Here is a 64,171-nt window from a genome sequence, read left to right on the forward strand (position 1 = left end):
AATATGAAAACTGCAGAAAGAGTAAGTCTATCATCTTCAAAATTGAGCAAATGCCTCAAAGCTGCTGCTTTGGGTTTCCAGGCCAGACATGTCACAGCAAAGGAAAACACAAATCATTTTCAGTTTCAGACTTTTCTGGAATGGTGGAGAGGAGGAAGAGAGACTACCAAAGGTCATCCACATATGACCATAGAATTATGATAGAATATTTGATTTACAAGCAGTATTTACTTGCCTCAAAAGCAGGCCAAAATTTCTCAAATCAGAGCAACTCTTCTTCCTATTTTTAAGACAATGCAGTTTATTGTATCAAATTTGGAATAATTTCAATACTAGCTCTGGTCTAAAGTCTAAAGATGAAGGTATCAAATCTGTACTATGACTAGAACAGAACTACAAAAGAGAATCTCTGTTAAGAAGATATATCTGATATAAACTTAGGTAGTTAAGAATTCAGGTTCCTGTGATGCATATCTGGGCTTATTTCACACGCAATTTAAGAAGAAAGACCAGATCACATTCTGAAAGTCCTTGACAATCTGGGGGAGGATTTCTTGTTGAAATGAATGACTTTCTTTTTTCAAAATCTCAATATTCCTGAATCAAAATGTGAAGAGAGTAATAATTTAGCTCACCTGACTGGATTAATGGGCATCTACTGAGCTAATTCTCTCTGAAAAATGTTTTTAATAATTAAAAAATGAGACACACACTGACACTTCTTATTAAATAAGGTAAGTTATTCAAGTAAGTCATTCAATCATCATGATGGCTGACTGAGTAATGCTCATGAAGCAAACTATTCAGCCAATACTGGTAACAGTCACCACGTAATTTATATAAAAGTCTATTTGCTTGGTATTCAACCCATTTTTACTGATGCCTCCTGATTCATAGGATTAATTTGCAAAACACAGATTATCCATGGGTGTTCACTATAGGCTGGAAGTGCTACTGAAGTACATGGTAAATAATTGCCAAAGCAATCTGTGTTGTGGAAAGTGGATTGGGAGCAAAGAATTTCAAGGAATATTGTATTCCAGTTAGCTTCTAACAGTGTTAACTCAGAAAAATCAAAATAAAATTTGCAAGACTTCCTAAAAAGTTAAACCACAGGAAATTACAGGCACTGCATCAAATAATTCCTGGCCATTAACTTATACTGCAATGTTTTGTTATACAAACAAAGAAAAATTACAATTACAATCAGTGCATACAGAATGAAATTAAAGCAAATCTTTATGAACTGTGTAAGGAAAGAGCAAAGGCAAGAAATCTCATGGATCAAGACAATGATGGTTTAATAAGTGAAGGAAAGAAGGGGAAAAACCCCAAGCAAAAAAAACCACCTCCCACAAGCAGACAAATTCCAATCCAGGCTTTGACCAATTTTTAATGAAGAAGATGGATAGGAATATTTTTCTTAGCTTGAAGAACATTTCCAGATATAATTAAAACTTAATTGATGTCTGCGCTTCAAATATTGTGTGTTTCACAACATTGCTTAGACATTATACAATCAAAATCCTCCAGGACTGACAACGGTCTGAATATCCTTTTACAGCAATAGTTCCCACAGTATTGTCCCCTTTTGTCATTATCAGTCTCAATAAGCAAAGTAACCTTTCCCCATGCCTGTGAATCAAAAATGTTGAGTACTGATTCTGCACTCTGCTTCTAATCGTGAAACTCAAGCCAACACCATCTAATTTAATGGGAAACTATTTCAGTTATTCTAGTAAGTTAGTTACATTTTTCCTTGCTCATTCTTTTCAAGAGATACAATTTAAAATAACATTAAACTATGGTAATTAAGAAATCCACCAGGAATAAGGCAGTTTCAGCAAGCTGCTGAATATGTAACAGCACTGTTTGCTGTTAAGATATGCAAGTTTGCATAGATAAGTTTAGAGAAGCCACACCTGGGTACTGTGGCTGGCACACTGCATCATTTATTTGCAGAACAGCATGACAAATGGTTTTGATATGCTATCTTCCATAGGCTAAGTTAGTGATTATTCAGTAATAAAGGTGCACAAGCCTGACTTCTGGAGGGCTTGATAATGTTACCTGCAATCTGCTTCACTCTGACACCTATTTTATCATTTAAGACTTATTGTGTATGCCTTCTGCTTTAGAATATCTCAGAAGTCTCACACATGAATTACAAAGCAATTGCTCTGGTCTCCAGCTGAATTCAGCACAGTGAAAGGAAATTAACAGGAATATGCCCCTTGCCAAGGATTCCCAGCATCCTGGCTGCTCCACCGCGTGCCTGCCCATGATTCCTGCCCCAGCTGCACCTTGACCTCAGCTCGGTTTTCTGTTCAGCCTGACTGGCACATCCCAGCTCTGGGATGTCCCTTCTGTCCTCACAGCGCTTTACAGCTTATCTAAAAAGCGTGCTCTCTTCACTAATTTAGCATTAGGGATATTTTTTTATTTTAATTTTTTTTCAGCCAGAACTGCACTGTTTATGAAGGCCATTCTAAATTTAGAATTTTGATTATGGAAAAATACCTCTTCAAAAATGCTGTTCAGGCACCGTTTCACTGTTTCTTACCTGTACCTCAATTAAGTTGTGATGTCCTCATTCAAAGCTACAAGCTTTTTCAAAGAAACAAGCATGATTATTTTCCTTACTGTCTTTTTGTAATAGTTCATTCTTTGATCTACATAAAACTTTAAAGTAATTGTCTATGTCACTTCTGCAAAATTAAGATTCCTAGCAGCTATTTAAATAATTATCTAACTTCAACTGTTTTGATACGTAGTTGACTGAGAAGTTTTAATGATGGATAAAGAACTTTAACCGCTTCAGCAAAGTAATTAAGGTTTTCTGTCATTAATAAAATCTACTGTAAGTATTCATGAATATTAAGTCTCAAAGAATCCATACCATATCCCACAAAGTACCTGATTTGTGTGCAGAAATATAACATAGTCAACATGATTTCAATTATATATATATATATATATATATATATATATATTCATTTAACAAAATGCAGATGCTAAGTTCTGGTAGAGACAGACTGTTACATATATGTTAATACTAATTAGATTTACAGCACTGGGTTCTCAGCAGGGTAATAAAACAAAAAAAATTCACATACAATATTTGTGTTTAATGTTTAAAACAAATGAGAAAAAGATGACCATAGGATCTTTCTCCATAATCCTAACCTCCCATTTTCCTTTACAACACAATTTTTATGATGAAAATAAACCAAAGAATTTACACTGCTATCTCTGCTACTTTACAGCTTAATTGTCACTGTTCATTGAAATACACAAAAATTACAAATCTGCTACTCACTGTTCAAAGAATTTAATAACAAAAATATGTTAGTGTTAGGACTATAACTTTACCCTTGGAAGTGCAAAAGACATTTTAAATCAAGAGCACTGTAATCCTTTATTACAGCAGAAGCAGCAGAAGAGAGGCACTGCAAAAGAAAAGAAGCTTCTTCAACATTTCTAAAAATAGCCCAAAGCCTCAGCCAATATATTGGCTAGAGATGATACATGCAAGAAAGATTCTTCAGTGTTAGGTCAAACACTAATTGCATTTCACCACCTCCATTGTTATTCCCCAAATAAGAATGATTTAATACTGCTTTTATTTAATATATCTAACTAAGTCTGTCTCCCTCAGGTCACTAATGAAAATGATTTCAACAAACACAAAAGGCAGAAATGAGTATCAGGTATTCTCAACATGTCATCAAACCTTATTTTGGGTCAGTGCAGAGAGAGCAGCAGCTGAATCACACACAGCCACAGATGCTCTGCCTTCCATCAGAACTGCAGGAATTAAAGCTTGTGTGGAGCAGGAAGGGGGAAGGCTGGAGTACAAAAAAGGGCTTCCAAAAAGAGCAAAGAGAACACAAGCCTCATCAAAACATTACTGAAACCACTTAATTCTGCAATTTGAGTAAGAATGTTAGAAATATCTCTAACTGACTGTGATGGATTTATATTGTGCTTATGAGCATCAATATCCTTGACGCATTTTTTCAGGTCCAGGAATTGATATAACAAGATGTGATCTGATTTATATATATGTAATATATATGAATGACTGACTTACTGCAGCCACACACAGTACCAAAGGTGGAGATGTAAAGAGCTGTCTGCCTAGATCATAACCAGAGAGACTGAGGTGTGAGTGCATGCAGCTTAAAAATCCAATTAGACACAGGCCAGTGATACTGATAAATTCCTAAAAGGAAATTCTGGATTACTTCCTGAGTTTTTAAAAAGCTAATAACCTTTGATCATTGTGTTTGTGCCATTTCAGACAGATTTATGGTTGAATCTCCATGTTAGTGATGAAAGCTAAGCCAAGGACAAGCATAGCTAGTGCATTTGTATGTGCCATGCCTCAAAACAGGAGTTCAGTTCCAAAACTTCATTGGAAGTTTCTGAGCTCTATAGCTGCAGCACTGTGTAAACACAAAATATCACAAAATATATTCAGTAAGCTTATTTTTCAAATGGAAGAGTGATAAGCATCACTGCAGTTTATGTAAAGAGATTATATTAATCAAACATCTAATACAGTAAAAGAAAACAAGTAGGAGGGATTGAAGGATTTTTTCCCAGGATCTGAATTTTTTATTCACTGTTATAGAAGTTGTCACTGATAGAGATAAAACACTGTAGTGATTTGCCATGCATCTTTTTATCAATGTCATTTTGACCATCTTATTTCTTAAATCAATATTGCCATTTCAATTCTAATATAGTAGCCTGAAAACACTACCAGCATACAGTGAATAGACTGAAAGTACAAACCACGATTCATGCAGAATGTGGGGTGTTTGTCCCTGCTGTTTGTTTTCAACAGATTCCTTCCAAAAAATAACTTGAAAATTGGTTTCTGAGAGCATTTTTACTGCTGAAGGAACACGTCTTCAAATGTTTCCTGACCTTCACACTTACACAGGCTACTTGGTTGCAAATAATATTTGTGTTTGTTTTGCATCTTGCTTCAAAAGAGCTATTCCTGGCTTTGTGCTCTGAAATTCTCTCTTCCACACTTTGGCACCTGCCTTCTTGGAGCCTTTGATCATATAAAATGTATAATACAATTGAAATCAATAACCTAGGCTTCACATCTTCAATTACTTTTATATTCTCCACCAGTTCTTGACAGGATTATTTTGATTCACTGTGAAAGTCATGTTGCCTACGGAGTTGGGGCAAATGTATCAAGATTAACTATCTGCCTCTGGTGCTGATGGCAAAAGGATAATGTAGAAATTATAATACAGTGTAAAATACAGTGTAAAAATACAGGATGTTTTTCCAGCTTGTCATCAATCAATTCTCCAAATTTAGTTTTGTCCATTGTGAGGAGCAGCAAAAACATGCACTGGGTGTGCTCCAGTGCTGCTCTCTGGTGCAGGATTTCCCTTCCTGCTGGCACTGCTGAAGGTGTGGATTGCCTTACCTCGATGACCAGCGTGGCTGTGTGCCTCCTGCCATACATCCTTGGCTTGTATCCCACTGTTATATGGGTTCCCACGGTGCCTGCTGGGAGGAGCTCTCCAGCTTGCGGCATCACGAGGAAATCGGGATCGCTGCCCGCCAGGAAGTGCGCGGTGAACGGCTCTGGGTACCTGCAGAAAAGCACAGGAGCCTCTTGTGCCTTTTACAGCATCTGAACAGAATTCAGCTCTCATCTGATGCCCAGGCCACCACATGTGGCATGACTCGGGAAACATGGCAGGGAAGGAATATGGAATATTAACAGCATTCTTACAGAACAATTATTCTGTAGTAATTCTTTATTTATACACAGGGACCTGCATATTGGTATTCTATTTCAAACACATTTACATGCTATTATAAATATTATAATAACCATGGAATAATGATAGCATTTATCACTAGAAAAAAAAAATCATTTGACTTGTAGAGATATCATAATAGTGATAGAAGTAAATTCCATATCAGAATGAAAATCCATTCTTCCTATTAAAAGTACTCCCTTTTCCAATCTCTAATCAAATAAAACTGACAAGCTACACATTTTATTAAGGTTTATGACTAGAACTGAATTTGCATTCTAGCAGAGTGTTACCAGACTAGGACAGAGTTCTGAAAGCCTTGAAATGAAAATATGAAAAATAATATTTTTTATCACTGTTTTCACATTTTTCATATCCCATAAACTGAACACTTTAAGATTTTGCAGTAACATAATTAAGTTCAGCTATTGAAAATACTGTGTATCTCTTATCTCAGTTTCTGCCACAGGTACTGCAGATCTTGTCTAATGCTTTGGTTCACAGCAGTGCTGTTGGACCCAAAGAAAATCTCAAGTCCTGGTAAAGACAGTGGCTGAGCACTATAAAACAATCTTAGGCCAGTCCCAAACTAAAGCTTCTCCATCACAGTTCTTCAGGGATTCCTTGCCATAAACATTCTCAGCATGAAAAGAATGTACATTTTTGTATTTTCTGGTGAGGCATTCTCCTTTTAGTCTTTATTTGTGTTGCTGAGGACAATTCTATCACTCTCTGGACAGAAGGAGAACAGGAAATTGAAAGTAGAAATACTATGGGATGGTCAAAAATTAATCCACAACACCTTGACACCGTACAGCAGGGCAAGTCTCGTACATGCTTAGAGGGAACACATTTTCTCTTGATAAAACCTGAAGAATGAAAAGCTAACAGCATCACAAAGAAAAGCTGTTCAAATCTGTTTATTCATGGACTGTCACACCAGAAATAACACTTTTCAAAGAAAATACCCACAAAGAAATTTAATATTTTATGGCAAGTCATATCTCTGCGGAAATGTTCCACATTTCCTGGGCAAGCGCTATCCTGTGGGTGGCACGCTGGGCCAATGTCATTTTGTATAAAAATAGCCTTCTTTTGCAAAATGTTCTCAAGAAAGGTTGAACTATATTCAAAATGCTCTCGTGAAAAAAGGTCACGCCACCAGTTTACAGAAACAAACAGTGAGAGTGCAGAAAACAGAAACCAAAAAGCTACACTTGCCTACAAAAAAAATTAACTGATATTTAGCAGTGCAGGTAGAATTGGGTGCATCAGCAGATTGAGCCCAGCTTTTCCTTTAGGTAACAGCAAGGTGGGCAAAAGTACTGAATGTCTGAAACTACATTTCCAGTCTCCCAGTCTTGACATCAAGCTTATGCTAAAAACCTCTTTTTGTGGTGCCTAAAGCAGAGTTTATAGCCCTGGGCCATCAGCACTAATCCTGCTGGGCCTGAGCTCCCATCCATGTGCCAGATAAACCTTGAATTTTCACATCTTTGTTTCCCACAAGGAGTGCTCAGCTGTGAATGCCTAGAGCACACCTACTACACACAGCAGACATGGGATCAAAAAGAAGTGACGGGTCTAGACTGAGCAGCAGAGTAAAGCACTCATCAAAAAATGACTGAGATAAATATTCAAACCCTTATTCTGAAAACAGCTGGACACAGATCTTCATTTCCAGAATCACTGCTCTGTTGAGTAGATTGAGAAACATTTTAGGGTAGCCCTTTCTGTATTTCCCATGCTTGGTCTGTTTTCCAGTGAATAGTTCGAGATGACAACTGCTTGGTCTCTGTAAAACACCCAGGAACATGACTTGGAGTGCAGATGTGATGATGAAATGCCAGGGGAGATGAGGCAGGGGACAGGCTGCTTACACAGCAGACACAGGAAAATACAAATTTCATTCCTGCAGAAATTGCCTCTTAGCAGGGAGTTATGCAACAGTAGCTTGTTTTGGAGTTTTTCAGAGACATCAAAACAGTCAGAAAACACAGAGAAGAAAAAGCTGCAGATTTTGTCCAGACAAGGGAACAAGACAGTTTAAAGTGAAATACGTCAAAAAACTCATCTATATTACTCACAAGATATTTACCAAGTCAGAGAAAAATAATGTTATTACATCACCCTTGTCAGATTTTAATTTTCATAAAGAAAAATGGAAAGAAAAAAATAATAGAAAAGCTTTAAATAAAACCTACATGCTTCTTGACAGCATTATCACAAGGTACTAGAGACAGTTATAACTTTATTCATGTTGAGTAAAGAACATAAATGCATACAATCTTGCATGAACACATCTAATCACAGCTAAAACCTCCCTCTTCCAAAAGCCTGTCAGTTTTAACAAAAGAGTCAGGATGTCTATTGGATGCAAAATGTTTCTCAGAGTAGAAAACATGTCCAAGTAAGGAAAACAGAAATCCTGACAAATTAGATGTATAGACATAATATGATAGGCCAGCAGGGATTCTGATGAAGATGGTACAAAAAAAAGCAATTAAAAAATTAAACATAATCAGAAGCAGAAACCTTTCCGTAATAAATCTTGCATTGTTTTAAAAATAAAGCTAAAGATGGCCCCTGAGACAAAACAAGCAGTGTTTTCACTGCTGTTCACATTAGGGAGATGAACTGGCATGCTGGGTACCTCACAAGCATAAAGTGAATTGCTTTCTCATCTTTTATAATAAAGAGAAATACGGAGATGAAATTCCCAGAACAGCACCTGAATTTCAGACATTATCACTTTCTATGTCTGTATATTTAGTGTATAATTAAAAATTAATAATTATGAGGTTTTTTTAAATGATTAAAATTTAATTCCTCCTTTTTGATTACTCCTTCAGGTGAAACAGCTCTGCAGTCAATGTTTGGCTTGTCATTTCTCAGCCAGGAAGGTCGGTTGTGAGGCAGTCTGCACTTTTTCAAGAAGGGTGGCAGATATTAACAAACTTTATAAAGCTTAATTATGTGTAGATGTGTAGAGTTTTGAAAACACATATGAACAAAGCACAAATGAATTAGAAAATGTAAGGGCAAGGGCCTTGCAAAGCAAAGAAAGTAAATGTGTTTTCTCATCTGTCTTTCCTTAACTCCTCTCCTAATTTGATACTGCCATCAGACAACATGAACTCTGTCCTTACTCAAATAATGAACAAGAGTAAACACTAATCTGAATTTAAATAATAATTGGACAATCAAAGCATGGCAACCTGGAAAAGAGGAAACAGAGCTGGTCTTTAGTGGACATTTTTATAATTACTTCTTGAATCTTGTCCTTAAATAGAAGTCTATGCTTATCAGTGTTCTCATGCTACGCAATTTTCAAATTATTAACTAAAAAATAATAGCAGGTTACATCTTCAACTAAAGAACTTAAAATTTATATTCCTGTAGAGATCACAGTCCAAATCTTAACCAAATACTCATCAAAACTGAAAATATTTATTATATTTTATTAAATTAAGGCTCAAAATAGGTTTAATGTTTCTCTTCCCAAAACTACTGAAGCAGTAGATAATTCCTGGAGAAATGAATTCCTTCACAAAACTCAGAATTTTGAAAACCCATGAATAAAAATACCAGCACATAGTCCTTTTGATCAAATGCTTGGGTATTTTTTGCTAATAAAAGAGTAACAAAATGTCTTAATCTGTAAAGTACATAACTGCTTCAAGAAAAAAGGGATATGAAAATGTTTACAATTTAAGGTCACGTGGTTCAAGCAATGGTTAATTATAACTATTTGTGTTTCTTGTAATTTTTAGTTAAAATTACATCTGCTAGATGACACAAGAAATTCTAGTTACTGCACAGTCAAGTCCTTAAAACTGTATGCATTTTTCAAATTCTACAGAATTAATAGTGATACTTGGTATGATTTAGATAATTTCTTATCAACATAAAAAATTACTATGGAAAAATAGATTAGTGATTAAAATAATCATTATTATTTTTAAAAGTTGGTTATGTTTCATACCCAAACTCTGGTTTAATTGACCACTCTAAATCCTGAACTCTGGACATCAGAAAAGTTTTAGAACACAGGCTATCACTTCATGTGTCTTTGGGAAAGCTGCTTTAGAATTAAAAAACTTTCAAAAAACATGAGCAAACACTGCATGACAAATGCCTGTCAGGGAATGCTTTACCAACCCTACGATGACTTTTTGTTGTGCTCTTGTTGTAAAACCAAAGCAGGAGTTAGAGGTTTTATCTTCACAAGATGATTTCTGTCTCATCCCTGCTCTACCCAGGGGTGCTGTATTTGCAGACTGACTGATGACTGGATACAGGTCCTGGCTAAACGTGTGACATGCCAAGTATTGTATTGTTAGGAAGGATGATCATGACGTTTTGAAAGGTCTGCTGAATGTTTACATTATCAATATTTTCCATTAGTCTCCATTCAGGCTCCAAAAAATGGAGCCCAGTCAACATTTGTGTTTTGCAGCTGCCACTGTGTGGGAAGTGCTAAGATGAAGTATTTTAATTACATCTTTAGATTAGTGGTAGAATTTTGCAGAACTGCTAACAGAGATTGGCAGAGGAATCCAGGTCTGTAATATACACAGCAATGTGTGAAAGAGTCAAGGAGAGGATGCATGAACTGAGGATTTACCAAATGCATTTTCTTGTACATAATCCTGGATCGTGGCAGTTCTAATGAAATACAGCAGTAATTAGAGTAAAATAAAAATGGCTCATCAAACTGGAACTGTAAACTTTTGTTTTGTTTTCCCTTCAAATTAAGGGAGGGTACAGAAACAAAATGTGTTGCCCATTAATTCCTAAGAATTAAAATTAATTTTGTGTGACCAAGGAATGTTTTTAATTGAATATTTACTCTATGCACTAGGAAATGTGCATAGAAGAAATAAGGAAAATTTCCAATGAAAAGTAGGTTAAGAAAACGAAATCTGCACATGCAGTCATTTTAAAGCCCAATTTCATCTTTATTCTCATCTCCCCAGCCCACCAGTTTGGGGATTTTTTCCTCTTTATTCTAGCTCTGTTCCCATAATCAGCTGGAGCCTTGGATTTTGCAGATGTCCCTCTGTGGAGATCATATCAGCATGAGGCTGCTTGCTTTTGTGACAACAGGTGCTACTTTTTTCACAGGGACACCTTGAGTTTATCCAAGAAGTTTCCTTAATGTAACAAATATCCTACTTGTAAAAAACACAGAATTGGAGTGACAGGGGAGGATGGAAAGATGGAAAAAGTTCTTCTGTATATGGGAAGCCATGGACGGTTGTAAGAATCTCTAAAAGGTACATGGAAAGACAAATAAATTGGTGAAAGGAATCTCTGTGTATGAGGAAGAAGCAGAAAGAACAAACAGGAGAGAACTCACTAAACCTTCAAATGTATTTTAGTTTATAAAATATTTCCAAGTGAATATAGTGCTCACAAATCTCTATCTATCTATTATCTATCTATCTATCTATCTATCTATCTATCTATCTATCTATCTATCTATCTATCTATCTATCTATTATCTATCTATCTATCATCTACCCACCTACCTACCTACCTACCTACCCTACACATCTTATGTTGGCTAATGAAGTATTTGCCCTGGAAAACAAAATGTAGCATTCTGCTGTAGCTGGGCATCGGTATTTTAATGTGAAGAAATAAATCCAACCATCAAAGTAACTCTGTACAGGAAGACAGAGCAGTTAATAAGCTCCAAAACCCACTTCTGTATTAATACAAATGTCCTGATCCCAAACTGAATTGATTAAAAATACATTAAGTTATCTTCAGTATGCCAAATATAGAAATGGCTGGTTTTCTTAAGCAAAGTATCACTTTGAGAGTTTTTATGTTTCAATTACAGATTTCAACATAAAATAATAGACCAATAATTTAAGATAGATATCAAATAAATTTCTGTAAGTTTTATTTCCAAGGATAATATCATATCCTTTTCTGTTAACACTGCTGTCATTCTGTTAAACATTGGCATTCAATAATGCATTTGGTATTAAAACAAGCACTAATATTATCTCAAACATTAGAGGTCTGTACTAAAACAAATTACTCCAGTGGAAATTCTGCCAATGATTTCAGCTGGTGTTGAATTAAACCTACACTTATAATAAAACCCAAAAAAGGTCATCCATGAATGTTGAGAAGTGGTGGATTTTTTCTTATTTAGGAAGTGAAATCTGCTGATTTGACTCTAATCAAGTTTAATACCAATGCAAGAAACCCTTCAACTACATGTCCCTTTGGAATGTTTAAGGCTGAAAGTAAAATATCAATCTATCTCAACTGACATAGGTGCATACAGTTTTAAAAACCACATTTTTCTTCACACAATAAAACTGTTTATCTGCATTCACAATATCTTTCATTATTTTCTGGAGCAGATAATGGGCTATTTCTAATTGTGTGAAATTTAAATGTATTGAAAGGATGCATTATATATTTTCATGAACTTCTGGAGCTTTCATTATTGCAGATCATTGTGAAGAGTGCAATAATGACCTTCCACTTGTAACTGATCATCCTTCCTGAAGAAACTACACCAAAATCACTAATTCATTCTGAAATATGCTGTACACACAGGATCTGGGGGGAGGGAATGGAGGAATGTGGAATTTAAGGAAGGCGACATTTGAGTTTCATTAGCTGTAAAGTAAAGGAAAGCTAAACCCATTGATCTCATAGGTTTATTGTGGAGCACTGAAGATCCTCATTTAATGTGGTATTTATATATATATATTTAATATACATACAAGAATCCTAAATTGTTCTTAATAAGATCCTGAGCTTTTTTTAGGGCCTGTGGTTCTCAAATACTATTTGCTGCATCACTATGCACCGTGCTAGCTCAAAAAGATGCAGAGGTGTTCTCAGTGATGCTGTGCAACCTCTCTCTCCTGGCAGTGTCAGGAGAAAAAGGCACATCTGCAGAGACCTCCCCCCAGCAGGTTACTCAGAAATACACTTCTTTCCCCCACAGTAACTCCAAAGGCAGCAGTGCCATGCACTGTCCAGCATAAGAAAAGAAGATATCGAGTATCTATATATGCAAGGAGAAAAAACCCATCTTTCTTAAAGTAGCAGAACTGATTCCCTACAGATTGTGCTGCTAATTGATTACTAAGAAAATTCCAAAGGGCAGATAATTTTTTTTCAGGGAAGATCTATAGGATGACACTTTGTATCCTATTCAAAATTTTTAAAGCATGTTTTAATATTTCATTGTCTTATTTTTAATTTAAATAATTTGAGTTGTTCAAGCATTAAATTACCCTGTAATATGTGTTTTTCTTATGTAATTGCTTTTAATCTGCAGGTACATTATACTGTGTGTTGCTTGGCTGAGAATTCTATTTCTATACAAAACCTCTACCACCAAAATCTCCCAAGCCAATCCCAGGTAAAATAAAGTAATATATAACTTCTGGGGCAGTTCACATAATCACAGAATGGGTCAGGTTGGAAGGGACCACAGTGGGCCACCAGATCCATCTTCTCTGCTCAAGTGGGATCACCCCAGAGCACACATGGCACAGGATTGTGTCCAGACAGTTCTTGGATTATTTCCAGCAAGAGAGACTCCACAGCCTCTCTGGGCAATCTGTTCCAGTGTTTTGTCATTAAACAGGAAAGAAATTCTTCCTCATGTTCAGGTGGATCCTTTGTACAGCCATCTGCCCATTCCTCTTGTCCCATGGCCCCGCGGAGCAGAGGCTGCTCCATCCCCTGTCCCCTCCCTGCAGACACTGACACACAGCCATGAGGGCCCCTCTCAGCCCTCTCTTCTCGAGGCTGAACAGGCCCAGCTCCCTCAGCCTTTCCTCACTGAGATGCTCCAGTGCCTCCATCTTCTGTCAGCCTCTGCTGGATCTGCTCCAGGAGCTCCGTGTCTCTCCTGTCCTGAGGAGCCCAGAGCTGGACACAGCACTCCAGGAGATCCTCACAGGGCTCAGCAGAGGGGCAGGATCACATCCCTGACCTGCTGGCAGTGCTCTTCCCAATGCACCTGTCCTAGGGGGACTTTATAATACTGGTATCCCCAATTGCCTGGTTTATGTTATATATTAAGTTCTACACCTTTAAGACCCTAAACTAAGACAGACTTCTAATGAGTGGAGTTCCTGGTACTGTTTATAACACAAAGCTTTTTTGGTACATGCAAACATCACACTTTGAATTTGAAATGTATGGGGGGACATTTGCTATATAAGATAAAGTAGGGCAAAAGAGAATCTATCTTCCATCACAGCTCTTCCTTTATATAACTGTAATGACTCAGGTTTTATAACACCTTTCTGGAGAACATCAGGTATCTTCACTACTATCAAACACCTACCAGGAGATTACAGTATTGCCAGAGAAATTGCTTCACTTTTTTTTCCTGAAACAGCCATTCTATTGAAGCTGTTAACTTGAACACTGTGATAGAAGCCTTTGTCAGAGTCCTCAATAATTAACATTACTGACAGATATCTAAAACCTGGAACAACTGTCCGTCTTAGAGACACAGCTTTTGGAAATAAGCTTAAAAAAATCAGTTATAACCAAATATACTTCCTGATGAAGATGAAACCAAAGGATGTATCCACAATGAAAGTGTCAATATGCATAACTGGCACACTTTCTAGATACATAGAAAAAATAGTTAATTTAAAAGAAAAGAAACTTTAAAACTTCCATAAACTACATGGATTATAAACATTATGATTAATTCAGATTCCCTGTTTAATATTTTAAAATTTATCTGTCATTATCACACAATTTATTCCTTGACTTCCTGCTGTATATAAACGACATTTAAGTTTGCTATAACATTGTGAAACTCTGGGAAGATAACTGAAATATGTAAAAATCATATATTAACAGAGGTTTCTACAGGACTTCAAAAGAAGAAGAGTAACAAAATACTGAAGAATTATACCATTTTATCAAGTGGAAGTAGAGATGAATTCATAGCACACTTACATAATACAACAGGAGTACTTTAAAAAGAACAGCATGTTTAAATTTTTTTAAAGCACAGTGTGAGGGAATGTTTTTAACTTGGTGTAAGCATAAAGTACCTTGAAAAAAATATATTAGTAAAAGCACTAGCTTTTAAAGCTTTACTAGTGAGCCTTTAATATCACAAAACATCTTCCTTGACATTGTATTACACATTTTAACATACTCCCAAGGCTTTTTAGGGCAAAAAAAGCATAACATAAACATCTGGATCTACTCCACAGATTTTCTCTTAAGCCAAAGCCTAAATGTAGAATGCTTCTGTTTTCTACAACAAAGATTCAAAATCACATTTGTTAGGAAAACAATGCAGCTCTTGAAAATAATGATTAAATAGCTGCATCTCAGTGATGTGTCTGTCACCCAAATTTATTTTAATCAATGTGTTTGAGTAGGAGTTGTACCCACAGAAAACTGCATCATTTCTTGAGCGTGTTTTTACCTTGTCTGGCTTGTGAGCTTAAAGCCAACTATGGATTCCTTATTCAGGCCAACTGCTTCGATGTTGATCACATCATCCACTTCTGGCTCCGTGGCAATGAACACCAATGGAAACTTCCAAAGGCCTCCTGCAGTACACTGAATTACCACAGTTGCCTCATTCCTTAAAATTTCAGATAAAATACAGTCAATACATAGAAAAACCTTATAAAACATGAACTGATTAATCTCCAAAAAAATCTTTGGGTGTGTAGAAGTAGACTACAGTAAAATGAAAATAGAAATTACTTTAAACTGGAATACATCCATAATTTTGCGTATATATCAGGTAAACTTGACTGGAATGTAGGTAAAATAGCACTAGATATTTACAGCAAATTACAAGAGAGAATATAATATGAAAGTAACATTCCTTGCACAGCCATGAGATTTTTTTCTTCTGCTTGCTCTCTTTTGAATTAAAAAAACCCCAAACAACTAAATTTATTTTACTCATTGTTCTGTGTTTACTGTGACGTTAGAGGAGAATTTTGTCCAGAACCTATTAGCAGTTCATATTAGGATCAAATAGATTTGACAAAGGTTCATCTACTCAGGAAAAATGCCAAACTGTGATGGCTTTGGACTGTCTAAGAGAGTTGGTGCTGTAGATTCTGAAGATAACAAAACTAATTAATTGCAGTCATTGAGTCCTCTGCACAAAGCCTAAGTCTCAAGTACACAAATATAAAAAATCCAAACCAAATTTAAAAAAAAATAAAATAAAAACAAGAGAGTAGAAATGAAAAGGCTTTCTAGATTCACCTCTCTCTGACACAATGGCACTGAACCGGGTGGGTGGATCATTCTTCCTAAAGGTTTTCCCTTTGTTTATTTCATTAACCTTCTGGACTGCTGAAAATAAAAGAGCAACCTCCTGCCTCCTAAAGGTAACTTTTTTCCTGCAATCCATGATACTCAGCAGTGATTGATCCCTAACACTCCTGGGAATGTCACGACTCTGGATTTACTTCAGGCCTGCAGGTCACTAAAGCTTCTTTTCAGTCTCCTACTGACCCACATTTCACTGCACCCAAAGGAACAGGCAACTTCCCTCTCTCAAAAAGGATCTCCCTTCAACAGTTTCCTTTTAAAGATGAGAGATATTCTTATGTAAATCAAAGCATATACATCATTTGTCACATGACAATTATAAAAAAGGAGAATAATTTCCTGTGGATCATTGTTACTGGGGCAGCAGAAACTAATTTCAAATTCAACTATCCCACCCAGTCAAAGAATATGCACACATGCTTGTCAAGGAAAAGTTTTCCAAGACTGATAGACTATCTTGTTTTTATGTTTTTTATGAATTATGAGAACAAATAATTTTAATTCAAAGTCTTTCAATACTCCAATATTTACAAGTAAAATGATACATGCACAGGCTATGGAAGTAACTCAACAGAACTATCTCACAGGCACTAAAAAAACACTGTCAGTTTTAACACCAAAGATATAATACTGAGAAGCAGCGAGGGAGAAAATCTAAACCTAAATAAACCTAATATCTAAAATAGATCTCAGAGGTGAAAACAAAATGAGGAAAAGAATGCAGGGAAATAATTATATAGGTAAGAGTGACCTGACAGGATTTCATTACATATTCTTTTGGTAGTAAGGAACAGGATCTTACCTCATTGGTTTGTTAGGTACAAACACTACATTAAAGATCAGTGTTACAATTCTGGATTCCGTATCCCATTCTTTTTCAACCAGCTGCATACCAACCAAAGATTCAAGCTGAGATCTAATTTCATCTGATTGATATTGCAATTCATACAGAAACTCCAGTGTTGCAGAGGAACCTAAATGATACAGGAGAAAAATGTCAGCCTGTGTGTGCATAATTTCACACAGTTGGTTGGCTCAGTGTTACAATTCTTCCATTTGTTACTAAAAATGACAAATAAGTAAAACTAGCAATTATCTAAAACTTAAGTGATTTCCTTCTGATTGCATAAAGAAATCTTCCCATTTCATATGGCAGGCTATATAGTTTCCAGCAAAGTAGAAGCTGGAAAACTTACTTGGGATATGTGAATGGTAATAGCAATATTTCTCTGGCTGGTGAGATATTTCTAGTTCATCAGCCAAATGAAAATTTCATAATACTCTTTTAGAGTAATGCCATTGGGACAATTGAAAAAAAGAATCATTAAGGACATCAATGCCATTGATGGCTGCAAGCCTGAGAAACAGAATACAGAGAAATAGCGAGGATGTCACCAGCAGCCTCTTCTCTTATTCCCTGAAGCAGCTATGAAAAGGCCAAGTAGTAATGACATAAAAATAAACAGCTGAGCTTCTTGAATCAAATGTCTCCTCCAGCTGTAATAAAGGAAACTGAGATTTTCAATATACAATAGTAATTTGTGCACAGAAGGGAACATTTCTATGAGGAAAAGAATCTCAAGCTGCTAATCCATTTAAAAGTTTTACACATTTTATGGATGAGAAGTGTTTGAACACAACCACTAACTCCTACAGATTTCATTTTACTATGACCACCTATCTCAGGGTACATTTTGAATTTGCACTGCTGAGTACAAATGTACAGAATGTACAGATATGTGTGCATCCCTGTACAGATATCCTGGCTGCATAGTGCCAGGCAGCTGCAGAGTTAATTCCCAAGGCCTTCTGACTCAGAATTCTAAAATACAGACAACAGATTTGTTTATATAAAAAGTTTAAAAGACAATGTTGGAGAAAAGCTTACTTTGGTGCTGCCAATCTGTAAAACCACCCAAATTTAAGTGAGTATGGAGATGGCTTCCCACACTTCCAGTCCTTTGTCCTTCTCTGAAATGCACAATTTCCTCTTCCCATTTCAGCAGCTAACAGGAGGCGTGAACTTTTGTTGCTTCATTTTTATAACACAAAGATTAACTCTAAGAAATGTAGCAGCTTATACTGAATCATTTGTAACTCTTTAAAGCAGACAGTTCACAGACCTCTATACAATTACATACCTTGTGTATTACATATACATCACACAGATGTAAACAAAGTATTATGGCCAGCATATGGGATTATCAATCATGGTAGATTAGATACACACTCTACCAAAACACAGGATTTCCATGTATTGATCCATATATGCAGGGACTTCATTACAATAAATGTAATTTGTACCAAAATGAAATTCAGCATGAACATTTTCTCCTGCAGTCTATAAAATTTAGGGCCATCCTACATTGTTTCATGCTTGCTGTTTTTCCATTTATGTTTATGCCATGCATTCACATTCCAACACAGCCCAAGGCTTTTAGGAGTCACCCTTGACAAATGCTAGAACATGAAGACTCAGATGCTGGCAATCAATGGAAGAGAAAGGATGACACAATCTGGATCATTTCACAGTGAAAAAAAATTGCAGCTGTTGAGCAGATGCTTCTTTCAGCAGTTATATCACACAATGCTACTCAGGAAAAGCTTATTTTTATAGCTCAGGTGCTAGGAAGACAACACTGGGAAATGCATGCTGCTTTTTAATATCCAAAGACATTTGGGTTTGGTTTGACATATATATATATAAATAAAACCTTTTACTCAGAAGCAATTAAATATATTTTTTCCATCCCAGGCTGTTTTGCAACCTGTTCTATGCTTATATTAAGTAATTAGTTAAAATATTTTATATTTCTAACACTTAAGGAAAAAATGATGCCGTTATGAATGCCAATATTTGGAACCTTGTTATACTGGTCCCTTCAGCTCATTTTGATCTAGACTGCTGATCTAGTTTAGCACTGCTAAAAAATGTAAAACACAGTTATTTTTTTCATCACAGCTGCCCTGAAGACTCCTATATCATCATGCTGTGGGAATTCTCTGTGAAATGTTAATATTTGATTCTAGCAATCCTGTAATACATGTGCTGCCTAAACAAACTGGCAAAACCTAGAAGAAAAAAAAAATAAATTATGAAACAGCTAGGAAATTGTCCAATTTGTCAAATTTCAGAGTTCTCTTGACTCTTAGAATTCCTAGTTTCAATTAAAATGGCAGAAGATGCAAGACATGGAGACAGCACTAGCACTTTCCTTAAAGCAAAGTCAAATACATAACATACATTACACACTCAAATAGGCCTTGACGCTTTAGGCCCAGCTCTTTGTATTCTTTCATTCAGTTTTCTCTTCATTTCAATTCAGTTTTCTTTTTAAAAATCACCATTTTTAATGCAGGTAAAATTCTTATTTTATCTAATGCAAGATGTAAAATACACCAGCAAATATAAAAGTATACCCCAATTAATCCACTCATGTTCTGTAAATAGAGAGCAGCAGGGAGAGCTTTTGCCACATCTTTAATAACACAGAGATATTTATCAATCCAAACACTGGGAAGATATAAGCATGCTATTTATATACAGCTAGTTAAATCTAGGGAACAGAAATTCTGATTATAAGAAATATTATTTCTTCCTATTTTCTGAATAATGTCTTGCCTTATTTAGGAGAGAAAATATATTATGAGGTAATTATTCCAAGACAATTTTTTTTTTAGTCATTAAACATTTCTTCTTTTGAAAAGCATTTAATCTCAGTCTTCAAGCATTTTAATTTGTGTTAATAAAGAATTCTAAAAAGGTAGTATTCATTTAAGCAACACTTGTATATGCAGGGCTACTGAATCACCTATGTTTAAAAACCAACCAGGCTTTTCAGCTATACAGTACTATAACTTGGCTGTCATTCATTAGCAAGTGCTAGTAAAGATGCTGCTTCAAAAGCTCTGGAATAAAAGTTCTGGGTTTTGTTTAGATAGCCTCTAAGAAGAGGAAAGGATATAGACCACTTTTTTTAAGAAAAAAAAATAATTTATGATTCATAAGACTTACAGCATGAAAACTACAAGGATTTTACACTCTGGGCATACAAATTGGGGAAATGTGAATTTTTGTGACTGCTAGATCTACTGTAAAACTAATTAATAGATGCATGCATGCATCTAAAATTAATGCATCTAAAATTTAAAGAACTATTCCAACAGGTTCACAAACAAAAGGAATCTTAGAAATTTAAATAACATCTAAGTGGAAAAGAACCTGTATTCAAGGTTCAAAAGAATTAATCACAAAGACATTTGTGGATGGGTCTATTGCCTACAGAAGGCAGTGAAAGGCCCACTGGATATTTCTGACCTCAGAGTTTCACAGTGTCAGGAGAGAAGCATCTGTACCTCTCTCCTGTTTCTGAAAAGCGAGTGCTTGACTTGACTGGGACCAGCTCATTATACACTGCATTTCCTGATGATAAAATCCCGTGGCACTGGCTGGGGAGGCTGCAGCCCCTGTGGATACCCAGGGGAGATGTGGCTGGCTGAGCTCTCCACAAACAGCCCTTAACCTGTGCCACACCTGGTGACACAAACATGGCAAAGGGGAGCATCTCCCTAAGGAACCTGCTTTACTGTCACACTGTCTCTCATTTCCAGTGAGACAGATGGAAATTAAAACTGTGATGGAAACATGCTCAGACTGCAAACGTGCTTGTCCTCATTGCAGAGGCTTTTCCTTGGATGGATGCAGTAAAACAGAGATGCAAGTGAATTCACTTAACTGCTCTTATTTGCAGTTATTTCATAAAGGAGGGAAGCACAATCACCAAATACAAACATGTAATTAAAGCCCAAGCATTCATAAATTTGCAGTTTCATGCTTTGCATAAACCAGATTAATTATCTTGATGCTGAATGTAACACACTGCACTCACACTGATTTATTTTTTCTGGTTCTGATAATTTTCCAAGTCTAGGTGTCCACTGTGGCCCTGACCACACAAAGATTTCTTTCCCCCTTGGTCTAATAGTCGCCAAACTGTTAACACAGAAACTACAAAACCAGATGTTAACTACTCATTTCTACCAGGTATCTGGCATCTAATCTTCACCTTCCTAATCTTTTGAAATATCTTCCTTCATAGCCCCTGTCAGGCCTCATCTGACACTTGTCCTTTTCCTGCTTCTCCATTGTCTTCCAGGAGTTTTCACATGGACACTGCTGGAACTCAGCAGGCAGTGGGGAATGAACATTACATGTGCAGTTCTGCCTCTCCAGCAAAAGTAGAGGCCGACAGAACAAATTATTGTACAACAGATTAAATACTTTTAGTACTGCTTTCAAGTAAACATTGAAATATACAGCAAAAAGTGAATTGCAAAAGTAATAAAGGAAAAAAAGTAAAAAAAAGTTTAGTGGTCAAGAACATCCTAACACATAAGCAGACATCATGTGGGCAGTAAGACATGAGAAGCTGAAAATTATATTTCTGTTGCTCACTGTAAAATGTCACAACTACAGGATAATAGCAGCAGAATAAACAAATTGCATAAACCCCCACAAAGACCTGATCTAGTTAAATATTCCGTTCACCAGATTTCTTCATACAAGTACAAAAGAACTGTATATGGAGCATTACAAATACAAGCAAAGATAACATAACTTTACTAAATCCCAGACACCAAATTAAATTTAGAGAAATTAATGGATAAAAATGCTGATCTCCTTCTGTTGATAAAAAATTATTGATCCTCATAGGAATTCAAGGAAATACTCAATACAGTTTTGCATATATATCTTTATATCTCTTCTCTGCAAGTTTTTCCTTTTCTATATCTATCCAAAAGATATATTTTTTTTACCCTGCATCCCATTGCCTATTTCCTTAGCAACCAATTGGAATGCTTCTTTCCTGAATTTTCTCTTACATTCAATTTTTCTGTTTTCTAATTTTTCTCTTTCAAAACACTTCTTTAAAAGAGGTATCTACTTCTGAAGCAAGTTTTTACTCTAAAAAAGCATTCCCCTCACCTTTTTTTTTTTTTCTTTTTAGAGAATGTGTTTCTTCAAAACACTGCATAGTTTAGTGAATGAAATGGAAGTTTGTGAATGTATTTAATGTATATGAAACACATGGTGCAAATCTAGGATTGTTCCTTGCAGCCTGTTTCCATATATTCTCTCTCTGAATCCCTTTTTCACTAATTCTCTTTTTACTCTGCCTCCATACATCCCTTTCAATGCTTTCTTTATTCTCATATTACTTGCATAGTAAGTTGAAACACAAACCTCAGAAAAATGAAAAGGATTCTCTTCAGCCCAAAGGATCTCAAATTATTCGCCTTTGATCTGGCATTCTACTCAGATTTGTATGCTACCCTATAAATTCATGCTATAAAGGAAACAATTAAAAATTATTTCTTCACAACCATTATAATCCTTTTCCAACAAGTTCCATTTTTTATTTAGCCATGTCTTCATTTAGCCAGAAACTTTGGCAGATAAAGATCACATTTGTACCTTGGCACAGAAACATCAAAGCAGCTTCTTCAGGAATGTATCTCATGATTTAATCTTAATTCACACAGACATTATTTTTTCCACGGCATCCAGAGTAATTTGCCTCACTTTCAATGTTACCCACGGAAATCAGTAACAACTCAAGTTGACTTTTAACCTAACCATTCTATTTGAACTGGCACACACGGAGGCTAAACTGAAAACCCATGCCATCATTTTTTCAATAGTTCTTGACAGTTTTACACTATACTATGGTCTATTACAAAAGCCTGCACTTTTTATCTTCTGGCTTTTTATTAATATACAAAACTGAGTCATAGAGAGTGGAACACAGCACCAGGTCACTAGGGTCACATTCATTTGCTTCCTTTTCCTCAGCCAACAGAATGTATTCGGTTACACGTAAGACATAACATCTATCACACAGGGTAGTGTAAATTCCTCTACTATAAGACATTTCATCTCATGGGAGGTGCCCACTTGTGTTATTTTTTGAATACAAATCAAGTTTCAGAATTAATAAAAGTTTTGTGTAGTAAATTCCTGAGGTTTCACTCGTCTTCCTCAGCTGGCTTGAAGAAAGAGTGATGGTTCAAGGTTATCACTTCATTCAAAGTTCTGTGGTGATTCTATGCAACTTCTATTTACTTGTCTTGTAGTTTCAATATCGACCTGTATCTCCAAAGCTTCAGATCAAATTGTTTTAAAACTGTCAAAACAACAGGCCTGATGCAGTAATTTATAAAAACATAAAGTTTTATACATTCTACAAAACAACACTCTAAGTTTGTTGGGGAATTTTTGTATCATGTTCTGTTGGAAAGGAGTAGTGTGGGAGAGATGAAGGAGTTCTAGAGATAATAACTTCATTTTCTGTAAGACCAACAAACCTTGAACAATGTAACTTCAGAGACAGAAGACAAGGGCAAAGAATTTTATCACAGAAATGACAACAGGATGTAATAACCTGGAACAGAAGAGCATTTGGGACAGGCTTGTTGCATGCATGTGGTTTTTTACTTAAGTGACTGTCAGATAAATTTTTCTGAGGCAAATTTAGGTGCATAAATCCTCTTCTTCTCTATGACATAAAGCATTCAAACACAGCTGAGAGACAGGAGACCACTTTCCCAGAAAAACCTAAGTTTGCATCTTAAGGGGTTTCACTAGCAATGCTTTGTTGGTGTCACGTAAATAATGAGAAAATAATTCAGAATAAAAGTGGAAATTAATGCACACAGGTCACTGTGAGGTGTTATGTTCCAGAAAGACAGTTAAGGTCCTACAGAGAGAGCTGCATTGGCCATGGTTCTGTACTACAGAAGCTTCCCCAAAATAGTGTTACAAAACAAGGGTGTAATGATTCTGTTTCTATTGGAAGCAATATTTCCTTATCACCCAGCTGAAAAGATTACAGAAAATTCTGTGAGCAAGAAAGGGGAGAAACAGCAATCACAAACATATTGCAATTAAAGTAATAATACACTCTTCCAGCTAATTATATTGCCTATGTTTTTCTTACCCACTAGCTCAAATAATTTTATGGGATATCTATTTGTATGCTCTTGTTTCACACATTATTTGGTTAATCAATCAGTTCTTTTGCACTTTTCATGTTTCCTGGATCTACATCATACTGAAGAGTAGCACATGAAAGAATTACCTTATTCTATATATATATAGATATATAAGAAATATCTGGGTTTGTACTATTTATTGGTTTTGCAATTTTGTGAAGCTGAAAAAATAACTTCAGATTAGTTTATAATTGATCTGGTTCCCTCTAAGTGATGAATATTTAAAGTGAGCATGATTTTGCATAAGTATGAGAAAGTAATTTTAATTAACATAATGATCCTTCTCATTTTTAAGGCTTACATATTTTAACATTTTATAAAACGGCAAGGAAACAGACATGAGTGACTACTCTAAACAGAAATAAAATAAAAGCAGTTCCAAACTGCCTGCTCACAGTTCACAAGTTCTTTTTTTGCCAGTATTTGTTGTTATTGCTCTAGTTATACTAAGAAATGGCAGTAGAAGGGTTTACTTATTAGATAAAAAATTGTCCTGTATTTTTTCTCTTTTTTCTCATGTCCTGTATTTTTTCTCATTTTTTTTAATGGACCCAGTTATAGCCTTGTACATCAACAAGAACTATTTGACCTTCTTCATTAAAATGCCTGGCATTATTTCAGTTCAATAATGGAAATAAACAATACATCAAATTTCTCCCATGCTTCATTCATAAATAAAGAAAAAAACAGGCAGATGTAAACAAAAATTATGTAGCTGACAAAATAATCCAAGACTTTCAGTTCTCCTCTAATGCTTTATACTTTGACTTTTACTAGTCCTCTGTTTTCCATCAGGAGTTTTCACCCCTAACAACAAAGCAATAATCCATAACAAAGCGTCTCAATTGTTGGTTCACCCCTTGTCAACAATTTTTTTTTGCCATTGATCACTGCTTTCATCAACTCTTAATCCAAAACAAACACTTTGTTATCCTTTCTTTTATCTCCCACATAGGAAGAAAATCTAATTTATATAGCAATAATTTTCTCATCCTCAAGGATAATTTTAAAAATAATGCCACAGCTATTATGACAATACAGGAATGGCTTAAGAAGGATATAGGACCATCTTCATCATGATTATCCTTTTCATATTGCTTTCAGTATTAGCCTGCTATACTTTATCAGCAATCACATTAACATCTCTGGATGAAAGATCAGATCTATAAAGATACCTTGTCTCCAAAGATTTCTTTGATCATACCCAATTTTATTTGCCTTATATCTTAAAGGTGAGCCCCTTGATTCAGATCCACAACATTAAATGGGAATTTAATGTAATCCATACCATTGGCTAACAGAAAATCCTTCTGGGGATGGAAAACAGATTTTTAATGTGTGTTTGGATATGTTTTAATTCTTTGCTGGTTTTGAAGAGCTGCTTTAATGAAATGAAAGAAAATAGAGCCTTTTGTATATTCTGATGAGTTTCAGGAATATTAGACAGTTGCCATAAAGGTTTTATAAACAGTGAAACAAAGATACACTTTGTATAATGGATGCCAATATATACTATGGATCGGCGTATCTGGAAAATCTTATTTCACTCTCAGGTTCATCTGTTTTGTCTGAGTTCAGAATGACTCCAAAACTTGGTCATAACATAAACCAACCTCATACCCGAGCTACACTACAGAACCTGGGCAGCCTCCAAGGTATTTCCCTATTATTCCCTACTATTCCCCTCCAAGGTAGCTGACATTAAACCTTCCCAGAAATAAGAACTCAGGAGGAAGGAGCTAAGACCATCCACTGGGCTGTGAGGAGAGCTGTGAATTATGAGAAACACTCAAACCTCATGGTTGGCCTATGAGATAAATGGGAAGCAATCAAAAGGGAAAGGTTACAAAGGACCACTACAAACACACAAAGTTGTGAATGTCAAAAGTCAGTCAAACATTCGTCACTGATTTGTGAATGCTTTATTTTTTTTTAGATGAAAGTGGAAAATTAAATGTGTTTCTATTCCCAACTGAATACTTAAACTAAAAATTAGCAAACTTCACACTTGTTTGGATGAATCTCAGCTCCTAAATTTCCTTTAGTGAAAAAGATATCTATAGAGCCATATGTAAAAATAAAGTAAGAAGTAAGCCATGTAAGATAAAAAATACATTTAGGATGAAAATATGCATCTAATGCAAGTGAAAATTATTTTTTTAAAAGGGCCATACTGTATTTGCTATGTGTAAAATATTAAATTTTCATTATTTGACCCCTGGAACTTTGGCGACTTCTGAACAAGAAACGATGTCATTGAAGCTAGACAGTATTTAGATTGCACCCTCTTTCTTAAGAAATCATAGTAGCTTTCTGTGTCAAATGCACTCCTCTGTATGGGATCAAATTGATTTTTTTATGTAAAAGACGTGCTTGAAGGTTTTTCACTTTACAAGAATTTATACTTGTCCAAATAATTTAAATACTAAACACCAGTATTAGCTGTTTAAATCTGATCTGCCAGTAATTATCATCATTTATCCTTGGGTGTAAAAACTGCTTACTACACATCACACAGGCACTCTGATGAATCACTCTTTCAGAAGAGAAAAAAATGAAGAACAGTGTGCCAGACTGTTATCTTAAAGGTTTAGACTTTTATTTATGTTATTACTGGTTGACTGCAGAAAGCTCAGATAGACCCATTTAATTTGCTTCCTAACAGGCCTCAAATTCATCTATCAATAATGGCATCAAAATGTCATTGAAAACTATGAAAAGCCCGGTGTTAAAAATGATCTTAGTACCTATGGTGTAAAGCATTACCAGACTTCTTACTTGAAAAGATGCAATGCCCCAAATCAATGTAGCATGTGCAGCAGCCAGTGTTAATAAATTATTGCTATGAATAAAACAAGAACTAGACATCATGAATCTGCAAGACTTTCAAAATGCTGCCTCAGCTTGCTCACTGCATGTTTTGCTTGTCAGTTCAACCACCATTTTGAAGGGAAAGAGACCAGGTATGTTTAAGGCAGCCCACTCATATGTGACCAATTAATAATAGCTAAATCTGTTACTCTATGATAAAAAAAGGGCTTTTATCTTAATGGACAGCTGTTATCTAAAGGCTGAATGAAGTTTTATAATGGTATTTACAGTTCTCCAAGAGGAAAGAATGTACACTGACAACTTCACATCTTTTTGCTTTACCAGATTTACCACTATCACTTTGTAATATGGGAGTACAAGTTGATAATGTGACCAGAAAATAAGTTATCTTTGACATTGCAATATAAATAAATACAAAAATTTAAAAAGTAATTATGAATATTAGCCAATCAGTAAGCACATGCTGTGCAAGCTCTTTTTAACTGCTCCATTCCAGATCATCTCCTATTTTAAAAGCTTTCAGAAATAATATCTGTTTAAGGGTCTGGACAGTAATTGCTGATATGAGACAACATTAATCAATGTGCAGAGCATGTGCATGTTTGCATGAAAATTGGCCTTCCAGGAAGAAAGTAATGTATCTTGATTTACTTTTTACTGCTATTCACTTTTTCTGTTATTTGGCAGGACATTTTCTGTAGCTCAGTATTCCTGCAGAGCCTCTGTTGGAACAGACTGTAAATGGCAGAAATGGGACACAAAAACCAAGTGTGTCTGCCCTTCCAGCTGATCACCTGATAGACTGAAATTATAGCAACATCTGTAAGCTCATCTTTTACCACTTTGAACAGAGTACAGGTGAAATCCCTTCCCTCATCAACAGCGAAGTTAAACACACATTAGTCTGTCTCACGTTATGTGTCATAATTTTTAAATAACATTTTCCTTATAAAGGAGGATGACTTTAAACCCAAAATGGAATATTAAGTTTCCAAGGGGCACAATTTTGAAATTTGTTGTAGTGACTATGACTAATAACAGAAATACTGGTGGTATAGCAGTAACAAAGTATTCTTTCCTTACTACTTATATGTTGTACTGTTGTACTTATATGTTGTTCTGTTTCAAGGAGAGGTATATTTTGAAAAGCTGCTGAATAAATTGATTTTCACTGTGTTCTCAGCAGATTAACAGTAAGTAGAAGCTATCCTTTCACAAAGCTTTATCACTTCTTTCGAAAAGTCCTCCCCCTTCAATCCATTCTGAGACCAATAGTGGCCTGCTGATGGGAATGCATCTTATAAACCTGCAGATAAATGTCTCCTGGCAATGATTACACAGACTCATCTTTTTCTAACTGAAGACTTCGTGCTGGGTCTCTTTTAAAGGAGAGATTGTGCAAGCCTCACATCCAGGGCTAATATAAAGAAAGGTTCACAGGTGCTTACAGCTGCAGACAAAAAGTTAAACAAATACCCTATGCTTGCAAAATGGTAGAAATATGGACTGGGACAATTTACCTAAACCTCACTCATTGTCATGGCAGAGCTGCACATCTGGTGAAGTACTTATTTGAAATTTTCCTAAAATAATATGGTATCAGAACTGTTCTTACCATCAGAGACTTCTGGGGTGTTGGGGGACTCATCCGAATCGACCGTGGCAGAATTCCCTGTGTCAGGCAGAGCAGTGGCATCAGGCATTACCCCAATCAGCATCAGCTCCACTCTCTGTTCCAGTCTCTGCCTGGCTCGACAGCGAATCACAACTACAGAAAAGCAAATACATCTTATTTGCAAAGTGCTGGCATCTTGATTTTAACAAAGCAATTAAACATGGAAGTAAAACGTGCTAAGAGAAAGACAGAATTCCAGTAATGAGCAAGACAACTAAAAGCTTTTCCCAAACTCCACTTTCTATTGTTCTGTTGTGGTGGGTGAACTAGTAGAAAATATTGCTAAGCAAACAAAAATCTATTCAGTTAGCTCCCAACATCACTTGTAAATTTCTCTCTTATCTTTAATCATGAAATATATTTTCATTTTAATTCAACTGCTAGTAGGAATTATGGCATAGTTTGAAATATGCCAGGAAGAAAGGAAGACTGAAACAAATCCAAAAGAATAGAAAGTTTTAAGATTAAATGAAAGAATATTAAGTTACTCTTTGCTTTCTTAGTTTAAGAATACTGTTGTTCAAACTTGAACTTTAATAGAAATATGACAGAATAAAAAGCATTCTTGAATGAGCTTCTGTTTGAAGCGTCATAGAACTTCCTTCAGTTCAGTAAGTGATTTTAATTTACTGCTTCCAAAGTATGTCTTTTCCATTACAAAGTTATATTTTAGCTTTTACACTAGTTTTTACAAAGATTATTTCAACAGCAATTTTTAATGGTTCTTTTGTATTTATTGGCACTGAAAAAGAAGAAAATTACATAAAAAGTGCCAAAGAAAAGACCTAGAACTTCCTACGTAGCAGAGTTTCCTAGAGTTCTGGGAATCAACATGAAAAGGAACAGCTGACCATGTACTTTTCAGTTTCAAGGTCAAAAAGTCATTTTCATCAGATTTAGACCCAATGTTTCTTCAAAAAAACTCTGAAGTTAACATCAGGAATTAATGATCAATAATTTGAAACCATACCACGCTCAAGCATTATGCAGTGTTTAAAAAAGGGGAAGGAAACCCCTTTTTTGATATGTTTATTTAGATTCAACTTTCAGTTCTGTCACTTTATTCACTACCATTACTCTGCAAAACAGATAATAACACAGCAAGTTCAGGTAATTTCCTTTCTCCCTTAGTCTTTCCCTGTTCAACAGTGTGTAAGTAATTTCTAGAGGTCTCACAGAATTTCTATAAGGGAGACTTACCAAAATAGTTAAACACACATTTTTGTTTAAATATATGACCTTACATTCTCTGTATTCCAGCAGTTTACCAAATGTTTCAGATTACTGTGTGCACATTGTGTCATTTTCTATTCTACAGTTCATCTTGCTACCAAAATTGATTTTACTTTTTTTTTTTCCTAAATGACTACGTAATATTTATGAATAAAATTCAGATACAGCTAGGATTCGACAGGACAAGTCCCTGAGCAAGCTGCCCTTGAGCAGGTGGCTGGACTAGATGACCCCCAGTGGTACCCTCCAATTAAAATTGCTGTATGCTTCCTTGACTCTACATTCTACAAGAATTAAAAAAATATTCCAGATGATCCTCCATTTGTAATCACTTTTATAAGATTGCCAAGGTATCATCTACTTAACATGTACTACACGGGTTGTGACCACTGATCATTTTAATTGGTCTCATGAGATAGAAAGCCAAGTGACTTCTAGAAGTTTAAGTATATTAAGATGCAAATAAGAATGACCCAGAGATGAACTCCCTAATATACCAGCAAAACAGCTTGGGATTTTTCACAGAAACTTGTAGCCTCTGGGCAATTCTAACAAATGTCTGCATTAGAAGAGATGACAATATTCTTTTGATCATTATTAATTTTACTTTATTTTTTTTTTAAGTAGATTTTTTGTTATTACCTGCTTCGGACTTATACCTTACAACATAAGTTTTCTAAATGCCCATTTATAACTGAAAACCATGGGCTTTCAGAGTCAAGGTTGGAATGGAAAATTTCATAAACACAAACACCTATTTCTGTTTTCTGGGACATTCTTGAAAGACCTAGTACTTCCTTGGGAAAAAAATATTAGCCCAGCATAACATGCCGATGGCCAAAGAATGATATGTATTCAAAATTAATACAATGGTTTTTTATGTATTAAATTTATTGAACATATGGACTATGAACATATGACTAAGATATGAGCTAATGGATAATATAGTTATAAATATGCTACAATTTAGTTTTGCTGTTATAAAAAAGTATTTAGTAATTTAAAATTACTTAAGAGTTGTTAGTATGTGAGCTTCTGATCATATACAGAAGTGATGTCATTTAACAATTCATGAATGCTAAACATTTTAATTCGTAACATATAAAGAACTGGGTCCTGCACCTGGGCCACAATAACCCCAGGCAATGCCCCAGCTTGGGCAAGAATGGCTGGAAAGCTGCCCAGTGGAGAAGGACCTGGGGATGTTGTTGAAAAACAGGCTGAACATGAGCTCAGTTGTGCCCAGGGGGCCAAGGAGGCCAGTGGCACCTGGGCTGTGTCAGGAACAGTGTGGCCAACAGGAGCAGGGCAGTGACTGTCCCCTGTACTGGCACTGGTGAGGCCACACTGCCAGGGCTGTGTCCAGTTCTGGCCCCTCAGCTCAGGAGGGACACTGAGGGGCTGGAGTGAGCCCAGAGGAGGTCAGTGGAGCTGGGAAAAGTCTCGAGATTAAGTCCAAGAAGAGTGACTGAGGGAGCTGGGGGTGTCTAGCCTGGAGAAGAGAAGGCTCAGGAGAGTCCATCTCCATCTCTAGAACCACCTGGAAGGAGTTTGCAGCCAGGTGGGAGTGAATCCCTTCTCCCTAGCAACAAGTGACAGGACAAGCGGAAATGGCCACAAGCTGTGCCAAGGGAGATTTAGATTGGATATTGGGAAAAATTTCTTCACGGAAGGGGTGGCCAGGTGATGGAACAAGGTGCCCAGAGAACTTATATGTAATGATTCCCCCAGAGAACTGGGGGAATCATCACACCTAAAAATATTCAGAAACCAGAGCTGTGGTGCTTCGGGATGTGGTTTAGTGGTTACATGAAGGTGCTGGGTTAATGGTTGGACTCGATCTTAGAAGTCTTTTCCAGCCTTAATGATTCTGTGATTTCAATGAAAGCAACAGCCCAATAAAAGGGAGATTTATCATGAAGAGTGCCAGTAAATTACACAACAGCTTTAAATAACAACAACGAACATCCACATTAATATACATAGTTCTAATGCTAATGAGACTCATTAAAGCCATCATTTTGGGCAACAGCTGATTACATGATAATATTCTGTTTCATTCCTTAAGGTATTAAAGTGCAAATTAAAGAGATGAAAGCTCTAATTAATACCACATCATTGCCATTTGTGTACAAGTAAAGGGTCCTTAAGCAATATAAATTAATGAGAGTACAAATATCTATGTTTTTCCAGAAATTGCTCCTGTATCTTAATATATTTAATGTAGAAAGGTATTATATTCACTTATCCAGTCAACAAAAGGTAAGCTGAAAGGACAAGCTGGTATAGAATTGGTCCCACATCTACACATTGAGCTGTAGTTTCAGGGTTATAGATTAAAAAAGCTGTTCACAACTTCCTGTTTCATAGCTCTGGAATAATATCACACCTTAAAAATACAGATGGACAAATATATAAGAATTTACTATCCCCAAAATAAGCATGAAACCTGCAAGAATGTCACTCATCTTTTAATGCAAGTTCACTTGTCAGGAGCAAGGGGAAAACTGATAATCACACTGCTTTATATTCTGGTTTTGATTAAGACATGAAATTCAAGGCTGAGAGAAGCAATGAACAATATTTTGCACCCTGCAGACTCTCCAGAAGGGTTTTCTGGGAATGCAAGAAGAAGTCTACCCTTGAGTCCTTTGTTCAGCTTAAGTTCTCAAACTCAGGATTAATTGGGACACTGAAGGGCACAGGCCTTAAGATTTACAACTGCCCCCAACTCCTTCTATCCACAATAAGAACAAAGTAATGATCTAGATTTGATCTAGATTTGGTTTGGAAGTCAGAGTAGATTTTAATGTGTGATTTTATCTTTTTTTTAAAGATATAGCCAAGTACTGCTGGAAATTCTTGTGATCAAGCAGGTGTGAATAAACCAACTATTCAACTTTCTTAAATACTCTTAAATATATTATTCAAGCTTTTTCCAAGCATAACCTACCTGATTTCTGCTGTGGTGCTTCAGGCGTTCCATTAATCGGGTAGATCCAAAGTATTCCCTGAGTTTCCCCATTCTCTGCTACAGTAACATTGCTAGAAAAATAATAGCATCCTTTAGGCTGCTGAAAATTCTGTTTCCAAAGTAATCTAGACATAACAGTATGTTGGAAAGGTTAGACTCTATCATATGCTGTAATGCTAACCATATCTGAGAAAAATATGGAATAAAATCCAGTTAAAAATATCAGCTATAAATTATATCAGCTATAACTTAGATCCACTTAGTGTATTCAAATATTATAGATCTGAAAACATTTGGCCTGATCTGCATTCTGTCAGGTTATCACTGAGATAAATTTTCTGTAGTTCATGAATTACATAAAAATATCAGGATGAGAGTCATTATTATCCCAAATATATTGAATAAACAGAGGTACCTAAGAGCTTTCATTTGCTCAACATCCATAACTGCACCAGCAGCCAGTGCTTTACATTTTCTTTATTTAAAGTGAGAATAGGTAGGTATTATAACACACAGAAACTTTACCCTGAACTTTGCAGGGTACATTGAAATCTATTGATGGATACACACTGCCCTCAAAATCAGACACTGGACTGCCCTTGGGAGCTACACATGAATAATCAATGGGATAAATGATGATAGAACTGAGCATCCTCAACTACTTTTTCCTTTCCTATTAGAATAAATTACCTGTTTAAGTCTCTATTTGATCCAGCAGTAACCTCATAAGGCCAGTTTTCACCGTTTTCCCTCATTACATGAATTACCACCACTGCTTTATAAATTTTCATCTCTTCTGGCATGAATAACACAGGGATTTCCAGTTTTTCTTTTGGAGCTAAACGGATTCCTGCAAGATGGAACAGATTGTTGTGGTATTTTCAAAGTTTTCAAAATATTTACTATCATTTTACTCATATTTTTCCCTTTTACTTTTTTAATTACTGTTTAACTTTGCCTCATATTCTATGGTTTTCCCTGTAAAAAATTAAATTTTACCCTACCTTTTCTACATAAAAAACCAAAACAAAACTACAATGAAGTGAATGTCCCACTTAACATCCTGTGTAACATATGCATGTCAGTCCCATGATTTTCTAGGGCCTAAGTCATGTTTTTTTTCAGCTGTGGTTTACATCTGTGAGTAACAGAGCATAAAAAAAGTCAATCCAAAAACAAATGCTCCCATTCAAGACAACTGTAATGTGTTTAAAAGAATCTTTATTATTATACAAACTACACCTTTTCCATATGATTTTTTAGCTGATTGATTTTACAGTTAAAAAAGAACCAAACTAATGTTGTCTCTTAATGAAGGTAGCCTGGTATTTTGAATCTTTAAGGGCCTTTTTCCAGTGGCTCGCCAGTCTGCAAAGTGTCAGAACTCTACCTCAGCTATTTCAGAAATAATCAAAAGATTACACAGAATAGAAAAAGTAAATCAGTCATTTAACTATAAAGCTCTGTTTTTTAAAAATAATTCTTGGAATTTGCAGGAAATGGCACCTCAGATTTAGGGTTTCAGCTTTAATTTTGTCTGCAGAAAATCCTCTTCTTATGAGTAACTACTTCTACATTAGGCTTTGAATCAGTTTTTGTGATAATATTTCACGCTTTCTACAATGAATACAACCTGACACAGTTCTGTGGGTATCAGTCCCTGAGAATGACTGGATCTGCTGGAGTCACCCTGCCTGGGACATGCAGCACGCTCCTGGGGATTCTGTGATCATCACCAGGGTAATTTTTCCTGCTCAAAAAAATGTCAGCAGGGAAACTTTACCTGGTGCTACAAATGCCAAAACTCCTCGAGGGTGAAGACCTCAGTGCTGAGAGCTGTACAAGAGGGGGTGGTAGGGAAATTGTAACACAGTCTTGGGAAGGATGAAATAGAAAAAAAAGTGGATGCACAGAAGTTTGGGAATGAAGGTGAAAGTGCAGGGAGACTGAGTAAAATGATGTCAGGCAGGAATACAGGAATGGCCAGAAAGACAAAAAATTTCAAGTCATATCAGGGAAGGAGAGAAGGATTTGAAAAACAGCTCTTCAAAACAAGAATAAGAGTCTGGACTCCTCATCTGTACTAATTCCCTACCAGAATTTAATTATAAAGTCTACAGGTGTTGAGTTTTTTTGCTACAAACACTCTTAAATTAAAATAAACTAAGCAAATTAAGATGGAAAAATCAATCTTAAGTTAGGAAAATCAGGAATATTTAAAACCACACAAGGATTTCTACTTCTCCCAGTTAAAAAGGTCTCAGGACATCAAATATAGACAGACCACTGCCTCACTTTATTATGAATGTGAAAAGCAGTAGGAAATTCTTACCTAAACGTATCTGAATTTCTGTATGTAAGAAGTTTATCATATTCTAATTATGAAAATTAACCAACTGCTTTGCATTTATGATTGCTTAATTCTTGTGTATTTGTAGAGGTTCATCATGGTAAGAGCAATTTTCCTTTGAAATAATTATTTGAAAAGTTTTGTATCATGAAAGAGCTTGAAAATATCCTAATTAAAAATCCATTAAAATGTTAATATCTAAATGAAAAAAATAAACTATACTTTTTTTTTTCCTCATTTTGACAAAGATTTAAGATTTTTCTTTAGATCTTTGAGGCATTATCTATCAAGCCCATACCCAGATTTAAAAGATATACTATATATATCCATATTGTTGGCAAACACATGGTCAAAGTGAAAATATTTTAAAATTAGCAACTCATTTTTAATCCAATGTCTGAAATAAATAAGCTGATATCAGGCATAGTTGCAATACTCCCGAAGAAATCTGAACTGGGATCCATCCCTCTGGATCAGAAACCCTCTGCAGATCTGACCCAATGTTCTCTCCCAGTGAAAGAAGAGTCAGCTCTCTGCTGGGATTTTCCCACTCTGGGCTCACTCTGGTCTAATTAAGACATAGACATGTAATACCTTTAAAACAGAAGAGTCCACTCCAGGATATATTTGCAATTAGATTGCCTTGAATCCACAGATACATAGATACCAAAATAATGCAAACACTTTGTAACACCATTACAGCACATCCTTAAGTTTCATTTGCAAAGCTTTTAACAGATGGCAAATAGAACAGACTGTAAACTTATAACAGTTATATACATTACATAGATATTTTGAACTGTAGCTTAATTATGCCTGTTACAGGACAGAGCCCCTTGGTTTTTTTTTTAAATAGATTTTAATACAGAGTCCATATGATAACATTCTGGGTCATTCTGGCAGAAAATTGGTTATTAAAGATCATGAAAAGACAAATTTTATAATATTGCTGTTGAAACAGATTGTATTCACATTCTTAATAAAAAATCTTCTTAATAGGAGATGTTCATAATGATGGTAATTTTTATATCACCAGGCTTGCCTGCAGCTGTCAACTTACCAAGTGATCATTAACTGCTAATACCAATTTATTTCATTATGACTTTGGCTAGTTAATAAGATACATAAAATAGGCCTAACAGCAAAAATAATTTGCTTTTATTTTTCCTTTCCCATTTAGAGAATTTGGGCTAGCACACAGGAAATAGCTCTTGTGTATGACTTTAATAAAAATCAGAGTTGCCAAGCAAGTTGCTCCTATTTGCCCGGGGACCCCTAGTCCCTGCCAGGGATACAAAAAGCTAATACCAATGGCTGACCCCTTGTCTTTGTGTGTTTATACTGCAATGAGCATCCACAAATTCTTTGTAAGAAATCCACAGCAAGTCCCTTTTCTGAATACAGGTACATCACATTTGGTAAAAAGCTTTGGGGCAGATTTTGATAACACCCAATTCCTCTTTCACTGTCCTACAGCACGTCTGGACAATTAAATTTAGCAGAGTAAGTTCACTGATGCTTTAAAGACTGAAGGCATCTGACTCAAACCAAGGGCTGCAATTTGAGTCAACTGCCTTGCAAAGAAGTGTGTGGAGCTCTGCATCCTCCCCCATTTCATTTTTAGGAAGCCTTTTGTTCAGCCTTGCCTCTAGCCTCCCCAGAGGCTGCTGGAGAACATTGATCCTGTAAAAGATTCCTCAGGCACTGAGCCTAGAACTCAGAACTGGATTAGATAATAAATCAAAATCAGTGTATTTCAAATTCCTGACTACAGTTCTTTGGGACACTGCACTGTGGTTGAGTTCTGTGTAACTTCTGTGTCAGCCCTAGAAAGCTCAGCACAGTGAGAGCTAAAATTACAGGAGCAGTGGATGTCCATAGCTGGGATGATATTTGGAAGGAATACAGATAGGTAAAGATGCATTTTTTGCTTCTACAGTAGATTAAGAAAAATGATAAAAGTAAGCATACCAAGCAGTGCCATGGTGATAAAATTGTGATGGCAAGGAACAAAATAGTCTGCAATATCTGTAAAAACAAACATTTAACCTAAAACCATGTATTGTTCATATTATGGGTAGATTTACTAGATGTTGACCTGCATCTCCCTGATGCACTGCTCTTAATTCTGTAACATCTGAGTGTCTCCCATTGACTTTACCCAGAAGAAGAGCACTCCAGACTGTCCAGTCTCCTTTAATTGAAAAAGAGAGATGAGACAGAACTCGGAATATATTGCTGAAGTCTTGTTGTGATGCAGTTAGGAGAAATGGTATGACCCAAATAATGTACCCCTGAAAATGTAGACTTGTAAGTTCTTTCCATTATCTTGTTCTCCACAGGTCCCCTTATTGGTTGTGTAAATCCCCCACACCCCCTTCCCCTGTCCTGAAAAGGGAGTGCCTGTCCATACCTCTTCCTTTTTCCCTCCTGCAACTTCACTCTGAAAGATCCCAAGAAATAAAGCTGTGACTGCCATCTCAGCAAAGGGAAAGAGCCTCGTTTTTAGGGTCTCCTCTGTCAAGCTAAAACTACCTCCCCAGCCTCCCTGCCCACTGAGGGGTGGACAGTGGTAGCAGAGAGGCGGGGGACCAAATAATAATAGCAAAGTCTCATGGAGAATCATTTAGGAGGGGCAATTTTTATTTTTTAGTTTTCTTGATAGTTTCTCCATTAAAATCACAATAGCAGCATTTCAATGAAACCCACAGACAGCTCTGCTAAATTTAGCACTGGCCATGTAAATGTCAACCCAGTATAATTAGGTCTGTTTTCTCCTATTTTCTCCTATTATCCTATAGGAAAGGGCAACCTCCAAAATATTCGTACACAGTAGCTGCCACTGGGGAATTACTGCTAATTCCTTCTCAAGGAACTCATCCAGAAAAGGAGAATTGATATCAGATAGTAAAGAGTGAGATGTTGCCAGCACACCAGTATCTGAAATGAATAAAAAAACTCAGGCCTAGGTATTAATTTATTTTCATCTGCTGGAAGAGATAAAATCCTGGGTCACATATGAAAACTAGGATCTTTCATAGCAGCTCTCCCAGAAGTGTATCATTGCTAAATCCCAAGAGTTTAATAAAGAACAGACAACATTTCTGCCCTGACTCTTATTAAGGGTGGACTCATTTTTGTTTGTGTATTTTTCTTTTTTTTTTTACTGCTTCAAAAGAGGCTGCTTGAATTTTTTATTCCCTTTCATTAAAACATGATCACAATCCCTTGTTATGGATTACAATTAAAAAACTGTGAAAGCAGCAGCCTGTGTTAGTTTTGCTACATCAGTATTATAATTATTCAGTCTCAATGAGCAAATATAAATAAAATTTTCTGAATTAGCAGTATCATACAATAGCCAACAGCCCCCATCCATGGAGATATTCAAAATTTGACTGGACATGGTCCGGGAGAACCCAATGGAGATCACCCTGCTTGAGCCACAAAGTATTTGGATGGACAAGGTGATCTCAGAGGTTCCTTATCACCTAAGTAGTTCTACAATTCTGGAATTCTGAGGTCATGATAAATCACTAGGGTTTGTCTTGTTTCTCTTTCTAAGAATTCATTTAAAATGCATCCTTGTTTGCAAAACCAGACACAGATACTTTTCTCAGTGAATCGCAGGTGACAAGAAAAACAGCACACCCCACAAAGGGAAAGCACAAAGGCAAGAACAAGAGATCACCCTGACATAACAATTAGATTTTGGGTGCAATTACAGGAAAAGAAGCAGGATACTCCTATTTGCATCTTCTCTGGGACAAATAAAATGGAACATTATGCACTTCAAGGTATTTCAAGTTCCATATAAATAGGTAAGTAAAAGAACTAATAAAATAACCATGAAAAATGCCAAAAATTAAATTAGTCTCATCCCATGTTTTAATATTTACATCATCATTTTCCTTCCTGCAGTAAAGTTCATTTAGGTAGGTGCCATGCCAGAGAGCTTCCTTTCACAGATGGTCCAAAATTATTGCATTTCTAGGGGACTCTGCTTCATGAATTATGGATACTTACACCAAGAGGTAGAGTTGTGTTTTCCCTTTCCTCTGGCAGTTTCACAAAATCCCAAAATACCTGAAGCTGGAATGGACCTCTGACACATAAATGATCTGTCAAACCTCTCTCTTCCAAGCAGAGTCACCTACCTGGACCTTGTCCAAAAAAAGCTTTGGATATCTCCAAGGAGGGAGACTCCATAATTTTTCTGGGCAACCTGTTCCAGTGCTCAATATTCCTCAGAGTAAAAAAAGCATTCTCTTTGCTCAGATGAGAATTTCCATGTTGCCTGTCACTGGGCACCACTAAAGGAGCTCTTTTTCCATCCTTTTTGCACCCTCCCTTCTGGTACTTATACAGAATAATAAAATCCCTCTGAGCTGATTAATTACTTAGTTGTAAAAGTTAAGTCATGAATATGCAGCTCACATGCTAATAAATAATTTCACAAATGACTGGTTAAAACTTTGTAAGTTGCTTTAAGAAAGACATGGCACAAATAAAGGCTTCACAACATCACTACCATAAGCACATAATAAAATGTATTAGAGCATGTTTATAAGATTTGTTCACCATTTTATGGATCTTGTGTTAATACAATTTTGCATACTTCTGGCAGAGACTTTCTGGATTAATTAAGAGTTTTAATTTAGAATCATTTCTTTCTGGTACAAAATAATGGATACAAGTTAAACACTTGCTATTTAGATTAAAATAAATAGATTGAGAACAGGGCTCAGTAATCAAATATGTTGTTTCATTTAATGCAATTTATTTTGTTTTTAAATGAATCATGTCTGAAAGGCCAAGTATATATTTTTCCTTCAATTTATAAAATTATCCTTCTCTAACTTTTAGCTTACAGTACAGTTCCAGTAAAAATCAAAACAATTATTTTGACAGAAGCACCTATTATATTTATTTATTGTTGAAGTGCAGTAACAACTGTGCTTACAATGGTTAAACACACTACGGAAAAAAATGTTTCCAAGTGCAGTAATTCATTTCTGTGCTGACAACCAAAACAAGCAAAATCATACTTAAGATCTTTAACTCTGAAAAAGCTTGAAAAACACATATAACAGAGATCATGAAAGTCACATTCTCTTACTGAGACTAAATAAAAAAAGGTATTAAAACCTCAACATAAAATTGTCACTTAATATATTTCACAACAAAGTCTCCATCATTTCCCAATCACATTTGATTATAAATTTTGCTGTAATAATCTTTTGCAGTAATACACAAATCATGTAAAACCATAAACTGATTTATCATAGATCACCCCTCTTATCTCTGAACTCTGATAGCTGCAGCTCTGACTTTGGGTAGGTACTACAGACTTGTCTAAAAATCAAACAAAAAATGGACCAACATTCATATAGGCGACACAGTCAATTATATTTTACGTCTCTGCTGTTACCTTATGCACTTGTCTTGACACCCTGGGATATCTTTGCAATTTTCCTTCAGAGATACTGGGCTGATGGGCTTGGGGTTCATTTTACAGAAATCCTGATGTGGGCAGCACATCAGGAAAGACACATCCAAATGAAAGATATGAGAACAGTGAGGAAGCAAGGCTGAACCAAGCAGCACCGAGCATCACAAGGCAAATGTCAGAGAAGGAAAACCATTGTGAAGCCAGGGAATAGTTCAGCAATAGGGATGGAAAAATGAACAAACAAAGCACCTGAGGAAGCAGCAGCAGTGTAACAGGCATAGACAGTAACTGGTAAAATGAAGCCACCGCAGACAGAGAACAGAATGTGTGGGGAAAGCCAGACTATTATATTAAAGTCATTTGTAAGAGTAAGGAGTGAAGAATAATCAGGAATGAAAGTAGTAAGTTTTCTATTTCATATCCTGCTGTCTAACACTTACTTGTTCTAAAACTTCATGGTGTACTGAGTTTCTCTTGCTCTCTCCTTCCAAATCTACTTTTTTCCCCTCAATAATCTGACAGTTGATAGATACACCCCAACCTCCTTTGACCAGTTCATATACTTAAAATTGTTTACCATCTTTATTTTCCTGATGACAATTTTATGTTGATAAAACTCTACAGATCATCCTGGCATCAGAAATCTAAATGTCTGGAACATAGTAATGTCCTAGATCCACAATCACTGAAAGCAGGAGGCAAACTTCAAAGTCAAAAATGCAAAACCTCTTCCAAATCAGCACTGTAGAAGATACAACATTACACCTCTTCTCTGAGTGATTATATTTGTGACAGGATAAACAACAGAAAAGGAAAAGCTCAGTCACGTTAGGTCAATTTTCCTTTCCTTAGCTAATTATTAATTTTAGTTCTTCATAATTGTAAGTATAATTGACATTCTCAAGAGAGATTAATTGATAAGTAGTTATATAGAAGAAAGACCATAAACTCAGTGTGGATGGAGAGTGTTGAGCTGAGTGAAGTGATTAAGATGGCCATATCTTTTTAAAAATAGAATCTTACATTCTCTGCTTTGGTAACAGAAAATCTACACCCACTCAACCTCTCTTGCCCCTCTGCTACACTGCATTAGTTGTGTTCTGTGTGTTACAAAACACTCTACAAGCACAACCTGCCTAAAATCTCAACAAAGTAGAAAATCACCACAGACATATTTTGAAAATGCAAGAGCCACACAAGAAATGGCATATGCTTCTTAAACAACAGTGACTTTCAATTTAGTGCCCAGCCACAAAAAACCTTACCAAACTTCATCCTTTCTTAAGTTCATGTTATCCTAAGTATTAGCAAATAAATTAAAAACTATGACAACTTCCCTATTTCTTAATCTTTTTCTAAATTGAAACATACACAAAAGTGCCTTGAGTTCATGCCTGAAAGGAAACTGTAATTGCTTCAGTTCAGATGTAATTGAATTTCTGACACATGTCAAATATCTGATTACTTTTGACAGATGTGTTTTTACTTTCACTTTAAACTTCAAGGATATATGTATCTCTTAGTCTGATCTCTGAAAGCACAGTCAAATTCTGAAGCTATGGCAGATTTTAATCAAAATCTGCAAAGTGTCGTGAAATCACTAATGACACCAGTGCTGTTATATTATTTCTACTTGTTACATACAACCAAAAATTGTACTGCTTGCTACAAGTATTCAGAAAATATATCACACTTCATACAGCAGCGAGTAACTGGAAACAGTGTGACTGTGAGTCAGATATATAGATAGATATATAGATATATAGATTAGATAGATAGATGATAGATAGATGATAGATAGATAGATAGATAGATAGATAGATAGATAGATAGATAGATATCTGGAGTTATGCATTTTCATAATCCTGGTGAGTACACTCTTCATCATTTGAGGTTTTACAGGTTTCTGTAGTAAGGCAGAATTTATTTCTGCATTTTTTTTTTGGTCTCTTCATACTCAAGAAAATAGATGAAGATGGTAAGAGGAATCCCTCTTTAAAAGTAACATTTGCTTATTAATTTGACTTGTGTCATACAACATTAGTTCAGTGAATGACACAACCCACAATATGCTACATGTTTTCCACAGCTATGAACAGCAGTATTATTCTAAGTGACCTAACAGTAGCTTTGTCTTAGCCTATCAAATTAGACAAATATTTTTATTGCTCTGCTTTTGTATTCTTTTGACCCACTCTTTCGAGTGCAACATGCTAAAATCTAACACGTGGCTATGCGAGCCTTAGTGTTAAATCATGACACTTATCAGCAGGTGATCTCCAGATTCCAAAATTCTGAAGAAATTAGTTACACTTATTATTCCATCTGAAAATAAATCTGGCTTAAATGAGCATGTATATCAAGCTCCTACCTACAAAGAAGAAGAGCAAATAAAATATGAAAGAAAATTATTTTATTTCATTAAAAATTCCTAAGCAGAGTACCAGTTTCTAGAGCTGCAGGTTCAGTCTTTAACTATTCTAAAAGTTGGTCCCTTAAATGAAACTTTTCTCCTGTTCACAGTTTTTCAGACAGAGTTCTATGTCTTTGTCCTTACAGGTAAAATACCTTACAGGCAAAATATTCAAAGGTCAGCCAGGATATTGCTGCAATGGAACTGAAGCATTTGGGGCTTAGCTAGGAACTGATATCTTCAGAGAATGTGGACTTCACACAGAAACAGCCTAAGACATTAACAACAACAACAGCAACAGACAACCTGGTACTTAAACCAACTTTTCCTCTCTTCCTAATGCCAGCTACGAGTTCAAGATGTTTCTTGTGTTCTATGGAAGTGAGAAAGAAAAAAAAAAATCATGCGCTCTAAAAGCAGGGTTGCAGGACTCAATTCATAAAATTTTATGTAGGAAAAGTAAATACCTGAGAGCAGAAAAAGACCCTTCTTTTATTTTTCTATTTATTAGGCCGTCATTTTGATTACTTCCTTAGTCAGGAGAAAATACAGTCAAACAATAGCCTGGTTGTCACTGCTGTTGGATTTTATCTTATTTTTAGGAATGAGTACTGACTTGACTGCAGTGGCCTCATACAGAGGCCAGCAATCATACCTCTAGGATGACAATTTATAGAATACTTATGTTCTTACTGCTCTCATTGACATCAAAAACCTGCTCCAGAGTTTATCAAGACTATCAGAACAGTAATTCGTCCCTAGAGGAAATACAGAAAAAAAACATCAGCAATATTCTCTAGCAAGAAACTCTGTTGAGCTGTCAAGTGCCTTTCTACTTCAGAGACATTTTTGATTTTTATGGACAAACTGGTAACTCACATTGACTTGTTCTTTTTTTAACAAGTAACAGAATCTGACAGAATCCATTTTTCCAAACTGAAAATTCTCATGTCTACACAATACCATCTTTTATTGTCAGTGTGATTTCACATGCTGGTTATGTGCATTCCTGCTACTCAATCATTACACCACGTTAGGACATGTGAGTTTAGGAATATCCAGAAATATTTTAAGTCTGCTACAAAGATCTGGGAGATGTTGGCTCAGTGAATGTGACACGTGGCTAATCACCCACCAGACTCAGGTAAAGCTACAGATCGTAATTAAATGTCATTAAGATTTCATTCAAGTATTGCAATATTTTATCTTTTGAATTTCTGTGGTTAATATGATAATTATTACAATTCTCCTGGTTCCCTGAGGGGCAGTTGAAATGTGGTATCAGTTTCCAGCCATAAGGACAATTAGCAGTTCATGGCTGGGGACTGTGCATTGATTCCTGTTGTGTGAACAAGGTTAAAATCACCCCCTCAGCTTTAATTTAGAGCAAAACGTAATCAGTATTCCAAAAATCCAATAAATATGAGCTGCTGACCTCTGAAATTGACAGATTAATTTAGAGGGATATAGCTACATGAAAAAGAATAAAATGTTTAGAAGCAAATATGTAGGAAATTAACTAGATTATAAAAACATAAAATTAAGCCTAAAAGTGGGAATTAATATTAAGATATTGTGGAAAGGACCAAGGACCCAAATTACTTGACAGTGTCAGGATGATTCTGGATCAGAGAAGACAGGCTTTGGATGACTCAATGGTAATTGGAGCTGCAGTGTTTCTGAGCAGGGGCTGTTGCAGATCCTGTACCCCTCTCTGAATCCAGAAATGGAAACCATACACCATCAGCCACAATTCAGGAGACAAGATGACTACTTCATTTTCACATGAAATACAAAACAAATGTCTAAAATTTAGCTATTACTTATTTTTATGCACAAACTGTTTGCATCTCCAGTAAGTGACCAGCTTTCTTTTGATTCAGGAAGGAAGAAAACTGATCATGTCTGATTCTTCTCTAAAACTTAGTTAAAATATAGCAGTAGATATAATGACAATACCTTTCTGGAATAAAAGGAGACATTTTAGGTCAGTAACTGTAGCTTCCTCTGACAATAACTTGTGGTGAGATAACTGGGAAGGAAAATTTTCATGCAAGTAACTTAATCAATCAAGATAATCCAATTTAAATCCGTCAAAACAAGAAGCTGCCAGCCTTCAAATCTAAGACATTTTCTCTCTCCATATGGTTTAGTTTCTAAAGCAGCTCAAGGCACAAGTGATTTGCAGTCAAGCACTGAACAAATGTAGGGACAAATGCATTTCCCAACTGCTGTTTGTCATGAGTGCCAAGTAAAGAAAAGGCAGAGGAAAAAAAAATCCTGTGAGTAAAAATGACAAGGAACAGATCTTTACAAACTGTCATTTGGTATCAACCTAAAGGGAAAAAAAAAAAAAGTTTATTTTCTGATACATGGCAGCAAGGAGTTAGAGAAGAGTAGAAGAAAAGAGTTTAAAAATAGAAATTCATTTTCCTACAATTTATATCTTTTTCTGATTGAATATACTGGGTCTCAAAATTTAATTTAATTTTTACATATATTCCTTCTGTATATAGACTAATGACCAAAAAACTTAAAATGCTGATTCTTTAAAGGCAATAGGCTACAATGGTACAGAAAATTAGGTTTGTACAGTTTGTATCTATTGATGGTTCTTGACCCTGTTTTCATCCTGATGAAGTAAAAGAATAAGAAAAATAATAAAATGGAAATTCTGAAAATTTTAATTCAGAAACTTAAAAGTATTTTTTTCCATTTTGAGTTGTATTATTAAAGCATGTTTAAAGCATATTTGCTTATCCAGAACTCTACAGAGGTCTTTTTTTGTTTCTTCACTGCTAAACATTTTGGTCATTATGATCACCTAACTTGACTTAAATACATAGGATTTCTCAGAACTCATTTGAAAAAAAATCAACGTTCAGTCTCAATAAATCTTCTTGAACAAGAGAATTTAATTAGAAAAAAACCCACAGCCACTTGATTTAAAACTTGTCAGCAATAGTGAACCCTCCACGTTTCATTGAGAATTGTTCTGAGAGTTAATTAAGCTCATTGTTAAAAATAGATTTCACTTTTAATTTGTCCACTGAATAACACTGACTAGTTTTCAGTCCCTGCTTTTTTCTGTGACAGCGAATGCTTCATCACCAACATTCTGCTTTTTAGAGAGAGAGGACAAATAATCCACCACCAAAAAACTCTCTTTGGTCAGTTAAGAAATTTGGGATCACCTAGTCTCTCACTCTCATCTTGAATAATTCAAACATGCTCTTATTACACAGATGAACAACTGCAGAAGGCAACCAAGGCTAATTAACATTGTATACCAAATAGTAGGGCTCTAGAAGTAAATAAGCTTCCAGAAGTTTGAAACAAAAACCCCTGTATTTCTTTAATCAATAAGATTGGTATCAAAAGGTAGAGGTACCAGAAAGCAGGAGAAAAGGTATTTCCACTTAATTTAGAGTTGGAAGAATTGGATAAATCTGTAGATAAAGAAAAATAACACAAAAATTAATTCTTGATTTGGAAAAGGGATAAAACAGTAAGAAGAAAAGATTAATAGGACACAGCTCTTGATTTTTCATTTGAAGGGATGTAAAGTAAACTGGAAAGATAGAGATCATCCAAAATTTCCTCAACAGCTAATGACAAGCTCTTATATCGTCTAGTGTCATGTGCTGTTATGTGTGACAAAACTGATTTGCTTGCTCGTGCATGAAGAAAACATTGTTCACACAGGTCTGCAATACAGCTCTTTTCAGCAATCAAATTCTTATTTTTCTATTTAATGGAAAAGAGAAAATTGTATACAATGGCTATAAAAAACAAAATTGGAACAGCCCCTAAGAGGACAGCATGCAATTCAAGTTTTGGGTTCTGCTGATTGTATGCAGCAGAGGTAATAAAGTAACAAACCTCAGGGATTAGCAGAAATTACTGGCACTCGTGGTGAAAAGGGCAGTGCTACCTGTAATTAATAGATATCAATCTTTATGGGCATCTAATCTTTGTTTTATCTTAGTACCTTTCTGAAGGAGAAAATTATGTAATTTATACGGGATTTTCAGTGTTTGTGAATAAATCAGATAAAAGAAAATTCAACATCAGAAATTGTTGCAATACTATATTTTTCACCTCAGTGTACAAAACATTCTTATAACACAAGCAGGCAAACAAGGCAATGAAAAAACAGGATTTGCATTATTTGAGTTCATCTATTACAAAATACCTCTCATGTTAACTAGACTGAATTTAACACCTTAAAGATGCAGTTAATAGTTCCAATTTCAAGACAGAAGAAACAGTCACATCATGAAGCTCCACAGACCTCTTGATGGTTGCACAGCATAATTTTAGTTCTAAGTCTCCTTTTGGACTTTGTATGAAAATTTGTTTTCCCAATGCTTCATCAAATGATTATGAGAAAGAAGATCTTACCTTTCAAGACTCTGGGTTTTATTTCAAAACAACCACAGCTTTATTAGGAGAAAACCTTTATTACACCTATACCACTGTTTCCATGGTTTAAAATGAATAAAATGTTAAATTCCTTCTCTCAAGTAAGAGAAGATTTGTGAAAATAAAATTATTAAGTACCTTAACAAGATGTGAATGCAGAAAGTACTTAAGGTTCAGTGCACTTTCACTATCCACCTAAATTTCAGAGGTTTTAACTATTTTTGCAAACACAGGTTTTACCTAATGTAGCATATTATCAGCAAAAAGAGTAAAATCCTTGCACATAAACTACTGAATGATAAAAATAATGTCCTAGCAAAGGAGTTGGAGAAAGTAAAACTCTCTTCAGTGCTCTCACAACCCTTTAAATGTGCTGTCATCTCAAAAGATGCCATTACTGTGCAAAATAAGCCTCATTTCCCTCCACACAGCAGATGATACCAGATCAGTGACTATGAGTGTAATAAAGCATCTTATGTACATTGTTAACATAAACTTTGATGTTCAGCAAAGAATTTTGTGCTGCATGCTTCAGTGGGTGTGAGGTGTTACTCCTTCTTATAGCAAAGGTCATGATGCAAACACTTCTCAGCTATTTGCAATCTAAGTCCTGGTTCTGCATTTCTCAAAGAACAGAGAAGTTAATTAAGAGAGAGAACTGAACATCATTTAATACCAAAATCTCCTCTCTTGACTTACATACTATGATTTTTGGGCAGAAAAAGCATCACACTGAAATAGAGGCAAAGTCTGGGTTACAGTTACAGCACATCCTCATCTCTGACACGCAGCAAACACAGCAGAAGTGCCCACATTCTCTTTTTCCTGTGTTGGTTTGGGGCTTGGATGGGTTTTGTGAGCTTGGTATCAGCAATGCATTTAAAGAAATAAATATTGTTTAAACCTAAATATTATTGTAAGATGCAAGATTGTTACTAATGTTGATGACTGAAGGTATCAACCTGATCTTCAGGTAAACAAACAAGAAGGATTTCACATAAATATTGCAAAATCTGACAGCAAGATCCAGTATGCATCACAAAAGGCAGAGAAGAGAAAGATAAATTTTTGCTGAGACTTATAGGAAGAGAGAAGTGGTACCAGTGATATGCATTCTTTTTGCAAACACACTCAGGCAGGTACAATCCCACTGGTTTTATCAAAACAAAACAGGCCCTGTCTAATCGCTCAGGCTTTGTGACAGAAAAGTAAATTGGGGAATCCAAATTCCCCCTGGTAACTAAAAGATATCAATTTTTAATGAGATTGTGAATAATTTATTATCTTTCCCATAAAAAAAAATATTTTGAATAATTTGTTAATCTTAGTAATAGTATGACAAAATATCTAGGGAAGAATAAAAGCAGAAGATTACAAAGAATATGATGTTCATTTTAATTAAATTATTCCCCCATTCAGAGAACAGCTTTAAAGACCCCATTTGGCAATAACTGGAGACACAGCATTATTGATCCTAGTTTTAAGCAAGGAGAAATACATAATTTTGAGGTGAACATATAGATTATGGGCATATTAAATTATTTATCAAAACAATTAGCCACACAAATAATCCCTCCTCTATTCACACCACAGCAGTTAGAATACATGCCTGAAATACATATTTAAATTTCCTGTAATTACAGTGCAAGGGAGGCAGATGTTTAAATTTAAATTCTTTGCTATCTGGGGATTGTCTTACCTACCTGAAATTCATCAGATTCAAATATGCTACTCAGCCAAGACTGAAGAACCCAAGTGAATCTTTCCCTATAATTAATAAACTGACCTGTGAATCCAACTGCTAGCAGCTATTATTTCAATTAATCGAGTACCCTGCCACAAAACCTACCATAATCTTTAAGTGTGTATAAATTTTATTATGGGATGTTCAGGGGAGAGAACACAGTCCCTCTTAAATGTTAAACCTCGCTATTCAGCAGCACCATTTCTGCTACTTGTAAAGAATTCTGGATCTAGCTATCACATACAGTGCAAAATTAGAGCTCAGACACCACAGACTTCACCAAGGAGAAAATGCACATCTGCATGCCCAGAACCCTCTGACAGCTTTCTTAACCAAGTCAAACAACTAGTCCTGACAACTTTGTGACTAAAATATTTTTAAAGAATAATTTATCTATATTGTTTAAAAAAAAATAATTAAAAACACCCTCTTCTTTCAGTTTGCTCCTGACTGCAATTCTGATGGAGATTCCATGTAATTACAACTGAGAACATTTTCAGACAGCAACAGAAATATGTATCTATTGAAGAATTGTAGAAATCTGAGTAGAGAAGGTAGACAAAAGAATTTATAGAGCTGTGGAAAATGTGTAGAAGCAAGTTAATTGTTTGCCAGGACAACTGTAGAACAACCTGATTGTATAAATTTGACTTGTGTGATTGGGTTTTACAGAAATACAAGATAAAAAAGACACTTTTGTGTAACACACCTGAGTCTGTGGTACATTTCACAGAATTCCAGAACAGATTCCAGGCACATCCTGCTGCTCACAGCACTTACAGAGAGCACCAAGGGTTTGCCAAAATATCTCACCCTTATCTTCTAAATACCTGTGCCCAGTGACTCCTCACACTGCACTGAAGCCTGGACTTCTAAGAACATCTCATGATACTTGAAATGAGAAAAAAAGGTCAGAACAGGGACTATCATAGATATGGAAAAAGCTTAACACTTGGGAAGTAAGACCTTTAAAATCAAGCTGAAGTACAAAATGTTTTGCAAGCCAAATTCTGATTAAGAAAAACCTTAATGGTTCCCAACTTTAAAGTGTGCACCACTATATTGAGAATTCTGTTACCACTGTGGGTAAAAATTATTGTTTAACTACTGAAGGCATGCCACATATATGTGTATATATAATCTTTTACTTTCTTTTAGCTGCTGTCCTATACTTGACACCTATTCTTCATTGACTAAAAGAAAAAAAAAATCAATAAAAACATTTGACAAAAAATGTTCTAGAAAAACTCAGCATATGAACAAAAGAATATTAGTTAAGAGTGTAATTATCAAGCACTTCTAAGGTATAAAACATCAAAGTTGAAAGATCAGTTTCAATAACTCCTTCTAGCATTTATGCTTTGAAATAAAATCTGTGCCCTGGACAGTTATTTAATAAGGTAATTTTAAATTGTCTTCTCTCCTGGAAAGCATACAGTAAGAAAAAAAAAAAAAAAGGGAGAAAGCTCAAACCCTCAGACCTACTTTTGAAAGATTTAAAATTTTATCATGATCTTCCATCTCCAAATGTTCTTACAGAAAGGGTTCAATTTCCTTCCCACACCTACCCCACTTCCTCATTTTAAAATGTTAAGGGAATATTTTCAAGAATTCCATAATTGTTTTCAACCTCTATAGGAAAAAAAATCTCTGTAATTGTTCCAAATTTCCATATATTTTTTTCTATTAATAGCAATGCCAGTAGGATGGGATGGGGTTTTTTTGTTGTTTCTTTCATTTTTAGTATTTTATCCTCTTCAGCAAGGTTAGATGAGCATCTCCAGCAATCTTCAATGTTTCTCAGAACTCAACAGCTGCATAAATAAGGAAAGTCAACTTAGTGAAGAAAACCTACAGCAAAATCAACAATTTCAGTTCTCAGCCAGCAAATTAGCTGGTTTGGGCCAGGAGGGATACCTGCTCTTCACTGTATGTTTGGGGTCCAGCATGGATGTGGAAGCATCTTGCACAGATGAATTAATGGGAGACAGAGATGTCATTGATCCAGGAGCAGAGGAGGGCAAGGAAAATGGAAATAAAACAGACATCTAGAAAATCAAGCTTCTTAATTTGCTCAAGAAACAACTGCTTGATACTGCAGGTAATTTCCCCACTGTGCATGTGCTACTGGAAACTGATTAGTGCAGCTAATTTTTTATAGCTAATTTAGAGGTAGACATAGATTCACTGAGTAATTTACAGGTTGAAACAAATCTGTATCTCTGGAATTTTCACTAGGTTTATTACCTAACCAGGTGAAGGCTAGAAACAAGAATCAGGAAGAGGGGAGGAACTAAACAGTTGTCTTATTCAAGGGCACATCCTGACTCCATCTTGTCCATCCACAGCTGTTATCAAATAGATTAGCAGCAATATGCTATTCTAAGTCAAAATTAATCATCTTTTCATTTTCTGGTCCTATTGAAATTGAAGGAGATAACTTCTTATCAAGTTACAAAACAGAGAAGATCTTTTTAAATAGAGAAATAGGTCAAGATAATGTGAAATAACAGCCTCCCCTGAGGCTGATTTGCATAGTTTAAATGCCCTGAAGTACTGTGGATGTTCAGTAAGAAATCATGGTTTTCTGAAAGAAACCTACTGCACAGCCTAGTTAAAATCTGTGAAGCAATTATAGCCTGAAAATCTGTTTTTCATGATAAATCCACATGGGAAGTTTTATGTGGGTCTGAATGAGACTGCAAAATCTGCTTTTCTGATGTGTTCTTGTATTTGCATCCTGATTATCTTTTTTCTTTTCTCTTCTTTTGCAACATCAGGAGAGCATGCTGAAATAGATACATCATTTCCTTACCCAGTCAAGGGGATGTATTGCTCTACTCCTTCAACTCACAGGATTGTTTTTAAGAGAACAGTAACTGAGAATATTTGCTTATTGTTACAGAGCTGCCTTTCGCTTCTTTATTTCACTAGAATGGATTCCTGGCAAACACATATAAAGATTTGTCTACAACATATAATTTGCAAAATTCAAAGGTAAAAAGAGGGCATATAACAGGCCAAATATGATAATAAATAATGTATGGCCTGAAGAGATTGCAGAGATGTTCAAAGAAAAATCTTTAAGCTTTGTCCTTCTTTATATTAGATGGCATGAGTGCCCTAAAACATGACACAAAAATTTCCCTGCTGATTTTCCCTACATGAGGACAGCCTCGGGTGTGCTGTGGCTTTGGAGAGCTCTCTAAGGTTTTCCTTGCTGACAGCAGAGACAACCAGCACTCAGGAATGCCACCAGCTTCAACTCATTGATTTTGTCAGCTCATCTCTCTAGAGATAAATGCAGCTTAGACCACATTGTCTGTGCTGCCACGTCCCAGGACTGAGTAATGACACCCTGTTTCTCTGTCAGCTACAACACGAGGACACTGCTCTTTCAGAATGGTTTCACAGGAGAGAGGCAAGCCAGGGTGACCCAGCAATCAGGAAAATGTCATGTGCATGGACTGGGCAGGGATCCCATGCCTTCCTTTCTGCTGGAAATTTCACTAAGCAAATCAACATCTGTACAAGTGTCCATGCACCATGAGAGTACATCAGAGAGAAAAGAATGAGGGAAAATGCCAGCTGGAGGTTTAAACAAGGAACAGCCATACAGACAGATACCCAAACAGGGCCAGGAAGGAAAGTGTCACAATATATACGGAACAACATGACTCTGTCAGCTGCATTGTCCAAGACAGCAAAGTTTATTATTCTTGATCCTCTTTTATAGAGATGTTTGAGAAGGTCTGAGAGGCAAAACTCTCATTGGTCATCAAAGCAACACATCACCATCACTGGTCAAGAGGAACACCACCCCTTGACTAAACAACACCTGCAGATTGTTGTTCCTTACCAAGGACTGTTTGGATTCTTTCTCATGCTTTCCCAGGCCAGAGTGAGAAGCGTGTGTGGCTTAGTTTCACACAGGCTCTGTTCCCTGCTTGGTTTTTGCATTTAGCATCTACAGGAAAGTCACTGTGTCTTGCATAGACTAGGTTCAAGAAAGCTATTTTGAGGGGAGAATAAACAGCAATTTCTTCAACAGCACATGTAATCTTTTGAGTAGCACTTCAGCTGTCAGTGATGCAGAGTCTAACTAGGTACAGCAGAGCACCACTACTTTGAATTGATCCTACTGAGAAAAATGATAAGGTGTAAGAAAATACCTAAGAAACAACTCAAGGACTCAGTAAAAAAGTTCTGAAGTGAAAAGCTAAATAAAAATATATTTATGGAAAGAAAACAAAGGATCAGAAGGCAGTAACCCAGTAATATCATGGATGAACCATTCCAAGACAAAGGCTGACCTGTCCTCAAATGAGTAAAGACAAGCTGGGCAGCAAAGATACATCCCATATCTCACTGGGAATACTGGCCATGGTAATACCTACCTTAGCAGTGTGTTAGTCCTGGTTATCTACTGCATGTATCAGACCATAAAACAAATCTGTGTATTCTGAAATTACACAAATACTGCTTGCAAAATCTCTCTCTACACAGCAAAACATTCCCACACCAAAAGTGATCCTGGCAGGAAGGAATCTCATACTCTAAGGAGGAGGACAGGTAGGTTTCTCACTCAGAGGACACATCCAGTGGAGATGGTATTAAAATATTCTTGTGAAGCTCCTGGTTAAGTGATCACCAACTCCATGGGACTTCCAACTATCAGGGGCAATCACCAAACTACAACAGGATAGGGCCTGTCAGTAAACCTTTCTCTGACAGACTGGTGCTGAGGACACATGGAGCATAAATTTTTCTACTAGATATCCAACAGCCAGCAATTCCCCATCTAGATGCAGTCTCCAATCAGCCAGCCTCTGTTCCATATTCCTAGCAACATAACAGAACTGAAGTTAAGCCTGACTGCACACTGAATTGACCCTGGAGTTAATCCTGGACCCTCTTACAAAGCAGCTCCAACAGCACCTCAGGAGCAGGGACAGAAGCAGTAGTAAGGTATAAAAAAACTGAGATGTTAAAGGCAATCTGATCTAGAAATCTGCGCCCCTTTCCAAAAATGACAGACAGTGGAATAGAAAGAAAAGATGACCTGCAGTCCTAACAACTGCATATACCCACAGCATGAGGAATACTATCAGCTGGAGCCAGTGATGGTTGCCTTCAACAGAACCTCTGATGGAACTTACAAAGTGTAAAATTATTTCGGCTGGTCATAAAATGCTGTTAAAACATAGAAGAAGAAAGAAAACTTAGTATTTTCCAACATGTTTTCAAAATAGTCTGCTAGAAAGGAGAAATATTTCTCACAGCTCTTTATCTTTTTTTCCTTTTCTCTGGCTCTTCAAGTTATTTTGAGATAATGAATGCATTATAAAAGAAACAGAGAGGAACTAAGGACAACCAGGGTAACCAAGCATGTTAGTTTTGTTGTTTTTTCAGTTTTTCAAAGCAATAATAAGAAAAAACAGACTGTGCATGAAAAATTACTGAAAGAAAAAAAAGCTAATGCAAACAAGTGTAAAATTCAAGAAGCAAATCTTGAAATCTAATATTTTAGGGAAATGGCCTGAGGACCTAAACAAAATTTATGCCATTTCTTAGGTGAAATTAGTTTAAAAGCCAAATTCTGTAATCACAGTGGACTGTACATGACATAAAAAGTATGCTAAAATGCTTTCTCAAAGAATGTTGAATAAAACATGAAACTCTAATAGTAACATACTTCCATAGAGCATACACAGAATTTTAGTATCTCAAATTTGATTTCCATCAACTGGTTTTATACTGCAGGCACCTTTTTGGAAAATGACTCACATTAAATACATTTATCAAATATATTTCATCTTTCCTTCCTAAGTGGTTGGCAAAGTTAACAAATACATATATTCTACACAAAACCAAAGTTAGAAGAAAAAATTAAAGAGTTGATCATGGAGCTCTCCGTGGGGAAAGAGATAAATATGATACAGGTGATACAGCAGCTTAAAATATAGAAGTTTTAAGATATAAAATTTGTGCTAAAATATGGAGGGAGATATCTAAAAAGCAGATTCAGCCAGCTACCCTGTTTACCGCTCTTGTTTGATGCTGCATCAGGTGGTTACAGTAGAGAGGCTTATTGATCACCCAGAACAGCAGCTAAGCCATAAAATGAGATGACTGGAAGTTGAATGCAAAATGAGATCAAACCTTCACTATGAGGACTGGGTGAAGTAATGCAGTTACCCGGGAAGCCAGGGCAGGGAAAAAGGATACTCTGCTCTGAGTACCAATTTCACAGCATGGCTAGTATTTTGCACTTCTTGTGAAAGGATGATGAAAAAATTTCTCCTAGAGTCTCAGACTATCTCACTATTTCTGAATTTCTAACCCCAGGTTTTAGATGAGTGAGGGAAAAACAAGTAATTAATTAGCAACAAGGACAATTTTTCCATAAGCATGAATGTTGCTCAAAATGATCTAGCAATCATATTCCAGCAAGTCTATCAAGAATAATAGTTATTGCTAATACACTTTCAAAGTATTGTTTCATTTTTATAGGGAATAAAGGCAAGAAGTAACACCTGCACCTAATCTGATCTTCACCTGTTGATCACACCATTAGGATATTTCAGACATAAAAGATGAGGAAAAAGTACAACTATTAAAGATTGCTGCGCTGCTCTTATATTTCTTGTATTTGTGAAGTGATTGCACTTTCAGTTTTACTCTGTACATGAATTAGATTGTTTTGGACAGTTCCTCACTGCTCCTGTGGAAAAATATATATATATATATATATAAGGTCATGGCAAAAGTTACAGCTTTCATATTTGTCTGTGTACAATGTGCTGATTTCAGCTGGGGTAGAATTAATCATTTTTCCAGTGGCTAATATGGGGCAGTGCTCTGGATTTGTGCTGAACACGGTGATGATAATATGGGGATGTTTTTGTTATTGCTCAGCAAGAGGCAAGGCCTTTCCTGCTTTTCCTACTGCCAGAGGAGACACAGCCAGGACAGGTGACCCAGCCTGACCAAAGGGATATCCAGACCATCTGACACCACGGCTCAGTGTATGAAGTGTCAGAAAGAAGGAGCAAGGGGGGATGTTTGGAGTGATGGGGTTTGTCTTCCCAAGTCACCGTAAGATGTGATGGGGCCCTGAGGATGGTTGAATACCTGCCTGCCCTTGGGAAGCAGTGAATAAATTCTTTGTTTTGCTTTGCCTGTGTGGCTTTTACTTTCCATATTAACTGTCTTTATCTCAGCCCACGAGTTTTCCACCTTTTACCCTTCCATTTCTCTCCCTGATCCTGCTGGTGGGGGAGTGAGTGAATGGCTGCCTGGGGCTTGGCTGCTGGTTGGGATGAAACCACAAGAAATGAATATATATATATATATATATATATATATATATATATATATATAAAACTGACATGACATCCAGATCAATTCTTACACCTCTTTTTTCTTCCAAGTTCTTCTTTCTATATCACCTAGAAATGTTTTGAGGCATAGTGAGCTTCCAGAAGGGAAAACAAATATAGTTCCTTGCTGGGAACACTAAGGTCTGCAATACCCTTTATAAAACAAAGATCTGTCAAATACAATCTACAGGAAAATCATGGCATGTGGCAAATTTTTTTGAATGAAACTGTAAGCAACTGATCCTCATTTCATATTTCCAAACAAAGTCTTTAATGTGAGATAGACATCATTTCTTCAAGGAAAATGGTATTGCTCATTCTGATATCTATATTAACACGAGACAGATGCTCACACATATTTGTGGGGAATATGAGCAAAGAAAATTAATTTCTTCAGTAAATAATTGAAGATATTAATAATTTAACTGTGTGTTCTGAAATTAGAAAGCATATCTGAGAAGTAATCAATAGAAATAATTAGTACAGAAATATTTGAAACAGGTGCAGAAATCTACTTGTCTTCTATACTTCAGCACTAAATAATTTTGCATTATTAAAATGTGCAATTTCAGTGATAATCCAAGCCTTTAACAACACCAGATAAATAAAATAGATAAATTATTATTATATACAAGTAGAACATAAATTTTGATAAAATTATAGCACTAAAGGCAATTCATTCCTTTCATATCCCATCTTATATCAGATATGACCAGCAATGACATCTGAAATTTAATTCAGGATATTAAACCAAATAGTTTAATTCCTTCCAGATAGTTTTTTTAATTGGAAAGTACTGTTTTCTGTATTTTCCTGCGAAAATGTTCCCAGAAACTGTAGACCACAATTATCTTACAAAACACCAGACAAACAACAAATAACAAAAAAAACAATACACCAGCCCTCTGAAGTGACTGGCAAGGCTGAAGAGAAATGTAAGTGTATCTAGAAAGAAAAAATTGTATTTTTTGTTTTCTGTTAATTTGGTAAAAAATAAAAGCAGCTACAATTGTCTAACGCATTGATTTTTGGAATTTCTTTCCTCTTCTTTTTCTTCTTAACTGATTCTTGAAACTACAAAAATGTTATTAAAAAAAAAACAAAAACATTCTTTTGAATTACATATTTTTTCACTCTGGTACTTCATGTTTTAGGAAACTGTGACTTGTTGCAGGTTAAGTTGATAAAATAAGTAACAATAATAGTTTAAATGTATATTAAGGGTTAAGAAGCTACATACCTTGTGGCTGTTTAACCAGAAGATGAAAAACAGATTCCTTACAGGTGGCCTGGGACAGGACAGATGCACTCAGATGCTGATTCAACAGCCCCTGATCTAAGAAAAAAAATAAAAATTACTTGTGAAAACAAACCATTTAGAATTCAAAATTGATGAAACAATTTCTCCAATAAAACAGCTTCACATAAAATACATTTTGAATGGGAGCACATGGTCCCTTAAAAGTTCTTTCAGTATTTTGCTCATTGTGAAGGATAGATACAATATGGACCTCTTTTTAAACAGAATTAAAATGAAATAACACAGTGTAAAGAAAACACAAAGTTTAAAATGTTTTCAGTTAAATAATACTTAGAGATTACAAAATAAACTGTTTTCTAAATGAAAAAATCAAGCAGCAATGAAAGCCAGTGGTGACATGAAATGTAAGAGACAGGTTCAGGACCAGCAGTACAGACACAGCTGAAGACAAGAATTTCTTTCTTGTTGGCAAGTTACTGGATCAACCAACAGATCACCTCATAAAGACAGAGGACTTCAACATTATTTAGAATGTGTCACTGATCACTGTCAATGCTATGGATAAATGAAAAATGAGATAGGAAAAACTGGTTTGAAGTCCAATTTTATAAAGAGGTTTTGGAATTGTTCAAGCAGCCAAAGGAAATTCCTTGCAGGAAATATCCTAACTCCAAGAACCTGAGACCAATAGATTGACTGTACAATATGTCATATTAAAGTGTGCTAACACTGAATGATGAACTGCTGACAGGAAGATAGGATGCACAGGACTCACCCACCAGCCAGGGAAGATGTCATTTGGGACTACAGAGCTAAGATTTAAGAAACAGAATAATCATCAAAGACGTTCAGGAAGGCAGAGAACAGCTCTCTTGGAACTATCATTCTTGGTTCTTGCAAGAAAAGAAACAGCACCAAAATTATTTCAGCTGAAGAACAAGGTTTTGAGTTTCAGAAACCAGCTTAGATGTTCAAAGTTAGATTTGAAAACTATGAGGAAATACAAAAATAATTGAAGGGCTTATTTTAATGTATCAATAAAACAATTGTATCATCTTTCCTGACCTGAGAGACTGAAGTAGCAAAAACAAGGCTATAGTGCAATCCTCCTCTATAATGTTAATTATTCTGTAAGAATTATTTTCTATCTTTTTTTCCAGGATACTAATAAGCTGAATACTTTAAATTTCCCCTACTAGACGAGTTTTGCAAACTTTATAATATATGGTATTTATTTTTTAGTTTATATCCTTTTACACATTCAGCTAAAAAGTAACTTTTACACAACTAGCTAACTACTCTCTGGAGATACTTTTATCTGAAAAATACAGTTTCACTGTATGAAATTAAAGGCACTAGATTATGCTTCATGATGCTTCAAAATTTCATTTATCAGTTCAGAGGTGCATTTATATATTGCACATTATTTTTTTCATTAGTAGCTAAAATAATGATTTGAATTATGTCAGAATCAGCAGCACAAAGTGATTTTAGGACTTGTATTCCAAATTGACTAGATGACTAAAAATAGTATTTCTTCACATCTTTACTATTTCACTCTAACACTGACATGCATACATACATCTATATATATATATATATATATATGCAATAATAGTTGGTCCAATATATTTTGCCTGTGCAAAAAATGACCAAGTAGCAGACTTTTCTTTGAGATCTTAGTTCAATTGCAGAGTCCCAGAAAGCAGTTTCAAAGTACTTTGCAAAGTACACTCAAAAAGTTGCAATTCTAGTTTGGAAATTTTGAAAGGAAAATGACTCGGGCAGCCTACTGTGAATGCAGCCTTATCTTGGACATAGGGTAAGTTTTAATGAGCAATCTTAAACATTGCCACAGATATCAGTTTTGCTACTGCAGGTAACACTGGATTCCAAAGGAACCAATCCACCTCTCTTATCCAATTCCTAATTACTGCAATAGCTTTAATCTTTTCTTTCAGCACACCCTTCAAACTCTGAAATGAATATCCTCTATAAAAGCTGTTGCAGTTTTTTTCTTGAATTATATATTTGGACAACTGAAAAGATGAAATTGAATTGTCCACATTGACTGAAATAAAGCATTATGGTATTAACAAACCAATAATACTTAGGGATAATTCTTATACAGGTTAACTCTGGGGGCTCTGGCTTACACTGGAGATTTTAGTAGTTTCAATTATTTATATAATTTTTGTTGCTTCCAAAAAAGCTATTGGTTGAAATACTATGCAGTGGTTTTACAGAAAAGCAGTATCATTAAAACTGAAACAGCTGAACTAGTACAGCTTTCTAAACCATCTGTGACAAGAGTTTGAATGCTCTGTAGTTCTGGTCATTGGCTCATTTTGGGGAAAATCACCTGCTGTCAAATAAACATTACTCACATGACTATTCTTAATGTAGCTGTGAATGCTGATGTGAATAAGAGCTGCACATTCAAGCATCCAAGTGTCTAAATCCGGGGAAGAAAACTTACTGGTATTAATCCAATAAGAAAATACCTCGTTTAAAGAGGTCCAGGGCAGCAGTAGTAATAGTTTTACTTGCTCTATAATTATCCCAAGTAGAGGAATGTTAGTGCTACTACAGCAGTCAAAATTCACAGAAAGAAACATTTCTGAGGTCTGAGGACTAATGCTCTAGGGTTTGACACAGCTTCAGAAATGGTCTGCACAGGACAATCCCCAATTAATGTCTATTTTAATTCCTGAACTCTGCACTGCTAAACATAATTTCACAGCTATAAAGGGCAGAAACTGCCTATGGAATGTTACTCAGAAATAAGGCAGATAACTTGTGTAATTTTCTTTAAAGCATGAAGTAAATCTGTAAATGTTGATGTTCGTTGCTGTTACACTTTGAGATGCCATATTTTCATTGTTGACACACTGAGTCCTCTTAAGAAGGGGTCTGATGGTCTAAAGACAATTTCTAAAGATCAAGATCAGTCAGGCATGTCATTCTGACTTCTGAGTTACTCCCTTCTGTTGATTTCCCCATTCCACCCTCTTTCTGGCCTCCAGTAACACCAGCAATAAACCTGACATATTATTCCTCAGGATATGTAAGGGCCAGGAATGCTAAAATGAACTTGTGCATCCATAATTTTGCCTATAACACTGGATTCATCTTCCTCTGGAAAGAAGGAAATGAGAATTCCAGTTAAGTATTCCTACACATAACAAATAATGCATAACATCTAAACACAGCTTGAATGCATAAATCAACTATCTTGTTGTAATTAAAGTAAACTTTATGTACAGGTCATCAAGAGCAACTGAATTAGAAAATTAAATTTAATTAGAAAACATTACAATTAATCTGATTAAAAATTCAAGATAGATTTTAAAGGACAGGTATGATTATCCTTTCATAAAGATTGCGATATATAATTTATTTTTTCAAAGAAGACCTTTTGTAATTTCACAGATCAGAGAAACATTAGATCATCATGATGTCAGTTCTACTGATGGGTAAAGAAAAATGAAGACTGAAAATTTCTGATGCATAAAAAAACCCCATCAGTCCTTCACTGTCTAAGCCAGATGCTTCTGTCTCCGTCACTGCTCCTGAAAATCTCAATGGGACAAGTTCATGCTCAACAGCTAGAAAGATGACTGTTTTCACTAAAGTAATTAAACAATGCTGTTTCTCCTGTTTCTAGAATTTAACAATCTACTAAGCTTTAGTTACAATATTTAAGCTCAATAAATAATTTCTGATTAAGTTGCATCACAGATGAGTTTGATTATTCTTCTCCATTATTTTTTGAACTGCACACTGGATTAGCATTCTTACAAATAATACCTCATAGTAATGGAATACTAAACTATGCTGTCTGGCAGCAGATTTATTCTCAATAAGACAAGCAGTTTGCATCTCTTAATTGCTCTTATTATTGTACAAATCAGAATCCCAGCTTGCACTTTCCACTAGAATAAAGCATTCTGTGTTAATGAGATGTAACAGGAATCTTTTTACCATAGATGTAACACAGACCTACACATCAAAAGTTTATATATCAATTATTTCCTGGTCAAATAGGGTGGGTTGCACAGTTAGTAATTCACAGCACTTCTAATTCACAGAGTTTGGTCTAAGATAAGCACACAGGGTAGATGGAGTGAGGGGAAAATACAAAGGGTTGACATTTTAGCATGAAAATTGCATTACTAATAATGTAAAAGTTCACTTTGTCTTCAGCTGTTCCAGGAATGATGAGTTGATGAAAAAAGCAATTCAAAACTGAGGTACACCAACAATTTATCAAGGTACCTCTGGACTGCAGCTCTACCATCCATCATGTCAGTTCCTCTCCCTAATTTACATTGCAATCTCTGTCATCATCCATGTCCTTAATAAAGGTCTTGAATAATATGGGGCCCAAAGTTGACCTCTGGGGTGCGACAATCATCACCAGCCAGCAGCTGAATGTCAAGATGTTGATCACTATCATTTGAGACCAGCAGCTCAGCCAAGTTTCCAATCCACTCAGCAGTCTGTTCATCAAGCCTGGACTTCCTGTGCTTCCAAAAAAGAATGTTACAGGATACAGTGACAAAGTCTTACTAAATCATAGTGTATTACATTCACTGCTCCTCCTTTATTTGCATAATCACTCACTTCCATACAGAAGGCAATAACATTTGTCAATCATGATTTGCACTTAAGAAATCCATTTGACTTTTCCTGATTGCCTTCTTGACCTTCATGGGCTTGGACATGGACTGTAAGAGAATGTGCAAATCATGGGCTACACACACTGCAAAAGGAAGATTCCAGTGACCCCACCAAGGGTTCAGGTGAGGGTGATCATCCTGGCTTCTTCAGTCTTCCTTCTATCACTTTCTAAAGGAGGAAACAAAAATGCCTTTTCCCAGTCAACAGAAAAATCTCCTGATCACCATGAATTTTCACAGAAAACAAGTGTCACAATCATATTGGCCAACTGTTTTATTACATTGCGAACTCCATCTGGATTTGTGGATCTGAATACCTCCAGCTAAGTCCTCAGCCTGTGGCTCCCCTACAGGCTGCCCATTTCCATCTCAAAACGGGAAGTTCACCTAACACACACAGCATTCATCCAACTGGTGAGGCTCTTGCCATCCACACTGCAGTGCCAGGGGGAAATCTCAACAATTCCTGACTGCCTCAGACCAGAGTGGCAGCTACCAAGCTCACAACTTCCATCTGGATTACAGAAGTAATGACTGCACAACCAGAATGACTGTGCAAGAGCAGCTCCTGTGCTGTGCAGTCCGCATTAATGCTTCCTTTTCTACTGTGAGAAGCACTTTGGAGCCTTGTGTATGTGCCCTGAATGCCACCTGCTGCAGCAACTGCCCTGTCTCCATGTGCAGAGAAAGTCTGCAGTGCTCCTTGTCACTTAAGGACACCTAGAAGCCACATAAGTAGGAATCTGGTCAAGACTGTTTCTCTTGATTCCAGGATCTCCCTCCCTGCCAGGTACCCTGCTCAGCAGCTGAACTCTGGCAATGTCCCCAAGATCCTGGCCGTGATTCACTTGGCCTGTAAGCACTGAATATTTTGCATATTTTTGCTTCTTTCAGTCCAGAAGAGAACAACTGATATTCACAAGTGATGTCGTCATTTACAAATGGTACTCTGTTTTGTGACAGTCATGAATGAAAATATTTCAGCAGTTAAACAGGGAAAACTGCACTGAAGTCGGACAAAAAAAAAACCTGGTCAGCAAATGTACAGTGTTTAGTCACAAGACCAAGATGCTCTGGACCTTTTAGGTAAACATATTTCCAAGATCCCCTATATGTAAACTGCATATGTGGACAAAGCTGTATTTCTTTATTTCTAATTCATATTCAGAAGGTATGATTAAAAAGGATAAGTTTAATGCAACAAATAAACATGAATCCACAGTTTTTAAAAATCACATTTCTTCACTTATTCTATTTTCCACAAACCCTGAACCACAGCACAAGTGTGTAAACATGGCTTACAACTTACCTTTGAACAGGCTTGATTTTGCTATTGTCTCATAGTTTTGTTGCTATTTCTCTTACATTTATTTATTTATGAAGATAAAACTGGAAGGTTTATCTTCAATTTTTGTTATTTGTAGATGCCGGGGCATGCTTTGGCACCTGTTTTCTAATGCTACTTACTGAATGAATGTTATGTTCAAGTAGGTGGAAATTCAGAGAGCCTTTTAAAGCCTTCTGATGCACTCAAAGTGAAATTTCCTCTTTGACTGACTAAATTTTAATCATCAATGA

The 64,171-nt window shown here is 35.8% G+C and overlaps 1 protein-coding gene and 1 long non-coding RNA gene across 2 annotated transcripts; both read right to left on the minus strand.

Moving 5' to 3' along the window:
* Positions 1-5,458: 5,458 nt before the first annotated feature.
* On the minus strand, positions 5,459-28,712 carry LOC131574292 (cilia- and flagella-associated protein 47-like; the record flags this gene model as incomplete). Its single annotated transcript, XM_058828732.1, has 4 exons — positions 28,618-28,712; positions 16,921-17,092; positions 15,247-15,408; positions 5,459-5,627 (listed from the first exon to the last, which is right to left on the minus strand). Coding segments are annotated over exons 1-4 (591 nt in total), but the record flags the coding sequence as incomplete, so codon positions are not given.
* A 24-nt stretch (positions 28,713-28,736) lies between these two features.
* Positions 28,737-33,626, minus strand: LOC131574291 (uncharacterized). Its single transcript, XR_009276454.1, has 3 exons — positions 33,575-33,626; positions 32,864-32,955; positions 28,737-28,770 (listed from the first exon to the last, which is right to left on the minus strand). It is a non-coding gene; the product is annotated as an uncharacterized LOC131574291 (long non-coding RNA).
* Between the last annotated feature and the right edge of the window lie 30,545 nt (positions 33,627-64,171).

This window comes from Poecile atricapillus, unplaced genomic scaffold, assembly GCF_030490865.1.
Source record: "Poecile atricapillus isolate bPoeAtr1 unplaced genomic scaffold, bPoeAtr1.hap1 scaffold_213, whole genome shotgun sequence".
Classification (NCBI taxonomy): Eukaryota; Metazoa; Chordata; class Aves; order Passeriformes; family Paridae; genus Poecile; species Poecile atricapillus.